At 43.9% G+C, this 65326-nt stretch overlaps 2 protein-coding genes and 1 pseudogene across 5 annotated transcripts in view; 1 reads left to right on the top strand and 2 right to left on the bottom strand.

Annotated features, from left to right (window-relative positions):
• The window catches only part of LOC129830278 (protein RCC2 homolog), a 17503-nt gene extending 2409 nt beyond the window's left edge, over positions 1-15094 (bottom strand). The window contains exons 1-9 of one of the 2 annotated variants that reach the window (XM_055892736.1): positions 14933-15094; positions 6047-6492; positions 5738-5831; positions 5343-5486; positions 3958-4178; positions 2126-2240; positions 1807-1973; positions 1017-1197; positions 63-241 (exon numbers count right to left, since the gene is read on the bottom strand). In XM_055892736.1, the coding sequence (XP_055748711.1) occupies positions 63-241; positions 1017-1197; positions 1807-1973; positions 2126-2240; positions 3958-4178; positions 5343-5486; positions 5738-5831; positions 6047-6472 (1527 nt within the window). In that variant the 5' untranslated portion in view covers positions 6473-6492; positions 14933-15094. The other variant, XM_055892737.1, reaches the window with a different exon arrangement.
• A 4133-nt stretch (positions 15095-19227) lies between these two features.
• LOC129830277 (protein RCC2 homolog) lies at positions 19228-24444 on the bottom strand. 3 transcript variants are annotated; one of them, XM_055892733.1, is made up of 11 exons: positions 24351-24444; positions 23557-23777; positions 23245-23338; positions 22854-22997; positions 22506-22726; positions 22274-22388; positions 21954-22120; positions 21488-21668; positions 20490-20668; positions 20256-20333; positions 19228-20129 (listed from the first exon to the last, which is right to left on the bottom strand). In XM_055892733.1, the coding sequence occupies exons 2-11, from the start codon at positions 23761-23763 to the stop codon at positions 20025-20027; spliced, it is 1491 nt and encodes a 496-aa protein (XP_055748708.1). In that variant the 5' UTR covers positions 23764-23777; positions 24351-24444; the 3' UTR covers positions 19228-20024. The 3 variants fall into 3 exon arrangements, with proteins under 3 accessions (XP_055748708.1, XP_055748709.1, XP_055748710.1); XM_055892734.1 differs by having other exon boundaries at positions 24248-24436; XM_055892735.1 differs by having other exon boundaries at positions 24277-24436.
• Positions 24445-27117: 2673 nt separating this feature from the next.
• On the top strand, positions 27118-57357 carry LOC129829318 (uncharacterized; annotated as a pseudogene).
• The last annotated feature ends 7969 nt before the right edge of the window (positions 57358-65326 follow it).

Below are 65326 nucleotides of genomic sequence, written 5' to 3'. Positions count from 1 at the left end.
GCACTTTGGTTGTGAGAAATGTACTTTATACATACACCAATTAATTATTATTAAAAACTTACCAGTTCTCCAAAGGTGGGGGAGGGTCCCCAGCTGATGGTGCTGTCGTCTGCAGCGATAACTATACTGCTTTTCCCGCACGCCAGACTGCGGACCTTCCAGCCACACAGGTCCTGCACGGACTTGGGGTACATGGTAGACTCCCGCGAGGTATTGGTGACCCCCCAGAAAAACAGCCCTCCTGCACACAAAATGTTAATATTGTAGCTTCCTTATCAAAAAACACTAGCAAACTTTGTCCAACTCTTGGCGTAATGTTTAGACTGACAGACGCTAGGTTCACAGTTGGGATACGCCCTGAAATCACTACAACATACACAACAAAACATTAAGAACACCTTCCTAATATTGACTTGCACCACCTTTTGCCCTCAGAACAGCCTCAGTTCGTCTGGGCATGGACTCTACAAGATGTCGAAAGAGTTCCACAGGGCTGCTGGCCAATATTGACTGCAAAGTTTCCCACAGTTGTGTCAAGTTGGCTGGATGTCCTTTGGGTGGTGGACCATTCTTGATACACATGGGAAACTGTTGAGCGTGAAAAACCCATCAGCGTTGCAGTTCTTGACACACTCAAACCGTTGCGCCTGGCACCTATTACCATAACCTGTTCAAAGGCACTTAAATATTTTGTCTTGCACATACACACAGTCCTTGTCTCAATTGTCTCAAGGCTTAAAAATTCTTCTTTAACCAGACCTCATCATCTACACTGATTGAAGTGGATTTAACAGGTGACCTCAATAAGGGTGTGCTTTCACCTGGTCAGTCTGTCATGGAAAGAGACATGTTTTGTATACAGTGTATATCAGGTAGAGCAACAGAATTGGGGAAGTAACAGTAGTATTCTTGGTTTATAGTGGTATAAATTGATAATAAGGGTGATAAATAAAATAATACTAAAGAGATATACTCATCAGTTCGACATTCAAGGGGTTAAGCATTGTGTCCCATACCCATCTCATTTACAGCGAAGGAGCACTGATAGCCAGTGTAGATTTGGGATGCCCCGCGCCTGGGGAAGTCAAAGAGCTTCACCAGTCTGGGCACCATCTCGTCCTTCTGCTCCATGTGACCCAGCCGTCCATAACCACCAAAGCCCCAGGAAAACACCCGCTTCTGGGAGTCCAATATCAGCTGGACACACACAGTACACATACCTCACGCTAACAAAAAAGTGAGAAGAAAAAAAACTAACTTTGCAAATCAACTACAGCCAATATAAGTGAAAACTCATACTTAGAGTGGACTATCCCTTTAAACACAGGCTGGTGCCAAATGTTACCAGACCCGCTCAGCTCTCTATTAGTGTCCAGATTTAAGGACCAGAACAAAGAGGCCTCCATCTGCAGGTTCATTCATTAAACATGAAGGTAACACTGTAGCTTGATCTGGATAAGAGCGTCTGTTGAATGACTCAAATGTATGTTCTTCATTCAGTGATTATGCAAAGTTTGGGGGATGGGGACATCACTAATATATACCAACACTATTGTGAGATGCAAAAGTTCTATATCATTCTTTGATTTCTGTTTCTAAAATGCACATTTCTGGCTCAAGGGGTATTTGTGGCAGTAGGTATCAGAGCCCATATTCATAAAAGCGCCTCAGAGTTGGTCTGCTGATCTAGGATCAGGTTCTCCATGTACATGTCATTTTATTCATTATGATCTAAAATGCCAAACTGATCCTAGGTCAGCATTCCTTATCCAAGACTGAATACAGGTCCTGGTCATCCCTCCTCACCGTGTGATTGCCTCCGCAGGCGACGTCTCGTACCACCACGTTAGGTACAGGCGTCACCTGGCCGTCCTTACTCTTCTCGATGAAGATGGCCACGCGGCGTGCAATGGTCTCACAGTCAAACTCGATGCGCTGAGCGCGGGCAATGAACTTGCCATCAGAGTTGTGTCCTGTGACCCAAAACACAAGACAAAAATAAGTGCAACGCCAGTGTTTGATCTAGAATGATTTTTGAAGGGGTCGTTGTGACTCTTCAAATGTGTCATTAGAGAAACTTTTTTTAGAAGTTTAAATCTGTCCTGCTCGTTAGTTGTGGACATACCTAGCTGGCCATACTCTGGGCACCCGAAGGAGTAGAGGTTTCCTTTGCAGTCCACCACCATGCTGAACTCTGCCCCACACGCCACCTTGACCAAGGGCTGCCCATTGTACTGGATCTGAGAGGGGAAAGGGAAAGCTTTGATAAGCACAGGCTCAGGATGTGGCCATATTAAACCTATAATAAATCAGCCACAATAATGAGGCAGATGAATAGGGAGGTTGATGTTGCTTCCAGTGCATGCATTATAAAATTGGCGGAAATAGTACTCACACACAACTATTTCATGTTTCTAAATGATTACTTTATTCAGACGAAGGGTACTTCTATGGGATCCCCTATGGCTCCTAACTATGCTAATTTGTATGTGGGTTACATGGAGAAACAGTCTATTTTCAACCCTCTCAAAAATGTTTTCTTGCCTAACATAATTTTTTGGAAACGGTACATTGATGATATTTTTGTTCTATGGAGGGATGATGCAAAACAGCTCCAGGCTTTTCTTAACTCTCGTTCTGAGCACCTGAGATTTACTATGCAATCTGACACACGTCAAATCCGTTTCCTTGATCTTCTGATTTTGTGTTAGGATAATGTTCTATACACTGATCTTTACAGGAAACCTATTGATCATAACAATTTGTTGAGGGATGATAGTTGTCACCTGCTTCCCTTGAAAAACAGTTTCCCTACAGCCAATTCTGTCAAATCAAAAGAATTTGCAAAAAACAATCAGATTGACCGAAATATGGCTGAGATGCAAAGAAAATTCAAGGAAAGGCGGTACAAAAACGGTCAGATTAATACTGCCATTGAGAAAATCCTAAATAAATCGAGACATGATCTCTTTCAAGGACAGTCTCCCCAAAATAAGCATTCTTGTGTTCTTACTACCCGCTATTCAAAGTGCTCTGAACAAATTAAGGCAATCGTTCAAACATTGGCACATTCTAAGATCCGATGACAGTATCAGTCATGCATTTTTGGACCCTCCCTTGGTCGTATTCTCGCGGGGAAGAAATCTCAGAGATCAATTGGTAAACTCTGATTTACCACCACAAAATATCTCTACACCACGTCTATTTGTGCCTCTACCAGATGGAAACTACAAGTGTAATGTCTGCGCCCAATGCAATGGCACTTACAAATGTAGATCCTTCAAACAGGGAAACAAATCAAAAGGTGTGATTACGTGCTCCACTAGACATTTATTTATCTTATAACTTGTCCTTGTGGTAAAAAGTATGTGGGTAAAACGATGTGTGAATTAAAACTATGAAGCATCGTAGCACTATTAGGTGCAAAAATTCGACGTACCCAGTTGCGGCTCACTTTTTGGAAGCGAACCACTCGATTTCGTCCCTACTTTATATCGGCATCGAACACATCACCCTCCCTACGAGAGGGGGTGACCTCGACAATTTATTGTTAAAACGAGAGGCTGCCTGGATCTTTCATTTAAAGAACCTTTCTCCCTTCGGTCTCAACGTAGACGTTGATCTGAAGCCATTATGATTTTGCTATTCGTTGTAATTCTTTGTAGGCCTATGTAGCCAATTTGTATCTATGATCGCATGCTATCCATTTATGTTTTTTTATATGTTCTATTTATATCTGTAAATTAACCAATGATATCAAGCCACACCCGGCCATGATTACAGACAGTTGTGTGTGTCCTTTGACACTATATAAACTAGTTACAGCAGTGTTTGTCATTATACCCTGATGAAGACAGCTTGTCTGTCGAAACGTTGGTTATTAGGTAATTCAATTATGGGATCTGAGCTCCTAGAGCGTGCGGCTCTCCTTTCTTTTTCAAGGTTTATGTTGCTTACCAGGGCTGGACTGAGGACTGCATCTGTTTGGTTGCCCTGGCCCAGCTGGCCCAGTTTGTTCTCTCCAAACGAGTAGGCGGTGCCACCCTCTGTCAATGCCAGGGTGTGGTTACGTCCACAGGCTGCAGCCACCACCACTTCGTCTGCGAGGGCCTCAATCAGCTTTGGGGCCTCCAGGCGCTTGGTGTCCCCGTGACCCAGCTGACCCTTTTCATTTCGACCTGACAAAGAGAGAAAGAAGTCAATGTTGATCCTTTCTCCTGGACTCAAACAAGCTAGAATGATTACATCTATGAGACAATCCAAGTTGATCATTTTAAAAGGCTAATTGATCATTAGAAAACCCTTTTGCAATTATGTTAGCACAGCTGAAAACTGTTGTGCTGATTTTAAAGAAGCAATAAAACTGGCCTTCTCTAGACTAGTTGAGTACCTGGAGCATCAGCATTTGTGTGTTCGATTACAGGCTCAAAATGAGCCTACTTGTTTGGTTCCTCTGTCCAGTGTCTATGTTTTTTTGCCCATCTTAATCTGTTATTTTTATTGGCCAGTCTGAGATATGGCTTTTTCATTGCAACTCTGCTTAGAAGGCCAGCATCCCGGAGTCACCTCTTCACTGTTGACGTTGAGACTGGTGTTTTGCAGGTACTATTTAATGAAGCTGCCAGTTGAGGACTTGTGAGGCGTCTTTTTTCTCAAACTAGACACTCTAATGTACTTGTCCTCTTGCTCAGTTGTGCACCGGGGGCCTCCCACTCTTTCTATTCTGGTTAGGGCCAGCTTGCGCTGTTCTGTGAAGGGCGTAGTACACAGCATTGTACGAGATCTTCAGTTTCTTGGCAATTTCTCACATGGAATAGCCTTCATTTCTCAGAACAAGAATATACTAACGAATTTCAGAAGAAAGTTATTTGTTTCTGGACATTTTGTGCCTGTAATCGAACCCTGATGCTGATGCCTCAGATACTCAACTAGTCTAAAGGACAGTTTTATTGCTTCTTTAAAATCAGCACAACAGTTTTCAGCTGTGCTAACATAATTGCAAAAGGGTTTTCTAATGATCCATTAGCCTTTTAAACTGATCAACTTGGATTAGCTCACACAACGTGCCATTGGAACACAGGAGTGATGGTTGCTGATAATGGGCATCTGTACGCCTGATGTAGATCTTCCATTAAAAATCCGCCGTTTCCAGCTACAATAGTAATTTACAACATTAACAATGTCTACACTGTATTTCTGATAAATTTGATGTTCTTTTAAATGGACAATTTTGGGGGGGGTTTTCTTTCATAAACAAGGTCATTTCTAAGTGACCCCTAACTTTTGAACGGTAGTGTATATGCAAGTATAAACTATGAGCTATTACGGTATAGCATTCCTACCCCAGCTCCAAAGCTTGCCCTCAGTGGTGATTAGGAGGCTGTGGGCAGCACAGGGCCCAGACACCACACTGCTGACCTGCACATCACTCAGGCTGCCGTAGCGGTGAGGACCCCACAAGTTCTGGCCTAGGTTCCTGAAGGCCACTGAGAGACCACACACACACACACAGCACAATTTTAACGTAAAGTCTGTTGCATTTTTAAATGCACTTTAACGTTTGACTTGATAAGAAACAGGAACAGTTCAATACTGCAGTCAATTATGAGGATTGCTTCAAGATTGTCAGTAGAAAGACAGGAAAAACTACTTTCAAAGTTGGTGACACAAGTGCTATTAAGGGACAACCGAGTGGAGTATTGCATACAGCAACGTACAGGACTGGGCAGGGTTATACCTTGTGCTTTTGGCACCTCTTTCCTTCCGATGAGATCCCAGTTGGTGGCTCCGAAAATGAGCAGTTGACCTTTGACTTTAGGTAAGTCAAGTTTCTATAGAAATGACAATACAGGGATCAGCTTTATCTTAACGTTTCTCCTGATGTTTTGTTCTAGCACTGCATAAGCACCCTTGATTTACAAGTGACTAATAACATGTTGTTACATTCTCCATTCACATTAACCACAATTCTATATAGTCACATCACAACCCCCTTCCCTTGATTAAATGAACAATGTTCGACAACCGTATGCAGGTCAGGACTTACTATTTTTTCCTTGATATCGTCCGCGACAGTGACTGCTTGAAGGCCTGACTTGGTGATCTTAGGCGTGTGTGCGGCTGCTCGGCCATGGAAACCCATTTCATGAAGCTCCCGACGAACAGTTCTTGTGCTGACCTTGCTTCCAGAGGCTGTTTGGAACTCAGTTGTGAGTGTTGCAACAGAGGACGGACGATTTGTACATGCTACCCGCTTCAGCACTCGGCGGTCACATTCTGTGAGCTTGTGTGGTCTACCACTTCGCGGCTGCGCTGTTGTTGCTCCTAGACGTTTCCACTTCACAATAACAGCACTTACAGTTGACCTGGGCAGCTCTAGCATGGCAGAAATTTGACGAACTGACTTGTTGGAAAGGTGGCATCCTATGACGGTGCCACGTTGAAAGTCACTGAGCTCTTTAGTACGGACCATTCTACTGCCAATGTTTGTCACTGGAGAAAATTTGGGGCGAAAACAAAACAGACATGCATTGTGATATCAATACAACCATAACCAAAGTCTTCTTCCTCAACTGCTGACCACGCATTTTGCAATGATCAGGTCCATATACACAAAAGTTAGAAAGCCACCTATCCTAGCCATGATTAACCATAGCGACTCAGGCTAGTAACGTCATAGCACTTATAAGAAATTCCACTAGGCCCTCAGACGAACCATCAAACAAGCAAAGTGTGAATACAGGATTAAAATTGAATCCTACTACACCGGCTCTGACACTCGAAGGATGTTGCAGGGCTTGAAAACTATTACGGACTACAAAGAGAAACCCAGACGCGAGCTGCCCAATGATGCGAGCCTACTAGACGAGCTAAATGCCTTTTATGCTTGCTTCGAGGCAAGCAACACTGAAGCATGCATGAGAGCACCAGCTGTTATGGACGACTGTGTGATAACGCTCTCGGTAGCCAACGTGAGCAAGACCTTAAAACAGGTCAACATTTCACAAAGCCGTGGGGCAGACAGATTACCAGGACATGTACTCAAAGCATGCACGGACCAACTGGCAAGTGTCTTCACTGACATTTTCAACCTCTCCCTGACCGAGTCTGTAATAACTACAAGTTTCAAGCAGACCACCATTGTCACTGTGCTCAAGGAAGCAAAGGTAACCTGCCTAAATGATTACTGCCCCGTAGCACTCACATCGGTAGCCATGAAGTGCTTTGAAAGGCTGGTCATGGCTCATATCAACAGCATCCTCCCGGATACCCTAGACCCACTCCAATTCGCATACCGCCCCAACAGATGACGCAATCTCAATCGCACTCCACACTGCCCTTTCCCACCTGGACAAAAGGAACACCTATGTGAGAATGCTGTTCATTAACTACAGCTCAGCGTTCAACATTATAATGCCCACAAACCCCATCACTAAGCTAAGGACCCTGGGACTAAACCCCTCCCTCTGCAACTGGATCCTGGACTTCCTGACGGGCCGCCCCCAGGTGGCAAGGGTAGGCAACAACACGTCTGCCACGCTGAACCTCAATCCTCAACACTGGGGCCCCTCAGGGGTGTGTACTTAGTCCCCTCCTGTACTCCCTGTTCACCCACAACTGCATGACCAAACACGACTCCAACACCATCATTAAGTTTACTGACGACACAACAGTGGTAGGCCTGATCACCGACGAGACAGCCTATAGGGAAGAGGTCAGAGACCTGGCGGTGTGGTGCCAGGACAACAACCTCTCCCTCAATGTGAGAAAGACAAAGGAGCTGATTGTGGACTACAGGAAAAGGCAGGCCGAACAGGCTCCCATTAACATCGACGGGGCTGTAGTGGAGCGGGTCGAGAGTTTCAAGTTCCTTGGTGTCCAAATCACCAAAAAACTATCATAGTCCAAACACACCAAGACAGTCGTTAAAAGGGCACTACAACACATTTTCCCCCTCAGGAGACTGAAAAGATTTGGCATGGGTCCCCAGATCCTTAAAACGTTCGACAGCTGCACCATCAAGAGTATCCTGACCGGTTGCCTGGTATGGCAACAGCTCGGCATCTGACCGTAAGGCGCTACATTACGGCCCATCACTGGGGCCAAGCTTCCCGCCATCCAAGACCTATATACTAGGCAGTGTCAGAGAAAAGCCCCAAAAAATCTCATACTCCAGTCGCTGTTTTCTCTGCTACCGCACGGCAAGCGGTACCGGAGCGCCAAGTCTAGGACAAAAAGGCTCCTAAACAGCCTCTACGCCCAAGCCATAAGACTGCTGAATAATTCATCAAATGGCCACTGGACTATTTACATTGACCCCCCCCCCCCCCCCATTTGTTTTGTACACTGCTGCTACTCTCTGTTTATTATCTACGCATCGTCACTTCACCCCTACCTACATGTACAAATTGCCTCGACTAACCTGTACATTGACTCGGTACCGGCACCCCCTTTATATGGCCTCGTTATTTTTATATTATTGTGTTACTTTTTATTTTATTTTTTACTTTAGTTTATTTGGTAAATATTTTCTCAACTCTTTCTTGAACTGCACTGTTGGTTAAGGGCTTGTAAGTAAGCATTTCACGGTAAGGTCTACACCTGTTGTATTCGGTGCATGTGACAAAAAGTTTGATTTGATTTTTATTAGCTAGTAATGGATTCTAGCAGTCAGTCTTCTCCGCATTTCTTTGTCGTCATGCTAGCATAATCAATGGCTACTACCTATCTGACAACTAACTATTAAACTCCGGAAAAATATGAAAATAGCCACACAATGCACGGTTTTTACTACCAGCTACTAAGGCCAGCTAGTTTATGCTATCGATTTCTAAACAAAGACACATCTTGAGTAAAGTTAGCTAGCTAATTCACAGATGAAAAACGTTATCTTTCCCCAACTAAAAGTTGAAGGTGAGATGAAAACGTTGCTAAATCTCTTGGCTTCAGATTTTCTTCTGTGGATTTTATATGTCAGTTGGCAACCAATTTTAAGATGCATTACCGCCACCAACTGGACTGGAGTGTGGACCAGAGACAGTTAAAGTCTCAATCCTACCCATGATTCTCGTCTATCTAAGGAAACTAAATACATAAGGAATTACTATATCCCCTGAAGATTTCCCCAGCAGTTCACTGAATCCTGGCTCTTCAATCCCATTATTTTAAATTATTTTATTTAACTAGGCAAGTCTGTTATGAACAAATTCTTATTTACAATGACGGCCTAGGAACAGTGGGTTAACTGCCTTGTCTAGGGGCAGAACGACAGATTTTTACCTTGTCAGCTCAGGGATTCGATTTAGCAACCTTTTGGTTACTGGCCCAACACTCTAACCACTAGGCTACCTGCCACCCCAAATTACTGCCACCCTCAAATCTAATAACAATCACTCCCTTTCCCTCCCGTATTTCTGGCACTAAAATAGAACATGTTTCACTGTCTCCATCTCCTCCTGACAATGATCACACCTCCTAGTCAGATGTTTCCCCACCAATTTCAATGTACTATTGAGCCTTGTGATTACACTTCCCTCCCTTCTCTCTCAGCCTGAGGACCTCCCTGCCACCACCTTTTCCTGGATCTTAAACAGGCATCTTCCCTTCCTCTCCCTGTTCCACAACTCTTGCCATTTGTTTTTAACCACTGTTCTTATTAAACCGCGTGGCTTCTGCTTTACTGTTTGACAATTCCATCTCAACATTAGGATGTTTAAGAGCCTGCTTGGTGACAACATCCACCTACCTCCTCATTCCCCTCTCCTCCCACTGGAGCTGGTACCCAGAGGAACATCACAAATACCCCCAACCTGTTTCACCCTATACAAGTACTGCAAAACCTCATCATTTGCATCACATAGCAGACAGGATGTATTAAGCTAGGCTCATCAGTGCTGCACAGGAGTCAGAGCAGAAGACTACTCCTCCTCCACCCACTCTGGCCAACAACTCCATTGTGCAAACAGATAAATTATCCGTTGCTCTTTTTTGTCACTGCCACCTTAAACTCAGGAACACTAAAAGTTGCACCTGTCCTCCCTGCACCTGTCCTCCCATATCTTACCCTCGCAATCAACCCTAGATCAATCACTGGCTGAGGTAGAAACCAAGGTGGGATAGTAGGAAGAACCACAGAGGGGCCCAACTTCCTCCCAAACAACCCCATCTCTCTCGCCATGCCATTGCCTATCCACCCAAAGATTGTATTCAGATTTCGTTAATGTTCTAGGAGTACATTTTTTGTAGCGTGTGTAACCTTATGTCCTTGTCCTATTGGGTATAGGTCATGTATAGCTGTCTTCTTAACTTTAAACAGCATCTCTCCCAACTCTACCTGCATCGCTGCCACCGGAAAGGTCTTGAGTGCTCCACGACATATTCTTAGGGCTTGAAGCTGGATTACATCTAGCTTTTTTAAAGATGTCTGAGCTGCTGATCCATATGCCATACTTCCATAATCCAGTGATGACTTTAACAGCACTATATATAGCATTTGACACCATTCTATCTGCCCCCACTCCATTCCTGACAAGCAATGTATCACATTCAATATTTTCTTTCCTTTGACAAGTACTCTGTTAATATGCTCTGCCCACGTCACTCGAGTGTCAAACCAGACCCCCAGGAACCTAAACCCCTCCCACCCTCTCCAGATTCCTTCCATACAACTTCAAGTATTTTTACTCCCCAACCTTCCTTCTAGAAAGAAACACAGTCTGTTTTCTCAACTGAAAACTTGAAGACCTATCTGAGGGACCACTGCTCTACTTCACTAATCACTTCTTGAACTCTTCCGATTGTATGGGTAATATTTCTCCCTCTCTTCGACAGTGCCCCATCATCCGCAATTAATGACCTCCCAATATCAGGTCTCACCTGGGAGAATGCATCATCAATCATAATAGAGAACAACAAAGGACTAATGGAACTTCCCGGAATGTACCATTATCTACCTTATAGCTTTCTGACAGAGCTCCCCACCCTCACTTGTATTGATTGCCCAAAAAGAAAATACATGATCCAGTTAAAAACCCTTCCTCCAAACCCCATGTTATCCAGCTTGATGAGTAGGCCTTCCTTCCACATCATAAGCCTTTTCTACATCAAAGACAACGGCTACCACCACCTCCTTATTGCCTGGACCTTCCGTATGACTGACTCAAGGCACAGTACAGGATCCTGCCTTTCCTGAACCCACTTTGATCTGGTGACATTAGTCTTCTACACTCCAGAAAGTAAGTCAGCCTTTCCCATTTCATCCTTTCCATAAGTTCAAATACATGAGATGTCAACGCTATCGGCCTATAGCTTAAAAGGACTCTTTCCCTGGTTTCCGTATCGGCACCACTACAGCCTGCTTCCAACTCCCAGGCAGTTTCTCTTCCTGCCACACCTTGTTGTAAAGGACCAATACTTTCTTCACTGCAGTGTCGCTGAGATGAGCCATCATGATGTAACACGCCTCATCCTTCCCAGGAGATGTTACCCCAGCTTTAGCTAACGCTCTCTTCATCCCAGCCAACGGAAAAGGGGCATTCAATGCACCCCCACCATCTCCCTCTGATCCAGGACCGCAGGATGTTCTCCTCCTCCGACGCTGCGTCACATTATTTTAGCAATGCACCTTAAATGCCTGGGATAACATATCAGCCGTCTCCATATCTCCCCACAGCACAGGGAGATCCCGATCCCATCTGACCCCACTCATCCTCTTAATCATCCCCCATAGGAGTGGTCCTGCCTATGTATCCACAGAACCGGTGCCAATTCTCCCTCTTAGCTGTCCTAATAATCCTCCTTACTACTGCTTGTGCTTGTTTATACTGAATCAGGTGCTGGTGATTATGTGACCATTTCAACATTCTGAAAGCCCTGTTGCTACTCTTCACTGCTTCTCTACACTCTTCAGTCCACCAGGGAACTGCGTTACTCTTTCTCCCCCCTGTACCCGTAGGAATCACCTGCCGTGTCGCCCCTACTGCATCTCCTCTTACTGCATCATTAACTCTTTCTATCTCCGAATTGAGATCAACCCTAGGCAGCTCCTGTTAACTCAACTCCTGAAACTAAGCCCACTCCGCTTTCCCCAAATATCCATCTCCTCAATCCATTTCCTACTGAATCTTCCTCCCTCAATCCTACAGTACACCTGATAGGATAGTGATCCGTACCCCCTGTAGATTCCTCCAAAACCTCCCAACTACATCTGCCTGCCATTGAACTTGAGATCAAAGTAAGATCCAGAGCAGATTCCTTTCCAGTTACTGGGTCAATCCTGATTCCCCGGCCGGCATTAAGACTCACAAGCCCTTTCTCATCCAGTAGTTCCTCCAACACTTGTCCATGTACATCAGTCCGTAATCCTCCCCAGAGTGTACTATGAGCACTAACATCCCCACACCACATTACCCGTCTCCTATCGTGAGCTTCTACATTCCCAAGGGCCATCAACTCTAGTGTCTTACACGGGTTGTAAAAGTTCACTATTACCATATTCTCCCCCCCTGCCAACCACACCTCTACCACTACATACTCCTGTTCAACTCCCACACACCTATATGGGATCCCCCTGCTTTATAAAGGAAGCACATCCTCTTCCTCCCCTGCCACCCTCTCTCTACACACTGCAACATGACCTTGTAATACAAAATTGAGAGTAGGTTTAAACTAGGTCCCCTGGAGACATATCACATCAGGTTTGGCTGGTAACTCCTCAAGACACCATTAGCCATCATACTTCTGGCATTCCATTGAAGGATTAACGCCATTATGAAAATTAACCAATACATGATTCCTGGCTGGACTGATAATCTTATGGAGGTCATCCTGTATATTTTCCCATGTCAGTCCTGTGATCCCAAGTTACAACCACATAACCAAAAGTATGTGGACACCTGCTCGTCAAACATCTCATTCCAAAATCATGGGCATTAATATGGAGTTGGTCGCCTCTTTGCTGCTATAACAGCCTTCACTCTTCTTCTGCGAAGGCTTTCCACTACATGTTGGAACATTGCTGTGGGGACTTGCTTCCATTCAGCCACAAGAGCATTAGTGGCACTGATGTTGGGAGATTAGGCCTGGCTCACAGTCAGCGTTCCAATTCATACCAAAGGGTGTTTGATGGAGTTCATGTCAGGGCTCTGTGCTGGCCAGGCAAGTTCTTCCACAACGATCTCGACAAACCATTTCTGTATGGACCTCGCTTTGTGCATGGGGGCATTATCATGCTGAAACAGGAAAGGGCCTTCACCAAACTGTTGCCACAAAGTTGGAAGCCCAAAATCGTCTAGAATGCGATTGTATACTGTAGCGTTAAGATTTCCCTTCACTGGAACTAAGGGGCCTAGACCGAACCATGAAAAACAGTCCCAGACCATTATTCCTCCTCTACTAAACTTTACAGTTGGCAGTGGCACTATGCAGTCGGGCAGGTAGCGTTCTCCTGGCATCCGCCAAACATAGCTTCGTCCGACGGACTGCCATATGGTGAAGCATAATTCATTACGCCAGACAAAGCGTTTCCACTGCTCCAGAGTCCAATGGCGGCGAGTTTTACACCACTCCAGCCGATGCTTGGCATTGCGCACGACAATCTTAGGCTTGTGTGCGGCTGCTCGGCCATGGAAACCCATTTTATGAGGCTCCCGACGAACAGTTATTGTGCTGACATTGCTTCCAGAGGCAGTTTTGAAGTTGGTAGTGAGTGTTGCAAACGAGGACAGATGACAGATGATTTTTACCAGCACTTTAACTGGACCCCATCTCCACATGCATGTTCTCCCCCGCACATCTCTCCCCCACACATCACAGCATCATGGCAAAAACTATTGTCCAGTCTTTCAGTTTATACCCTCAGGATGCTGAATAGCCACCACTAGTCAGCTACCTGCTCCCCCCTCCCATGCTACTCCCCGTTTGGACCTTCCCCCACCATAATAACGTTCATCACTGTTGCAGTTGTTAATATGTATATTATAACTTTTTTGTTTTTATTTCACTCAATGATCATGCTGCTGTCCCCCTATGGTCATTCCACTCCACCCCCTCAATAGTCTTTACTCTGCCTCCACCCCAATAGAAATGTATTTATTCATCACTGCCACCTTTGTTATTATGCATATTGGTTATTTTACCATTTTCATGATTTTTTTCACTAGTCCTGCATGTTGGAGCTCGAATCCTAAGATGTCCACTGTACCCTGTAATCACACCTGCAACCTGTACCTGTGACTATTAAATCATCTGAATAGGGTCCTTAAATTTCACCAACACCTTGAACGCCACTTCTCTCAGTACAACACTGCGAACCCAACCTCCGTCATCACTACTCTCCCCACAAGACCTGCAAAGGCTCCTCAGGCGTTCTCTTCTTCTTAACCTTTTTCCACTCCATCCCGTCCTCATCAACTCCTAACCTGCCTACCTTTTCATCCATCTCTGTTCCAGTCACAGCCCAGTGTTGCTCAACCACCTCCACCGGATTTATTCACGTTTCGTCAATACAAAAACCGATTCGAAATTATATCTTTATAGAAAAAAAATAAAAACGACTCTTCGTCGTTACAAATGCACACCCACTACTCTGAATCTGTTCAGATTCCTGTGTAACAAGCTCATTGAACTATATAGGAACCAGTCTTCCGAGTATCTTCATTCTAATTCTGTGAGTAATTAACACGTCTGCAGAGTGGTTTCCTATTCTTATTCTCTCTTGCATGTCCATCTTCAGGTAAAAAAATAAAATAAAATTAACAAAAGAATCTGCAGTCTCCGGCTCGATGAAACCACATGGGTACTGCCTATGTTTATAATTAACTACAGTCGTAAAATGCAAAAAGCTATAACTCGTAAAATACGTACAACTTTCCCTTATGTATATTAACGTTACAGCCTGTGATGCAAGTTGTAACACATATGTTTCAATGTTTACCTGGGATTCGTTTGCTGTGGATGTCTGGCCTATAAATCTTTTGATTGATGTTCTGCTTTATCGCTATGATCCCTCCCCCTTTGTCGTCTGTCTTTTTTGTTAAAATGTAAATATGTGCAGAGACGTGACATGCCGGCCCGGTTGGTACTACAAAATAAAAATGGACTTGGAAAATGTAAAGAAAACTACAACCCATGAAGCTACCAAAGTATCATGTCGCCCTCTTGTGACGGGGATGTGCATACCATCCAAGAGTGGACTTTTTTACAAATGCAAATTCGAGATTATTTAGGCTGGAGCCAAAATGAAAGGGGAAATCCTTGACTAGAACTCATTGCCAAATGTCAGTGAATTACATACTTTGAAAGTGTTAATTTCAACAGCCTGACCCTGCCACTTTGTTTGCTAAACTACTAAATTTAGGATGAGGCTTAGGGGTAACCACTCTGAAATTCAGAATGCCTGAAGGTCAATTAGACTGACATGATCGTTGGAAACATATTTGGAGCTATACATTGTAGATAATGTATACAAAAAATGGGGCAAAAAACTATAGATTTGTATGATAGGGTAAGGTAAATCAATAAAAAATACAAATATTTTTCAAGAATCAGTGGGTATCATCAAGTAATTGACCATTGAACAGTGGGTAATCTTAATGTGACTTCAATAGTATAATGATTTGATACATTGTGCCAGTGTTACTTAGTAAAGGCCTATAGGTGCCAGTCTTGCCTCTGACAATGCTCTCCTCCTTATCCCAGCCCACGTTTTGAGAATGAGGTGCCAGGATTCACACAAAGCTGTGATTGGTGGAAATGCTGAACCTATGCTCCTGATTGGCTAATGGGGTGTTGTGAATATTTGTACCCCAGTAGTGTAGGACTGCGCCTGTTAATGCACTGCAGGGAGAGAGGGAAAACAGCGGGAGAGCGCTAAACCATAGAGAGCATCGTTTCCTGATCCTAGTGTGGGAGCAGCAACTAGTGACAGCCTTTGTGTGGTTAGAGCCAGGAGCTCAGGGCTAACCGTGTTGTGTGAGAGTGGACCGCACAGAGGACATCTACAGCCCTCCCTAGATGCTGTGACTGTCCATTACTCTCTGTATCATCGCATTGCAACAAAGCCTGGACCCCAATAGGAAGGATGGGAAGGTATGGGGGTGGGGGTGACCTCCATATTTTAGGAAAGTGACTTGATAGGCTTACAGAGCAAGCCTTAGTAAGTCAAACTTGGTCCCCAGTTTCAAAACAACATTCTTTGTGTGCTGCAAGAATCCACATTTGGGTTCATGTTATCAACACAACTTATGGGTGAATAAAAAAAAATTAAAAACGAAATTGTATATACATTGTATGTTTTTACTTGCTGCAGTGGGGCAATGTTGTTTACGACATACATCCCAGAAACCAGGATAGAGGTTTTGATTGAGTAATGTCCTTGGTGTGGGAGTATAGAGCACTGACTGGGATTCCCTTCGGCCAAACAATCCATGCACTGTTCTGACTGACCGTAGATCACGTAGGCCTCTCTCTGCTGGGGTCTAATCATAAGACCACTCCATCTATGGCCATCTTTCTCCCAAAAGCCTTGAGTTATTCATAAGAAATGCCTTCCAAATTGCACCATATTCCCTACATAGTGCACTACTTTTGGCCTGAGCTCAGGAATGACCCTCACTCGAGTTTGAGAGCTAAAAGTGTAATATGCCCCCTCAAACAGCACACTGGTGCCACTTTCATTTATCAGAACATTTGCATTCTGCTACAGCCGTTTTGTTGCTAAGCGTTCTTGAGATAAAGACCTTTGAACACAGTATACCCTGGGCGTGTCTTTAGAAATAGAAAGTCCACCTTGTTGGGAGCCATTTTGATTGTAAGAGTATTAGTTGCCATGATTTGTCATGCCTGAGAGGATAGGAATCCTGTGTTGTGTGTTTGAGGTCCCTGCCTGCGGAATCAGTCTGTACTACATATCTGGATCTGCCACACACCCCTGAAGAATGTAACACACCCAGGTAGCATATGGCAGAAGAGTCAATGGCGAGAATGCAAGGAACTGTCACCAAGTGTAAGCGTGTGTGGTGTGAAGACTTCTTCCTACCCCTGTGACATGGTCCCTACTAGACTACTTAGAGGTTTATGCATACTGTTGGCCTCAACATTCTGTCTGACCTCTGGCTCTGGTCCAACCTCTCATTAAAAAGCGCAATCTATATCCCTCCTCACTGAATAATTATAGACCTATCTCTAAGCTTCCAAAGCAAAAAAACAGGTTCAGAAAGTTTAGCAAATGTATAAAAAAAATAGAAATACCTTATATTTACATAAATATTCAGACTCTTTGCTATGAGACTCAAAATTGAACTCAGGTGCATCCTGTTTCCATTGATTGTCGTTGAGATGTTTCGACAACTTGGTCCCCCTGTGGTAAATTCAAATGATTGGACATGATTTGGAAAGGCACACATGTTTAAGGTCCCACAGTTGACCATGCACATCAGAGCAAAAACCAAGCCATGAGGTCGAAGGAATTGTCTGTAGAGCTCTGAGACAGGATTGTGTCGAGGCACAGATCTGGGGAAAGGTACCAAAAAAGTCTGCAGCATTGAAGGTCCCCAAGAACTCAGTGGCCTCCATTCTGAAATGGAAGAAGTTTGGAACCACCAAGACTCTTCCTAGAGCTGGCCGCCCGGCCAAACTGAGCAAGCGGGAAAAGGGCCTTGGTCAGGTAGGTGACCAAGAACACGATGGTCACTCTGACAGAGTTCCCGAGTTGCTCTGTGGAGATGGGAGAACCCTCCAGAAGGACAACCATCTCTGCAGCACTCTACCAATCAGGCCTTTATGGTAGAGTGGCCAGACTGAAGCCACTCCTCAGTAAAAGGCACATGACTGCCCAGTCGGGAGTTTCCCCAAAAGGCACCTAAAGGACTCTCAGACCATGAGAAACAAGATTCTCTGGTCTGATGGAACCAAGATTGAAGTCTTTGGCCTGAATGCCAAGCGTCACGTTTGGAGGAAACCTGGCACCATCCCTACGGTGAAGAATGGTGGTGGCAGACTAGTCAGATCAAGGGAAAGATGAACGTAGCAAAGTAGAGATCCTTGATGAAAACCTACTCTAAAGCTCTCAGGACCTCTGACTGGGGTGAAAGTTCTCCTTCCAACAGGAGAACGACCCTAAGCACACAGCCAAGACAATGCAGGAGTGGCTTTGGGACAAGTCTCAGAATGTCCTTGAGTGGCTCAGCCAGAGCCCAGGCTTGAACCCGATCGAACATCTCTGGAGACCTGAAAATAGTTGTGCAGCAACGCTCCCCATCCAACCTAAAAGAGCATGAGAGGATCTGCAGAGAATGAGAGAAAACCCCCAAATACAGGTGTGCCAAGCTTGTGGCGTCATTCCCAAGACTCGAGGCTGTAATTGCTTCCAAAGGTGCTTCACCAAAGTACTCAGTAAAGGATCTGAATACTTATGTAAATGTAAGATGTTTGATTTAAAAAATATATAAAATGTGCAAAAATGTCAACCTGTATTTACCTTGTCATTATGTGATAGTGTGTAGATTGCAGGGGAAATAAAACCATTTTAAATCAATTTTTGAATAAGAATTTCCCAAAATGTTGAAAAAGGGGTCTGAATACTTTCCGAATGCACCGTACAACGCTTTTTTTTTTTGCTCACGCCTAGATTACTGTAACTGAGCCAGATCGACAGACCGAAACGGGGGAAAAAAATAAGGCATTTTCCTACCAGTGGTGTTTCCACTAGTAGATGGGGAAACCAAGGCTTTCTGAAGGCATCGGGCGCATTCACCAAATTGTGCCAGAAAAACTGATCAATACTCAAGAGCTTCATTTTCTGTACACAATTCAAATTAGGGCAGCATAAATAGTAGCATTTGATTATCAGATTTTTTCATCAAAACTCCATCGCACAGCAGTAAATTGTTGGCTTTAGTAGCCAATACATAATTTGTAATACCAGGGTAGCATCTTACATCATGCCCCCCCCCCCCCTCAAATTCACTATAAATATAATAATATAATCTATGGTATTATTTAGGATGCTCAACACAGGAGTTTATGAAATAAAGAATTTTAACAGCAGTGCAGAAAGTGTAGTTTCACACTAGAACAGAGGCACACAACTCAAGTTCTCCCAAAATCACATTCATGCTTGTTTTCATCATTCCCAAGACTGCAGTGTCCACAGCTGGTTTCCCAGGCTAAAAAGTAATAAGGGGGAAAAAATCTAACAAATATCAGGAATGACAACAAGCAGACAGTGGCCTTTGAGGGACAGTTGCGCATCCTCAACGCCAACATTTAATCATACAAGTGAAGAGATTAACCAAAGAATGTAACATAAGTCAATGGCCGGAGAGCATCAACTTGGTGACACAAATGTCTCAGATCCCGATTGTGTTCTGACAATGCATACAGATCGACCTGACAAAGACTAATACTGCCATGGACTTCATGAACAAATTAAACTAAATTCAGCAATTGGTCTTTGGGAACAAACACAAAGAAACATTTACTCCATACCCCCAAACGACAATTTTAAAAGGGATGGAGTGTTGGTCTTGAAGTGATCCCTCACTTGGAAATGAATCTGCCCAAAGAGGACTGATGTAGCACCTGTTATGGTGAGGGAGAGGACATTGATCAGTTCAACAGAAGAATAAAAAGACTTCATGAAAATATAGTGAACTCTTCAGTGGAGTTGCATGGATTTTGGGGTAGGAGTAGAACCCAGAGAGGAATAACGTGCTTGGAGAGTTGAGTGGTAGAGTCCTCTATCCAGCTGTAGAAATCTGACAAGCGTTGTGAGCAGGATGTATTCTGTCCAGAGTGGATTTGTTTCAGTCTTAGTTGTTGTGGCGCATTTTTTTCATTTAACCTCTGACTCTATGGCCTAGACCTGACTTGTTTTTCAAAGTGTATGCATACATATTCATGGAAGCCCACCCTCCCCAGCCATCCATCAAGACTTACAAAGGTGACTTAAAGGGCAGGTGCATTCTGGAGAATCGGTTGTCTCTGGAGTAAAAAAATAAAAGGTGAGGCAGCTGGATGGTGCCCTATCAGAGCGTGCGTGGGTTGTACTCTGGCAGCTTCTTGAGCTTCTCTTGTTCCTGTGGAGTATCCTGTCTGGCGATGACCAGGCAGTGTGCGTATCCCATCACCACCTGCAACCACAAACACCCAAATGTTTCAGCCCAAAGAGCTGCACCTAAATGCAGTTCCCATCTACAGATTACATAAGTGGGAATTCAAATTCATCACTGTTTTCATTCTCTGTTGCTGCTCCACACCTGTTCAGCGTAAACTCCATCCAGGGTCTTCACCTCCTGAGCAGTAGTGGAGGACTTGGCCTTGTTGTCTCCGTATCCCTGTAACAAAACACAAAACCCATGTCATAACAGGTAGAGAAGCCAGAAGAGGTGTGCCAATTCAGCAGTCTTTCGAGCACGCAAGTACATTTCTATAACGGTACAGCACTTTGGATGCGAGAAGTCTGCTTTATAAATACACCAATTAAAACTTACCAGTTCCCCAAAGGTGGGGGAGGGTCCCCAGCTGATGGTGCTGTCGTCTGCAGCGATAACTATACTGCTTTTCCCGCACGCCAGACTGCGGACCTTCCAGCCACACAGGTCCTGCACGGACTTGGGGTACATGGTAGACTCCCGCGAGGTATTGGTGACCCCCCAGAAAAACAGCCCTCCTGCACACAAAATGTTAATATTGTAGCTTCCTTATAAAAAAAAAACACCAGCAAAATTTGTCCACCTCTTTGGCGTAATGGCTACATTGTTTAGACTGACAGATGTAAGGTTCAAAATCAGTTGGCATACCGCTTGAAAATCACTACAATATACTCAGTGTACAAAGCATTAAGAACACCTTCCTAATATTGACTTGCACCACCTTTTGCTCTCAGAACAGCCTCAGTTCGTTGGGGGCATGGACTCTACAAGGTGTTGAAAGCGTTCCACAGGGTTGCTGGCCCATGTTGACTCCAATGCTTCCCACAGTTGTGTCAAGTTGGCTAGATGTCCTTTGGGTAGTGGACCATTCTTGACACACACGAGAAACAGTTGAGCGTGAAAACCCCAGCAGAATTGCAGTTCTTGACACACTCAAACCGGTGCGCCTAGCACCTACTACCATACCCCGTTCAGCAGCACATTTTTGTCTTGCCCATTCACCCTCTGAAGAGCACACATACACAATCCACATGTCAATTGTCTCAAGGCTTAAAAATCATTCTTTAACCATACCTCCCCATCATCTACACTGATTAAAGTGGATTTAACAGGTGACATCAATAAGAGATCGCAGCTTTCACCTGGTCAGTCTGTCATGGAAAGAGACATGTTTTGTACAGAGTGTATATCAGGTAGAGCAACAGACTTGGGGAAGTAACAGTAGTATTATTGGTTTATAGTGGTATAAATTGATAATAGGGGTGATAAATAAAATAATTCTAAAAAGATTTACTCATCAGTGCGACATTCAAGGGGTTAAGCATTGTGTCCCATACCCATCTCATTTATAGCGAAGGAGCACTGATAGCCAGTGTAGATTTGGGATGCCCCGCGCCCGGGGAAGTCAAAGAGCTTCACCAGTCTGGGCACCATCTCGTCCTTCTGCTCCGTGTGACCCAGCCGTCCATAACCACCAAAGCCCCAGGAAAACACCCGCTTCTGGGAGTCCAATATCAGCTGGAAACACACACCTCATGCTAACATCACTAATATACACCAACACTACTGCGAGACAAAGCTTTATACCATTGCTTGATTTCTATTTCTAAAATTCACATTTCTGGCTCAAGGGGTATTTGTGACAGTAGGGATCAGAGCCCATAATTATAAAGTGTCTCAGAGTAGGAGTGCTGATCTAGAATCAGGTCCCCCAAGTACCTGTCATTTTATTCATTATGATCTAAAAAGGCCAAACTGATCGTTTTCCAAGACTGAATACAGGTCCTGGTCTTCCCTCCTCACCGTGTGATTGCCTCCGCAGGCGACGTCTCGGACCACCACGTTAGGTACAGGCGTCACCTGGCCGTCCTTACTCTTCTCGATGAAGATGGCCACGCGGCGTGCAATGGTCTCACAGTCAAACTCGATGCGCTGAGCACGGGCAATGAACTTGCCATCAGAGTTGTGTCCTGTGACCCAAAACACAAGACAAAAATAAGTGCAACGCCGGTGTTTGATCTAGAATGATTTTTGAAGGGGTCGTTGTGACTCTTTAAAATGTGTCATTAGAGAAACTTTTTTTAGAAGTTTAAATCTGTCCTGCTCGTTAGTTGTGGACATACCTAGCTGGCCATACTCTGGGCACCCGAAGGAGTAGAGGTTTCCTTTGCAGTCCACCACCATGCTGAACTCTGCCCCACACGCCACCTTGACCAAGGGCTGCCCATTGTACTGGATCTGAGAGGGGAAAGGGAAAGCTTTGATAAGCACAGGCTCAGGATGTGGCCATATTAAACCTGTAATAAATCAGCCACAATAATGAGGCAGATGAATAGGGAGGTTTATGTTGCTTACCAGGGCTGGACTGAGGACTGCATCTGTTTGGTTGCCCTGGCCCAGCTGGCCCAGTTTGTTCTCTCCAAACGAGTAGGCGGTGCCACCCTCTGTCAATGCCAGGGTGTGGTTACGTCCACATGCTGCAGCCACCACCACTTCGTCTGCGAGGGCCTCAATCAGCTTTGGGGCCTCCAGGCGCTTGGTGTCCCCGTGACCCAGCTGACCCTTTTCATTTCGACCTGACAAAGAGAGAAAGAAGTCAATATTGATCCTTTCTCCTGGACTCAAACAAGCTAGAATGATTACATCTATGAGACATACACATACAAGTATAAACTATGAGCTATTACAGTATAGCATTCCTACCCCAGCTCCAGAGCTTGCCCTCAGTGGTGATTAGGAGGCTGTGGGCAGCACAGGGCCCAGACACCACACTGCTGACCTGCACATCACTCAAGCTGCCGTAGCGGTGAGGACCCCACAAGTTCTGGCCTAGGTTCCTGAAGGCCACTGAGAGACCACACACACACAGCACAATTTTAACGTAAAGTCGGTTGCATTTTTAAATGCACTTTAACGTTTGATTTGATAAGAAACAGGAACAGTTCAATACTGCAGTCAATTATGAGGATTGCTTCAAGATTGTCAGTAGAAAGACAGGAAAAACTACTTTCAAAGTTGATGACACAAGTGCTATTAAGGGACAACTGAGTGGAGTATTGCATACAGCAACATACAGGACTGGGCAGGGTTATACCTTGTGCTTTTGGCACCTCTTTCCTTCCGATGAGATCCCAGTTGGTGGCTCCGAAAATGAGCAGTTGACCTTTGACTTTAGGTAAGTCAAGTTTCTATAGAAATGACAATACAGGGATCAGCTTTATCTTAACGTTTCTCCTGATGTTTTGTTCTAGCAATGCATAAGCACCCTTGATTTACAAGTGACTAATAACATGTTGTTACATTCTCTATTCACATTAACCACAATTCTATATAGTCACATCACAAACCCCTTCCCTTGATTACCTGAACAATGTTCGACAACCTCATGCAGGTCAGGAGGACTTACTATTTTTTCCTTGATATCGTCCGCGACAGTGACTGGTTGAAGGCCTGACTTTGTAGCAGGCTTGCCAGGTTTCTTTGTGTTCTCCTGCTCTTCATAATCGTCAAACTCATCATCACTGCTGAACTCCCTTTCCTTCTTTTTGCCTCCTGCCCGCTTCCTCTTGATCCCACCATTCCCTGAGACTTCTGTTACCTTCTTGCGTGGCATGTTTGTCAAAATATCTATTAAAGTGGGGGTGAAAACACAGACATGCATTTGGATATCAATACAACCGAAACCAAACTATTATTGCTGACAACGCAATGCTCTTGAGAGGAAAGACATGTAAACAGTCAAAGGAAAACTAAGCGTAAATGGCTTGTCATTTACACGTTAAATTGAAGTCCAAGTACACACAAGTTAGAAAGCCACCTATTTTAGGCACGATTAACATAGCAACTCGCGCTAGTAATGAATTCTAGCACTCAGTTGTCCGCATTTCTTTGTCTTTGTGCTAACATAATCTGAGGCTACTACCTACTGAACAACAGACAACTATTAAACTACGGAAAAATACGAAAATAGCCACACAGTGCACGGTTTCACTTGATAAAAAAATGAATTAGTTAGCTAGCTAATCTAGCTAGCCAGCTAACGTCACTAACTAAGGCCAGCTAGTGTAAGCTATCGATATCTAAACAAAGACACAAACCTTGAGTAACGTTAACTAACGTTAGCTACCTAATACACCGATGAAAAACTTTCGCTTTCTCCAACTAAAAGTTGCTAAACCTCTTGATTTCAGATTATTTTACTTCTAATTCGGTGACTAATTAACGCCTGCAGAAGGATTTCCTGATTCTCTAGTGTCTGTCCGTCTTCCTCGTTTTTTGATGGATTTTTTTGAACAAAAGAATCTGCAGTCTCCGGCTCGATGAAACCACGTGAGTACTGCCTACATTTATAATTAACTACAGTTGGATAATGCAAAAAGCCATAACTCTCCCTTATGTATACGTTACAGCTTGTGATAAAAGTTGTAACATATACACTGAGCGAAAATATAAATGCAACATGTAAAGTGTTGGTTCCATGTTTCATGAGCTGAAATAAAATATCCCAGAAATGTTCCTTAGGCACAAACTTGTTTACATCCTTGTTAGTGAACATTTCTCTTTTGCCAAAATAATACATCCACCTGACAGGTGTGGCATATCAAGAAGCTGATTAAACAGCATGATCATTACATAGGTAAACCTTGTGCTGGGGACAATAAAAGGCCACTCTAAAATGTGCTGTGTGTGCATGCTGTGTGTGCATGTATGTGCATAATGACTGCAAGAATGTCCACCAAAGCTGTTTCCAGAAATGTTTATGTTTATTTCTCTACCATAAGCCGCCTCCAACGTCACAGCCACAGACCATGTGTATGGCGTCGTGTGGGCGAGCGGTTTGCTTGTGTCAACGTTGTGAACAGAGTGCCCCATGGTGGTGGTGGGGTTATGGTATGGGTAGGCATAAACTACGGACAACGAACACAATTGCATTTTATCGATGGCAATTTGAATGCACAGAGGTATCGTGACGAGATCCTGAGGCCCATTGTTGTGCCAGTCATACGTCGCCATCACACGCCATCATGTTTCAGCATAATGCATGGCCCCATTTCGGAAGGATCTGTACACAATTACTGGAAACTGAAAATGTCCCACTTCTTCCATAGCCTGCATACTCACCAGACATCACCACCCATTGAGCAAGTTTGGGATGCTCTGGATCAACGTGTACGACAGCGTGTTCCAGTTCCCGCCAATATCCAGCAACTTGGCACAGACATTGAAGAGGAGTGGGACAACATTCCACAGGCCACAATCAACAGCCTGATCAACTCTATGCGAAGGAGATATGTAGCATGCACTGCATGCATGAGGAAAATGGTGGTCACACCAGATACTGACTGGTTTTCTGATCCACACCGCTAACTTTTTTTTAAGGTATCTGACCAACAGATGCATATCTGTGTTACCAGTCATGTGAAATCTATAGATTAGGGCCTAATGAATTTATGAACTGTAACTCACTCAAATATTTTTAATTGTTGCATGTTGCGTTTATATTTTTATTCAGTATATGTTTCAATGTTTACCTGGGATTCGTTTGCTGTGGCCTATAAGTCTTTTGATTGATGGTCTGCTTTATCGCTATGAGCCCTCCCCCTTTGCCTGTCTTTTTTGTTAAAATGTGAATATGTGCTGAGACGTGACATGCCGGCCTGGCGGGTACTACAAAATAGAAATACATGGGACTTGGAAAATGTAAAGAAAACTACAACCCATGAAGCGACCAAAGTATCATGTCGCCCTCTTGTGACGGGGATGTGCATACCATCCAAAAGCAAATTTTTTGTATTATCTAGGCTAGAGCCACAGATGAAAGGGGACATTTTTGACCAGAGCTCATTGCTAAATGTCAGTGAATTACATACTTGAAAGTGTTCATTTCAACAGCCTGACCCTTCCACTTTGTTTGGTAAGCTAGTACGCTTAGGGATGGGACTTAGCTAACCACTCTGAAATTCAGAATGCCTGAAGGTCAATTAGACTGACATGATCGTTTAAAACATATTTGGAGCTATACATTGTAGACAATGTAAAAACAAAATGGGGCTAAACAGCCTTAGATTTGTATGATAGGGTAAGCTGAGTTGCACTAAGTTCATGAAGCTAAAACTGTCTTTACCGAGAACAAGGAACTGAGACCGCCATTGTCTGTGGCTGTCCATTACTCTCTGTATCATCACATTGCAATAGAGCCTGGACCCCACTAGTGAGTGGAGGGGAGGACGGCTCATAATAATGGCTGGAAGGGAGTGAATGGAATGGCATCAAACACATGAAAACCATTCCCATGAGGCTGTTCTGCCCAATTAAAGTGCAACCAACTGTCACGCCCTGACCTTAGAGATCCTTTTTATGTCTCTATTTTGGTTTGGTCAGGGCGTGAGTTGGGGTGAGCATTCTATGTTTTGTGTTCTATGTTTTCTATTTCTGTGTGTTTGGCCGGGTGTGGTTCTCAATCAGAGGCAGCTGTCTATCGTTGTCTCTGATTGACAACCATACGTAGGTAGCCTTTTCCCACCTGCGTTTTGTGGGTAGTTGTTTTCTGTTTAGTTTGGTTACCTTACAGAACTGTTCGTTTGCTGTTGTTATTTTTGTTCGTAGTGTTCTGAGTTAAATAAAAATCATGAACACGTGCTGCGCTTTGGTCCACTCCTGATTCTTCATCAGACGGCCATTACACCAACCTCCTGTGGTGTGGTGGGGGGTGACCTTCAGATTTCAGGAGAGTGACCTGATGCATTTTGTTATGTTCTGTTAATTACTGATGTCCCCTTTAAGAATGGAGCACCCTTGGGCATGCGCAGTGTTGTTCGATGTTATTCTGGCTCTAACTGATTCCAGTAAAATGTGAAGCTCCAGTTCCATTTATTGTATTCAGAGTCTTTCTTATTATATAAATAAGTAATAAGAGCTAAGACACTACAATGGCGACGAGGATGATTACCTGCAGTGTGCATCACGAATGCAGATGGAGCTCGTAGGAAGAGAGGAAGATTTTGACCCTGTAGCACAACAGCTAGCAAGCAGTGACGACGAGGGGAGAGCTAACGAGAACGAGGCGGCAGATCAAAGACCCGTGGAGCCTGAGGTAAAGAGAATGGCTAGCATCGGGAAAATAGATGTGTTTGAGGACACGCAAGAAAACTGGGCAACTTACATTGAACGACTGGAACAGTACTTCATTGCAAACGACATTGCTGATAACAAGAGAGTACCAGCGTTGTTGAGTTTAATTGGCCCAAAAACGTACAGTTTGCTAAGAGATCTGACTGCCCCTCTGAAGCCCTCAAATAAAACATTCACAGAGATTGTGGAGATATTGCAAAATCACCTATCACCTAAACCACTCCTCATCGCGGAACGTTTTCGTTTCCACAAGAGAGATCAGAATGAGGGGGAGGGTGTTAGTACATATGTAGCAGAGTTGAAGAAACTGTCTGAACATTGCCAGTTTGGAGAGAACCTAAATGACACATTAAGGGATAGATTTGTTTGTGGATTGAAACATGAACACATTCAAAAACGTTTGCTCACAGAATCAGATCTCACGTTTGCAAAGGCTGTTGAAATTGCTGTGACTATGGAAATCGCGACGAAAGATGCATTTGAGTTGCAAAGTAAAAGAAATACTGACCTATCACAAACTTCCCTGCACAAGTTTTCGCGCAGCCGACAGCGCCCCCGTGTGGCCGATAAATGCAACAGGTGTGACAGAGATGGTCACAGAGCAGAGGACTGCCGTTTCAAAGACGAAATTTGTCACAAATGCAGTAGAAGGGGGCACATTCAAAGAGCATGCAGAGCAAAATTCAGTCACAACAGGAAAACTGAGAAAATGAAAGGGTCTGTGAATGCACTAGCAGAGAACAGTGGCAGTGATTCAGATGAACGAGTAATTGGTACAATGGAGTTAAACACAGTGACTTCTCCCAGCAGTAGCATAATATGGGTGACACCAGATATCGAAGGCAAACCCCTCAAAATGGAGCTGGACACAGGATCTGCAGTGTCTATAATTTCCACTACTGTCTACAATGAGCACTTCAAGGCTATCAAGCTGAAGAACACAAATGTGTTGCTGAAGACCTACTCAGGAGAGAGATTGAGCCCAATGGGGGTGTTGCAGGTCAGAGTGAGGTATGGGGAGCAAACACAGCAGTTACAGCTGTATGTGGTGCCTGGAACTGGCCCCCCATTATTTGGCAGGGAATGGCTTTCAAAAATAAAGCTGAACTGGTGTGATTTGAAAATGCTCCACACGTTACAGTTCAAAGAGAAGGACACAGACCAAACACTGGAACACTTGCGGAAGAAATACAGCACAGTTTTCAGTGATCAGATGGGAACAGTAAAAGGCTTCACAGCTAAACTTGTACTGAGAGATGACGCAACCCCAAAATTCTGCAAAGCCAGATCTGTTCCATACTCCCTGAGACCAAAGGTGGAAGCGGAAATCGATCGCTTGCAGGATACAGGGATCCTGACGAAAGTGGACAGAAGCGAATGGGCCACACCCATAGTTCCTATTGTGAAGAAAGACGGGTCTGTTAGAATGTGTGGGGACTTCAAGGTAACTGTGAATTCAATGTTGCATGTGGACCAATACCCCTTGCCACGTCTGGAGGACATCTTTGCTGCACTAGCTGGTGGGAAACACTTCAGTAAAATCGATCTGAAACAGGCTTACCTGCAGCTACCGGTTGAAGAGAGCTCCAAACAGTACCTGACAATAAACACACACAAAGGTCTATACAGGTATAACCGCCTGGTTTTTGGCATTGCATCGGCCCCAGCCATTTGGCAACGAACTATTGACCAGATTTTGCAAGGAATCCCAGGAACCCAGTGTATCCTGGATGACATGATCATAACAGGACGCACCGACAAAGAACACCTGGCTAACCTGGAAGAGGTCCTGAAAAGACTGAAAGAATATGGTCTACAGGCAAACTTACAGAAATGTGAGTTCTTCAAAGACAAGATTGTCTTCTGTGGACATGAAATTGACCGCAATGGATTGCACAAAACACAGGACAAAATCGAGGCAGTGGTACAGGCACCACGACCACAAAATATCACAGAAGTGAGATCTTTTGCGGGACTGATCAATTACTACAGAAGATTCCTCCCAAACCTTTCAGCAGTACTCCAGCCTCTAAATCAGCTCCTGGAAAAGAATAGGACATGGCGGTGGACAGAACAGTGTGAAAATGCATTTCTGGAGGCAAAACGGCTCATCACATCTGAACAGGTCCTGATGCATTACGACCCTGAACTGCCAGTGAAGTTGGCTTGTGATGCGTCCCCTTATGGCTTAGGGGCCGTCCTTTCACACACACTGAAAGATGGGTCAGAGAGGCCAATTGCATTTGCATCACGAACATTGAATGATGCAGAGAAAAACTACTCACAAATCGACAAAGAAGCACTGGCGCTAGTGTGGGGCGTCAAGAAATTCCATGCATACCTATATGGCAAGCGTTTCACACTGGTTACGGATCACCAGCCGTTGCTTTCCATTTTCAGTCCAAAGAAAGGCATTCCGGCAATGACAGCAGCCAGGTTACAGCGATACGCCTTGTTCCTCGCCAGTCATATGTATGACATTGAGTTTAAGCCGTCGTCCCTCCACACAAATGCAGATGGATTATCCAGACTGCCGTGTAGAAGAGAAAGACAAAGGAGTGTGGATGCAGTGGACATTTTCCATACCGCTCAGCTCGAGGCACTACCGGTCACAAGCACAGTGATCAAACAGGAGACAAGGAAAGATGTGACCTTGTCAAAAGTGTACACCTACACCATGTCAGGATGGCCAGCTACAGGCAGAAAGGAGCTGACTCCGTATTTCCAGCGGAGAAACGAAATTACAACGTACCAAGGATGTTTGATGTGGGGAATGAGAGTCATGATACCCCAGAAATGCCAACATCAGGTTTTGCAGCAACTACATGAAGGTCATGTTGGAATTGTCAAAATGAAGCTGCTCGCAAGGAGCCACTTCTGGTGGCCAGGTCTGGATCAACAGATAGAAAATATGGCAAAGAACTGTAGCGGATGTTTGGAAACCCTTCACATGCCTGCTCCTGTTCCAGTCCACCCTTGGGAATGGCCCACAGAGCCATGGCAGAGAATTCATGTGGACTACGCTGGTCCCTTTGAAAAGCACATGTTTCTGGTTATAGTTGATGCCCATTCCAAATGGCCAGAGGTGTTTTGCACTGACTCCTCCACCTCAGCTCAGACGATAGAGTGTCTCAGAACAACGTTTGCACGCTTCGGATTGCCGCTGCAGCTAGTAAGTGACAACGCACAAGCTTTTGTAAGTGACGAGTTTACAAGATTCATGTCAGTAAATGGAATCAAACACTCAACCTCAGCTCCGTACCACCCTGCCACCAATGGGCTGGCAGAACGCTTTGTGCAAACCCTAAAGCAAGGACTCCGGGCAGCAAAACGAGATGAAGGGACTTTGCAAACAAAGCTGGCCAAGTTCCTGCTCTCCTACCGAAACACCCCACATGCCACGACAAATGAAAGCCCAGCCGCACTGATGTTCGGGAGGCCTCTCCGCACACGGCTGGACCTCATGAAGCCTAACAGGCGTAATGAAGTGCTGAACAAACAAGCCAAGATGCTCTCCGGTGGCCGGGAGCGCCATCTCCAAACAGGACAGGAAGTGATGGTGCGAGACTACAGAAGAGGAGGGAAATGGACAAGAGGGACCGTACATACACAAACGGGACCCAGAACTTACCAGGTTCAAGTGAGCCCAGACATAATGTGGCGGCGTCACATTAACCAAATGCATTCCACGGAAAACAGCACAACAATCGAGAAAGAACAGGCACAGAGAGTTCCTGAGAATGACACACAGGGAACTGTAGAGGACGGTGGAGCAGTAAAGAGACCCCAGGCTGAAAGAAGGGAACGTGTTGATGAAGGTGCTGCTATAGCAGAAGCTATAAGGGAGCAAGCACACACTGAGGATGTTCAGGAGCCTCCAGACAATCCTAGGCGCTACCCAGAACGAAGGCACCGGCCACCAGACAGACTGGACTTATAAACAAACAAACAAAAACTAACTGTTCAAGTTCAAATTAAAAGATGCAAAATAACTACAACAAGTTCTGGGAAGTGTTTCAGTTGGGGGTTGGTAAAAGTAACTCTGATTGTATAAAAGAAGGAATGTTATGTTCTGTTAATTACTGATGTCCCCTTTAAGAATGGAGCACCCTTGGGCATGCGCAGTGTTGTTCGATGTTATTCTGGCTCTAACTGATTCCAGTAAAATGTGAAGCTCCAGTTCCATTTATTGTATTCAGAGTCTTTCTTATTATATAAATAAGTAATAAGAGCTAAGACACTACACATTTGATAGGCTTACAGAGCAACCCATTGTGAGATGTGCATTCTGAAAAGGATGTAGATAACAAAGAGGAAAAAATTCGAATTCTGCAATACTGCAGAGGGTCTTCAAATGCCTGAAGTTAACTCCCTTTGAATGTTCAGAGAGAAAGAGAGAGCCCTTATAAAAAAAAAACATGACATTTTTGGGGGGATGGGGGGGGGGGATCTTCACGAATCAGAAACGTGGTTGTCGGACGTGTGAAGTTTTATATGTACATTTCAGCTACATCTGGTGTCCCATCCAAGGACCTACCCTGTTTAGCCTCAGAGGCAAACCAGCAGTGGGATACAGGGTGCTATGTTGCTGGAATGTGCCAAAACTTGCAACTGGAAAGAAAAGGCAGCGAAAGCAAAGGCCAGGGTAACAACCAAAGATGTTTTATTTCATTGCGTTATCATACAAAAAATTCACTGGAAACTATTTTTGGGGCATCCATATACATTCATTTGTTTTCACATTTCGAAAAAAATTCCTTGCAATATTTAGTTTTGCTATCAATACTTTTGGGTTTATATTTTGCCTTCAATATCACAATTTTTGTTAGAAATTCTTTGCATTCTCAACTTTGCTTGATATTAACAGCACAAACTAACTCACTCACTACAGGGTTGCACTATAACACTATGACTCTATTAAAGGTATTTAAAGCAGCAATCCTTAACTGAAACATTAACAAAGTGTCTCCCCACCACAGTTTCAGTAAAAAGCTGAGGGATGGGTCTGGAGAAATGCACCCACTCTATAATCCGTCCACTACGCTATGAGTGCAAGGACTGACCATCCATGATATCAATAGTTTTAATCATGTTTTTAGGTTGTTTACATTTAGTTTGTTTACAAACATTGGAGTAAATTAAACATGCTATATTTTGGGTTTTGATGAGGTACGACAGCTGAACTATGCTCATTGTCAGGACCCGGTGTGAGAAAAAGTCACTAATAGTCGGCAGAACCCAGAAGATGAGGCAGACTCAGCAGTACTAGAGATGGTGGTTTAATAAAAGAACAAGATCTTCAGGCAAAGAATATAAATCCACAACGTCCAAAATAAAGCCAAGAGGCAAAAACGGATATCCTCCAAAATACAAAGAAAATCCACAAAGTGGTAAGAACAGCAGGGAAAAAACAAACCTCAAAAGACTAATCAAAAATAAACAAGAACAAAACCAGAGAACCTCTGGAAAATCCAACAAGAGAAATATATGTTCACAACAAGGCTGGGTGCTAACATACAAACACCGAGCAAAGAACTGAGGAACACACAGGGTTTAAATACCAACAAGGAAATGACACACAGGTACAAACAATAATTAGAGCAAGGAAAAAACTAAAGGTGCAATGGGGACATCTAGTGACCAAAACCTGAACAATCCTGGCCAAATCCTGACACTCATGAGTCATTTATTTGTTATATTCTTCAACACTCAATGGGTACATATCATTCATTTATAAGTCCAAAAATGGATGTAGCAACTAAGGGTTGCCCCTTTAACAGGCAGTGACCTTCATACAGCAGAACTATGTCCCCATTTGAACGTGATCCATTAACCTGCCCCAAAAATGTATTCTGTCCGCTGTTCCGCAAATGTCCCACAGAATCTTTCCCTTGGCATTTTAGATGCGGTCACCCTAATTCCACCGGTGGAATCATTGCTGCTGCCTCACCATGTAGTCTTGTTTTTGACATTCACACTTGATTGAGAGTGTTCACAAGTCAATTGTCTGTTGTCAGTGAGAAAGCTAATTTGAGTATGAAAAACTAATTTGAAAAATTCCAGTCGGGCTTCCCCTCACTTCACAGCACGGAAACTGCTTTATTGAAAGTCAGTAATGACCTTCTGTTGGCTACCGATTAATTCTCTATTTGAGTTATTTTGGATCTCAGTGCCGCATTTGTCACAATTGATCATAACATCCTTGTTGACCAGCTTCAGAGGTGGGTGGGAATCTCCAGCGTTTCTCTCGACTGGTTCAGGTCATATATATGTGGCAGGCGTTTTTCAGTGAGCATGGGTGGTTCAGTATCGTCCCCAGCACCTATTAACTATGGTGTCCCTCAGGGGTAAATTCTGGGCCCCATCCTTTTCCCCCTGTACAGTTGAAGTTGGAAGTTTACATACACTTAGTTTGGAGTCATTAAAACTCATTTTTCTTTTCAACCACTCCACAAATTTCTTGTTAACAAACTATAGTTTTGCCAAGTCGGTTAGGACATCTACGTTGTGCATCACACAAGTAATTTTTCCTACCATGTGGTAGATACCACTCCATTGACTCCATTCGATATTATTATGAGCCGTCCTCCCCTCAGCAGCCTCCACTGGCGTGCATGTCTATGAGAATCTCAGTTACATGTGTGATCTCAGTCATGTGGGAGTGTGTGCGTGCATGCATGCGAGCGAAGTGTATGAGATATCCCAGTTGTGTGCGTGTGTGAGCTCAGTGGTGTGTTTCCTCACAGTAGTGTGTGCATTATTTCTTCAGTTCACACACCATACAGAGCCACCTCAGCGAAGGAGTGGTTCAGTGTGGTGTCAGAGCTCACTCTGCGACTGCATTAACGTTTACTAAACCTCAGACTAGTCTAGCCACCCTATGTGATCCACAGTCCTGAGCTCCTCTAGTATAAGCCACCTGTCCCTGTCACTATCATCGCATCCTCAATCCTACACAGTATAGCAAAATCATACCCAATGTAGGCCTTGCTAAATTAATTTAGAAAATAATTGACCATTGTTATTGTTAAGTAACTTTGTGGAATTGGGAAATAACAATAGTCTTTCTTGGTGGGTAAAGGAGCAAACCTCATTACTATCATGCCTCAGAATATAACCCAGATGCAGACACAGGAGGCGGATAGTACAGTTCTCAGATTATTTATTGTAAACACAGGGCAGGCAAAGGGCAGGTCGAGGACAGGCAGGGATTCGTGAGTCAAACAGGTACAGGACGGCAGGCAGGCTCGGGGTCAGGGCAGGCAGAATAGTCAGAACCAAGAAAACTAGGAAACAGAACTTGACAAAAAGGAAGACGGGAAAGCCCGCTGGTAAGACCTGACAATACAAAACAAACTGGCAACAGACAAACAGAGAACACGGGTATAAATACACAGGGGATAATGGGAAGATGGGCAACACCTGGAGGGGGGTGGAGACAAACACAAAGACAGGTGAAACAGATCAGGGTGTGACAATTATTGGATATTTGACATATTACACCCCTTTGCAAATGGAATAATCCCTGATATAGATACAAAACATGCAAGTACTATAGAGCTACAGATGTAGGATCTTAATTTGAGCCACTGTGCTACAATAGGAAAAATAATTCAGCAGCAACAGGAAATGTGAATTATTCAGTGGATTATAATTAATTAATATTTTTGTTGGGGTTGATACATTTTTAATTTGGGCAAGTCAAGTCTGAATTTTCAGTTGAAATTACAAACTTTAGAAGCCTTTTTAAAACTCAGATACACTACAAGTTTGCATTTCCTGCAGTGCAGGATCCTTCTCCGCAACAAAATAGTGATCAAATTAAGATCCTACATATGGAGAGATACAACATGATTTCCTATAGGGGCAAGAGACAGCTGTCACCTTCCCCTCTGTAATAGGAGTGCATTTATTGACCATGCTATATTGACCAGGACATGAACCCTATTCTTCAGCGATAGGGCAGACTTTTCCACATGGAAACAGGCTTTCTCTCAACCCTGAGGGGCCCAAAGCTAATTCGCTCCACACTAGTCAGGGCTGTAGGAATAGTTTTGATTTTCACCATCTCCTGCCTGTAAGTGCTCTTGATGCTGGGTAGAAATTCCCACGATACCCAATGCAGTGGAAAATCCTGTGGGATTGTACACCAGATTGACCTTGCATTGGTAATCTTGTAGTAACCTTGAAAGTCATCTATTGACCTGCAACCCACAATTTGTGTCTGTTTACTTAGCTAGTCACCCATGGCTAAAAACCCTGGGGAGTGGTAGTAGTGTCCAATGTACCATGCTCTAACTCAGGGGTAGGCAACTAGATTCAGCCGCGGGACGATTTCTGTCGGAGCAGATGGTCTGGGGGCTGGAACATAATTCTGATCATTTATACACTGCAAATTGACAACAACTAAGCCCGAAAGGAGATTGATTGTATTGAAAATAACAATAATTTCTTACCTTGATTACACGATCACGTCTCTTTTATTCGTGGGAATGGTGAACAGATTCCCTAAATTAAACTAAGTTTTAGCTGAATTTCTGATAATTGTAGTCTTTGCTTTACAAAAAACTAAAATCACCAAAATGTAACGACTTTTTGACAATGACCCGAAAGAGCGCCTGTTGCTGACCCCTGATCTGAATGTCTTCAAACCAATTAACTGAGGTTGGAATGATGCACTGCTCTCTTGCAGGGAAACCTCCCCCACGCTTGATGTAGGAGGTCCAGGTGATGCAGTAAGTTCTGAAAATGAAAACGTGTCTAGTCCGGAGGGCCTGCAAAGTCCAGATGGTATGGCCTGCACAGACAGCCCACCTGGCCCCACTAGCCCCGATAATGTCATCACAACCAATCCGACCAGCCGCTATGACATCCTGAATAGCCCGACCAGCCCTGATGGCATCTACATGACCAGTCCAGACGTCATCTTCAGGACCAGTCGTCCAGAGGTCAACTATGATGACGTGCCCTGTGAGAGCCTCCTCTCTCCTGTGGAAGGTGTGTGCGTGTGTATATGTGTGTGTGTGTGTGTGCGTGTGTAAGTGCACGCCTGTGTGCATGCATGTGTGTGTCTGTGTGCATCTGCAGATGCATGTGTGCGAGAAAATAATGTATGTAATTAATGTCTCCCCGGTTGTGTGTTAGATTGCATCTATGAGAACGTTGAGGCCAGAGAACCATCATGGCACCAACAACGGCTGGAGCGGCAGTGAATTTGAGAGCTATGATGAGTAGTCAGACAGCGAGACCAAAGTCAAGACACTGCATGGCCCACAGCAGTAGTAAGATAGGGAGGGCTCTTATTTTGTATACTCAGCTGCTTTTGCAATCTCTATATTTTTTTGTATTTGTTATTCAGACCTTGATACTATACATAACTTTGTGCTACAATTATTTAATGACACCCAAGGATGCCTGTTGCATCAATGTAAGCATTGTGTCTGTGTTTGTTGAATGGAGATGTATAGAGGACTCTAGTGCCCAAAATCCTGTTTTAGCATGGGCAGCGCCATTGAGCACTTTCACCATTTTGAAGTAGTCAACTTGGTGGAACTTCCTATGGGTGAAGGAAGGATCACATTATTCCATCCGGGTCATCAGGATGGATCAACCAATTAATAATATTCGTGAGCAAACATTCCATAACTGCAGGTAGCAGTAAATCGCCAAATCTTGGCTTTATACCTGTTCAAACAACACACTACAGGTGGCAGTATGTACCCTTTCACCTAACTACTTCAAAATGGTACTACCTGTGCGCTCGCACACAACATAATGGAACGGTTACAATATTGCAATCTCTATCAGTGGAGGCTGCAGAGGGGAGGACGGCTCATAATAGTGGCTGGAATGGAGTGTAATGGCTGGAATGGAGTGTTTGATACTGTTCCATTCACTTCATTCCGAACAATATTATGAGTCGTCCTCCCTCTCAGCAGCCTCCACTGTCTCTATGGTATGTTGCTATGTCTTTTCCAAAATATAGCAGTACTATGTAGGCTCAAATATCATATGAAAAGCATATTATGAAGTCAAATGCACATCACTTTTCAATCGCAAATTGTAACCAATAAAGGTTTTGGTTGTAGTAGCATTTTAGTATGCATGCCCAACTTTACTAGTAGCCCTATGGTGTAATATGCTAACACTTGACTATACAAACCACAGGAGGTTGGTGGCACCTTAATTGGGGAGGACGGGCATGTGGTAATGGCTGGAGCGGAATAGGTGGAAAGGTATCAACAACATCAAACACATGGTTTCCCTTCCAGCCATTATTATGAGACGTCCTCCCTTCAGCAGCCTCCACTGAAAAGGTATGAGTGTTTAATTCAACTACAGTTGGGTTAATAAACACACACACTCATCCTATACTGAGGAGCATATGTACACAGCTAGTTTAAATGCACTGCCTTGCTGTGTGTTTAGTGGTTTTGTCAGCAGTCTCTCTTGGTTCCTCTTCTTCCTCTCTGGGACCTTATCTACACATTGCTGCTCCTCCTACTGCTGCTGCTAAAGTTGTAGACTCCGTCTCATGCTACCACTAGAGTGAAAGCACCGCCAGCATTCAAAAGTGACCAAAACATCAGCCAGGAAGCATAGGAACTGAGAAGTGGTGTGTGTGGTCACCACCTGCAGAATCACTCCTGTTTTGGGGGGTGTTTTGCTAATTGCCTATAATTTCCACCTTTTGTCTATTCCATTTGCACAACAGCATGTGAAATTTATTGTCAGTGTTGCTTCCTAAGTGGACAGTTTGATTTCACAGAAGTGTGATTGACTTGGAGTTACATTGTGTTGTTTAAGTGTTCCCTTTATTTTTTTGAGCAGTGTATAAGCAGTGGTGGAAAAAGGTACCCAATTGTCAAACTTGAGTAAAAGTAAAGAATTCTTAATAGAAAATGACTCACGTAAAAGTGAAATTCACACAGTAAAATACTACTTGAGTAAAAGACAAAGTATTTGGTTTTAAATATACTTAAATATCAAAAGTAAAAGAATAAATCATTTCAAATCGCTTATATTAAGCAAACCAGACGGCACCATTTTGTTGTTATTTTAATGTATGGTGAGCCAGTGGCACACTCCAACAGGCAGACATTTACAAACAAAGCATTTGTCCACCAGATCAGAGGCAGTAGAGATGACCAGAGATGTTCTCTTGGTTTGTGCGTGAATTGGACCATTTTCCTGTTCTGCTAAACATTCAAAATATGAGTACTTTTAGGTGTCAGGGAAATGTATGGAGTAATAAGTACATTATTTTAATTACGAATGTAGTGAAGTAAAAGTTGTCAAAAATAGTGAAGTAAAGTACAGATATCCCAAAAAACTACTTAAGTAGTACTTTAAAGTATTTTACTTAAGTACTTTCCACCACTGCATATAAGGGCCATAGTATACAGTAGCTTGCTCTGTTAAGCATGTCAGGTGGAAACCCAGATCTCTTGGGGGAATCCTTTGTGTAAATAACAGGTTTAATGTTCCCTGACAGGTTCTCTCTCTCTCCCTCCCTTTTCTCTCTCTCACTTACTCTTTTTGTTCCTGTCTCTATCTCCTCCTCTCCCCCTACCCCCCCAGGACATCAAGGACATGCTGAAGAACACTCCCCAGGCCCACCCTGACCGTATGCCCCTGCAGTTGGCCCTCACTGAGCTGGAGACGTTAGCCGAGAGGCTAAACGAGCAGAAACGAGTAGCAGACCAGGTCGCTGAAATCCAGCAGCTGGCACTCAGAGTTGGTGACCGCCAACTGAGCAAGGTCTGTGCATCTGTGTCTTTCTCAAAATGTATTTTGAGGTCAATAAGATATTTTTTTGTTTTTGTTAATACTACTTTGTGTAAGAGTAAATGAGTGAGTGTTTTGTGTTTTGTTGTGTTGTGTGTAGATAGTGTGTAATGTTGTGTGATATTTGTGTCCCCTCCACAGTTCTTTAACTCAGACTAGAGGCAGCTGATACTGTGCCAGGTGCTGATTGAGATGGTGTACAGGGAGAAAGGACAGGTCTTCAAGTCCAAGGAGCGCAAAGTCTTCCTCAATAACGACACCCTCATCTGTGCAAACATCAGTGTCAAGTGAGTCAGCACTACCAGGACGCGACCATAGAACTAGATTCTCTATGGATGAGGCATACTGTCAAATGTCATGTTGAAAGAATATCAGCCACACTGCATATTAATGTGAATCAACGTTTTTTTTCTCTGTCTTCTCCAAATCAAATCAAATGTTATTGGTCACATACACATGTTAGCAGATGTAATTGCGGATGTAGCGAAATGCTTGTGTTTCTAACTCCAACAGTGCAGTAATATGTAACAAGTAATATGTAACAATTTTACAACAATATACACAAATCTAAAGTAAAGGAATGGAATTAAGAATATATACATATTTGGATAATGTCATTAACGAAGAAAGGTCAAGTTTTCCCCAAGTTTCACCCAACTTCACATCTTAAAATCTTCCGTTTTGATCAGTGAACCTCACAAATTATTCATTGCACCCTACTTGATTCAGCTCATGCCTCATGCCAACTTTGCCCTTAACTTGTGAAAGGGATCGTAATGTTTCACAATGTTTCCCATGCATGATTATGGGGAATATATGAATAATAATGTGGCCCAAAAATCAGTAGGGGGTCCGCTGTTTGGAGAGATATTCAACTGATCAGAAGGACGGTAATTACAATGTATTCCTGACCCCCTTTCATATTGTTGATTCAAAGAGCCCTGACACATTTGGATGATTTTTCAATTGCTGAATGCATTATCTTACATAGAGGGTAACACGCACGCTCGTTGGCAATTTCAACCTGCGTTGGGCTATTTTCAAATACTTGCGCAAGGATTGGAAATTGACCTGTCTTATATGAGCTCGCTTGCGCTGAGAAGGGAGGGTGGCAATATCTGAAGTGTGTCCTTAGGGTTAGGAACAAGGAGTCATCAGGCCAGGTCATCAGGCCAGGTAGTCCTGAGGCATGGCCCCAGGGCCCAGGTCCTCCGGGAGGGGAGTGAGAGGGAGAGAGAGAGAATTAGAGGGAGCATACATAAATTCACATAGGACACCGGATAAGACAGGAGAAATACTCCAGAAATAACAGACTGACCCTAGCCCCCGACACAAACTATTGCAGCATAGATACTGGAGGCTGAGACAGGAGGGGTCAGGAGACACTGTGGCCCCGTCCGACGATACCCCCGGACAAGGCCAACCAGGCAGGATATAACCCCACCCACTTTGCCAAAGCACAGCCCCCACACCACTAGAGGGATATCTTCAAACCACCAACTTACTACCCTGAGACAAGGCCGAGTATAGCCCACGAATATCTCCTCCACCGCACGAGCCCGAGGGGGTGGAAAACCGGACAGGAAAATCAAGTCTGTGACAACCCACTCAAATGACACACCCCTCCTAGGGATGGCATGGAAGAGCACTAGTAAGCAAGTGACTCAGCCCCCGTAATAGGGTCAGAGGCAAGCGCTCATTACACAATTTATTTATTCATCAAAACGCCAGCTCCCCGCCAGCTATTGTGCTCATAATTCCCGCAGTGAAAATAGCAAAGATATTTCTGACACACCCCCAGACATATAGTGTTAACTCAAGCGCTAAGATTTGCCATTGTGTTAGGTTTGTTAAAATAGAGCCCTCAATGTTTGTCCAGCATCTTGTTCAGGCCCATAGAGATGGAAAAAGAGAGGGCACTATCTTTGCAATGATGGCTTCTAGGACAGCATGGGAAATACTATTGAAAATAGGTGCGCCATCTATCCGTCTCTATCTTCAGGCCATTGAAATGTGTTGCTGTTTCTTCAACTAGGGGTACCCCTGATATCAGCAGCCAAGTTCCCATTGGTCCTAAATACACAGTGAAGTGGAGCGCCCCCTTGCTGCAGACGCAGGTGTTAGAGGTGGGACAGGAGAGCTTTCAGAGCAAAGATACAGGGAAACGGGCAAACGTTGCTAATGTTCCAGGTAAAAACACATTCAATTCGTCCAATTCAAATTGAAATGCACTGTACACCTTCACATTCAAGACAAAATACCCAATGTAAGCTATGAAAAAGCAAGCCTTCCCACTCTGTCTCCAAGCACTTGTTCCAACTAATACTGTCAGTTATCTGGGTATGAGCTGTCTCTACCACTACCTGCTTGGGGAGAACTGACTTGTTTTTAAATCTCTAAAGGCTTTATTGCCCTAATTGAGTGATAATAGAGGCTACATGTAACCCTCTGGGAGTATGCCAGATGTTCTCCCTAGAGTCTCACATGTCTGAGATAAACATCCCTGTATTATTTTGAGGTTCAGTCTCATTTGGAGTTAACTTACTGTTGATGTGTGGAAGTGTTTTGGTGGAGAAACCCAGCAGGATATTTACTAACTCTTGAAAAGCCAGAGAATGATGGTGACAGGGACAGTTACAGGGATGTCTTGTCTATCTTATCCGCAAAGAGCAGGTGTAGGTGTACTCTTTTGCTCCAGCCGATCCGATTCAGCTGATCAACTAATCACAGTCCACTCCTCAAGAAAGACTTAAAACTAGTTGAATCAGATGTATTACTGTACCTCTTTGGCTTGAGAAAGCCTTCACCCACAACAGCCCTTTGTGCATTTTGATATTGATTACTGCATTGTTGGGTTTGGAGCTTGCGAGAAAGGCATTTCACTGTACTTGTGCACGTGACATTAAAACGTGAAACTTGAAACTTGCTTTAGGAGGAGTAAGAGGAGAAGAATGATAGTGATGATGACGATGAAGGTGATGATGATGATGATGACGCCGATGATAAAGATATGACTGGGTGTGCCAGGTAAGTGTTCCTGGGCCCTCCCTGACTGTACCAGGAGCTGGAGTAGCTACAATACGACCTGTCTGTTGTTGAACAGGTCACCTTGCTAGTCAGGACATTACAAGGCACCTACCAGGTTAGACACACATGTACACACATTAACGTTTACTTTTCAACACTGCTTATTAGACAGACACTGTCACCTTGACAGTTATTATGTTTATTATGTGATACCATTCCTCTACCACCATTTCTCTTAACACAACAGTAGGGCAGGACGTGCCTAGCAATGCAGAGGCTCATCCGCACCAAAGAGGACGAGGTCCAGTGTGCCAACAAGTGCCACCTGCGGCTGGAAGTTAAAAGGGATACACAGAAGTGACTAAAGATGGCGCTAGGATGCATAGCCACCGTTTTATGGACTCCTGACCAATTTTGCTATTTTGTGTGTTTTTTTTTGCGCTGATCTTAACTTTTTTCTACATAATGTTTACGCCATCGTTTCCTATGACCAAAAAGCTTCTGGACATAAGAATAGCAATCACTCACCTCAATCTGGACAAAGACTTCAATGAGTCTTCGGCACAGAACATACTGCTCACCTAAGATCAGGCCCTAACCCTGACATGGATGCTCAGGATGTACTTCGAACACCCGACAAGGCTAACATCCCCGTCATTGGCAAGAGAAAGAGACGCAGGTACAGAGGACACAGAGCGGGGTGCCTCGTAAGGATCCGCAGAAGGCGAGTGGGAAAGCTACCGTTACCGTCAATATTACTTGCCAACATGCAATCATTGGACAATAAATTAGACGAGGTATGATCACGAATATCCTACCAACGGAAACTGTAACATCTTATGTTTCCCGGAATCGTGGCTGAATGATGACATGGATATTCAGCTAGCGGGATATACTCTGCACCGGCTAGATTGAACAGCACATGCCGGTAAGACGAGAGGGGGGGGGGGGGGGGTCTGTGCATATTTGTAAACAACAGCTGGTGCACAAAATCTAAGGTAGTCTCTAGATTTTGCTCGCCTGAAGTAGAGTATCTTATGATAAGCTGTAGACCACACTATTTTCCTAGAGAGTGTTCATCCATACTTTTCGTGGCTGTTTATTTACCACCACAAACTGATGCTGGCACTAAGACTGCACTCAGTCAGCTGTATAAGGAAATAAGCAAACAGGAAACCGCTCACCCAGACGTGGCGCTCCTAGTGGCCGAGTATTTTAATGCAGGGAAACTTAAATCAGTTTTACCTAATTTCTCATTTCAACATGTTAAATGCGCAACCAGAGGGAAAACGTTTCTAGATCACCTGTACTCCACACACAGAGATGCATACAAAGCTCGCCCTCGTCCTCCATTTGGTAAATCTCTCCTCCTGATTCCTGCTTACAAGCAAAAAATTAAAGCAGGAAGCACTAGTGACTTGGTCTATAGAAAAATGGTCAGATGAAGCAGACGCTAAACTACAGGACTGTTTTGCTATCACAGACTGGAACATGTTCTGGGATTCTTCCAATGGCATTGACGAGTACACCACATCAGTCACTGGCTTTATCAATAAGTGCATTGAGGACATTGTCCCCACAGTGACTGTATGTACATACCCCAACCAGAAGCCATGGATTACAGGCAACATTCACACTGAGCTAAAGGGTAGAGCTGTCGCTTTCAAGGTGGGGGACTCTAACCCGGAAGCTTATAACAAATCCTGCTATGCCCTCCGACAAACCATCAAACAGGCAAAGCGTCAATACAGGGCTAAGATTCTTATTTATTTTCCTGCCATGTTTGAGGCACCATCGTAACTCTGCACCGAACTAACAATTTTCATCAAGCAATGCCTTGCGTCCTCCCACGCGCTGGATAACTGGGCACTGATTGGATGTAGCTGGTGTGCTGTTACAGTTACAAAGTGGCGGTGGGTTTGGCAGTTTTGATGTGCTGTGAATTTTTCAATGGCTTTTCTCCAGTTCCTAAATCCTGCACTAATGAAGGCAGCATCTGCTCTTTGGCCAAAAGATGGCTGGCTTGAAAACCCTTGGCAACAGTGAAAAAACAACACTCCTTTTATTGATGGATTATAATGTAGCCAGGGGAAATCGCGAAACCATCTCTCTTGAAACGTCAACACTCTGTTGGCAAGAGTTTGCGGTTCTATAAATTGTGGGTGTGGCTGATATGGTTTTGTGCCATCACAGAGGTAACTGGACAATGCTGTGCCACTGTCCCCTATACTGGTGCTGCTGGCAACAAGGGTGACACCTGGTCCTGCCGTGGCTGTGACACTGTCCTCTGAAGTCTCTCTCCTTGGCTCTTTCCCTTTCACCACCCTCACCGACTCACAGTCTGTCTCTTAGAAAAGAAATAAGGTGTTTGCTGTTCTCATAACTACCGGTACCCAAAACGACACAATTAATCACAACAGCAATACCATTGCCTTAAACAAATCTTAGTTTAGTCACCAGTTTAAGTTGAGAGTGGGGGTAACCATGGCATTTTCCAATTATGTCCCTATTTTACAAGTCCAAAAAATTGAGAACCTTTCATAATGTTGCCAAACAAAGACTCAACAAACTTACCTGAGACTCCCTGTCTCTGCCAGTCTGTCCCTGCATATCTATCCCCAACTCTGCTGTCTGTGTGCCATCTGTTGCCTGCTCTGCCTAATGACATCATTGTGAAACATTCCCATTAGCATTTCATTTATTTCTTATGAACATTTTATCAACTAGTCTTTGAGATATTAGGCTACTAGAGTTCTTACTTTGCGTTTTGGTGTACTGGAAAATACTCTGATGTCCGCCATTTTTCTACCTGGCTGGCTGGCTGGCCGGTCTAGCTGCACACACACACATTTACACAACATATGCTGCAACCTTTCGTAATTTTAATATAGTTTGTTTCATATTGGCTGGCTTCCAACAATAGCTGAATTTGCAAAGCTAGCGAGCACCAATTCCATTTCTGTGGTGTTTGCTATAATCGTTGCTACCTGGTTAAATAAAGGTGAAAGAAAAGAAAAAGCAAAAAGTTCACTAGCGACAATTTAGCTTTTGCAACGAGACCATTATATATATTTAAGACAATGGTATAAGAGAGTGTAGTTCTGTTCAGTTTGGACTTCAGTTTATCGCTAACCTGATCACAGGGACTTTGAAGCACTCCAGCTGCATGCTGATCTTGGAATAAGCTGATGATAGCAAAGATTCCATCTTTGACGACGCCACATAAATGGAATAAGTACTAGCTAGCTTGATGGTTAATGTTTTCTTTAGTTTGCGCGCTAGCTCTGCAAATTCAGCTAGTGTGTGAACCCTGCCAACACAAAAAAAATAACATTGCTATGGCCGATTGACTGGATTAACCTCACGTCAGTTACGTACATTGAGTGTCTTTCGGACAGTAGATACGAACCCTCTATTACCTTGCCAGCTAAAGAACTGGCATTAGATCAAACCATTGTGAAGCAAAAAGCGGGGGAGGGGTCAATCTTTTGAAACTTAAAAACGCGCTATTAAGTGTCTATAATCAGCATAAGTGCTTTCATTGCGTATTATTCATATTATTGAAATGACATAGTTATGTTTACAGTGATATATTGGGGGGGACAAATCATATTTTTCCCAGGATGGGGGGGTCGTGTCCCCTGGGATTGGGGGGGTCGTCCCCCCTGGGATTTCCGCCTATGTACGTGGCAGGGCTTGCAAACTATTACAGACTACAAAGGGAGGCACAGCCGCGAGCTGCCCAGTGACACAAGCCTGCGAAAGGAGCTAAATCACTTCTATGCTCGCTTCGAGGCAAGCAACACTGAGGCATGCATGAGAGCATCAGCTGTTCCGGACGACTGTGTGATCAAGCTCTCCGTAGCCAGATGGATTAACAGGACATGTGCTCCGGGCATGTGCTGACCAACTGGCAGGTGTTCTTCACTGACATTTTCAACATGTCCCTGACTGCTCTTCTCTGTGTCATGGAGGCGCTCCGCACTGCTAAAGCTAACTCTCTCTCCTCTGCTCTCATCCTTCTAGACCTATCGGCTGCCTTTGATACTGTGAACCATCAGATCCTCCTCTCCACCCTCTCCGAGCTGGGCATCTCCGGCGCGGCCCACGCTTGGATTGCGTCCTACCTGACAGGTCGCTCCTACCAGGTGGCGTGGCGAGAATCTGTCTCCGCACCACGTGCTCTCACCACTGGTGTCCCTCAGGGCTCTGTTCTAGGCCCTCTCCTATTCTCGCTATACACCAAGTCACTTGGCTCTGTCATATCCTCACATGGTCTCTCCTATCATTGCTATGCAGACGACACACAATTAATCTTCTCCTTTCCCCCCTCTGATAACCAGGTGGTGAATCGCATCTCTGCATGTCTGGCAGACATTTCAGTGTGGATGACGGATCACCACCTCAAGCTGAACCTCGGCAAGACGGAGCTGCTCTTCCTCCCGGGGAAGGACTGCCCGTTCCATGATCTCGCCATCACGGTTGACAACTCCATTGTGTCCTCCTCCCAGAGTGCTAAGAACCTTGGCGTGATCCTGGACAACACCCTATCGTTCTCAACTAATATCAAGGCGGTGACCCGTTCCTGTAGGTTCATGCTCTACAACATTCGCAGAGTACGACCCTCCCTCACGCAGGAAGCGGCGCAGGTCCTAATCCAGGCACTTGTCATCTCCCGTCTGGATTACTGCAACTCGCTGTTGGCTGGGCTCCCTGCCTGTGCCATTAAACCCCTACAACTCATCCAGAACGCCGCAGCCCGTCTGGTGTTCAACTTTCCCAAGTTCTCTCACGTCACCCCGCTCCTCCGCTCTCTCCACTGGCTTCCAGTTGAAGCTCGCATCCGCTACAAGACCATGGTGCTTGCCTACGGAGCTGTGAGGGGAACGGCACCTCCGTACCTTCAGGCTCTGATCAGGCCCTACACCCAAACAAGGGCACTGCGTTCATCCACCTCTGGCCTGCTCGCCTCCCTACCTCTGAGGAAGTACAGTTCCCGCTCAGCCCAGTCAAAACTGTTTGCTGCTCTGGCACCCCAATGGTGGAACAAACTCCCTCACGACGCCAGGTCAGCGGAGTCAATCACCACCTTCCGGAGACACCTGAAACCCCACCTCTTTAAGGAATACCTAGGATAGGATAAAGTAATCCTTCTAACCCCCCCCCCCCCCCTTAAAATAGTTAGATGCACTATTGTAAAGTGGTTGTTCCACTGGATATCATAAGGTGAATGCACCAATTTGTAAGTCGCTCTGGATAAGAGCGTCTGCTAAATGACTTAAATGTAAATGTAAATGTAATTGAGTCTGTAATACCAACATGTTTCAAGCAGACCACCATAGTCCCTGTGCTCAAGAACACTAAGGCAACCTGCCTAAATGACTACAGACCCGTAGCACTCACGTGCGTAGCCATGAAGTGCTTTGAAAGGCTGGTAATGGCTCATATCAACACCATTATCACAGATACCCTAGACCCACTCCAATTTGCATACCGCTCCAACAGATCCACAGATGACGCAATCTCAATCGCACTCCACACTGCCCTTTCCCACCTGGACAAAAGGAACACTTACATGAGAATGCTATTCATTGACTACAGCTCAGCGTTCAACACCATAGTACCCTCAAAGCTCATCACTAAGCTAAGGATCCTGGGACTATACACCTCCCTCTGCAGCTGGATCTTGGACTTCCTGATGGGCCGCCCCCAGGTGGTGAGGGTAGGTAGCAACACATCCGCCACGCTGATCCTCAACACTGGAGCCCCTCAGGGGTGCGTGATCAGTCCCCTCCTGTACTCCCTGTTCACCCATGTCTGCGTGGCCAGGCACGACTCCAACACCATCATTAAGTTTGCAGACAACACAACAGTGGTAGGCCTGATCATGACAACGACGAGACAGCCTATAGGGAGGAGGTCAGAGACCTCGCCAGATGGTGTCAGAATAACAACCTATCCCTCAAAATAATCAAGACAAAGGAGATGATTGTGCATCTCAGGAAAAGGAGGACCGAGTACGCCCCCATTCTCATCAACGGGGCTCTAGTGGAACAGGCTGAGAGCTTCAAGTTCCTTGGTGTCCACATCACCAACAAACTAGAATGGTCCAAACACACCAAGACAGTTGTGAAGAGGACACGACAAAGCCTATTTCCCCTCAGGAGACTGAAAAGATTTGGCATGGGTCCTCAGATCCTCAAAAGGTTCTACAGCTGTAACATCCAGAGCATCCTGACTGGTTGCATCACTGCCTGGTACGGCAACTGCTCGACCTCCGACCACAAAACACTACAGAGGGTAGTGCCTACGGCCCAGTATATCACTGGGGATAAGCTGCCTGCCATCCAGGGCCTCTACACCAGGTGGTGTCAGAGGAAGGCCCTAAAAATTGTCAAAGACCCCAGCCACCTCAGTCATAGAATGTTCTCTCTACTACCGCATGGCAAGCGGTACCGAAGCGCCAAGTCTAGGACCAAAATACTTCTCAACAGTTTTTACCCCCAAGCCATAAGACTCCTGAACAAGTAATCAAATGGCTACCCAGATTATTTGCATTGTCCCCCCCAACCCCTCTTTTACGCTACTACTACTCATTGTTTATCATATATGCATAGTCACTTTAACCATACCTACATGAACATACTACCTCAATTAGCCCGACTAACCGGTGACTGTATATAGCTTCGCTACTGTATATAGCCTCGCTACTGTTATTTTCACTGTCTTTTTACTGTTGTATTTATTTCTTTACTTATCTATTGTTCACCTAATACCAATTTTTTACTTAAAAATCACACTGTTGGCTAGGGCCTGTAAGTAAGTATTTCACTGTAAGGTCGACACCTGTTGTATTCGGCGCACTTGACAAATAAACTTACTAATCCTAGAATCCTACTACGCCGGCTCTGACGCTCATCGGATGTGGCAGGGCATGCAAACTATCACGAATTACAAAGGGAAACCCAGCCAAGAGCTTCCCACTGACGCGAGCCTACTAGACAAGCTAAATGCCTTCTATGCTTGCTTCGAGGCAAGTAACACTGAACCATGCATGAGAGCATCAGCTGTTCTGGACGACTGTGTGATCCCGCTCTCCGTATCCAATGTGAGGAAGACCTTTAAACAGGTTAACATTGACAAGGCCACAGGGCCAGACGGATTACCAGGGCGCATACTCAGCGCATGCGCTGACCAGCTAGCAAGTGTCTTCTCTGACATTTTCAACCTTTCCCTGACCCAGTCTGTAATACCTACATGTTTCAACCCTGTGCCCAAGAACACCAAAGTAACTTGTCTAAATGACTACCGCCCCATAGCGCTCACATCTGTAGCTATGAAATTCTTTGAAAGGCTGATCATGGCTCACAACAACACCATCATCCCAGAGACCCTGGGCCCACTTCAATTTGCATACTGCCCATGTAAATCCACAGATGACGCAATCTCTATTGCACTCCACTCCACACTACCCTTTCCCACCTGGACAAAGGGAGCACCTACATGAGAATGCTGTTCATTGACTACAGCTCAGCGTACATAACACCATAGTGCTCTCCAAGCACATCAATGAGCAAAGGTCCCTGGGACTGAACACCTCCCTTTACAACTGGATCCTGGACTTCCTGACGGGCCACCCCCAGGTGGTGAAGGTAAGCAACAACACATCTTCCATTCTGATCCTCAACATGGGGGCCACTCAGGGGTGCGTGCTAAGTCTGTTCCTGTACTCCCTGTTCACCCACGACAGCGTGACCTCGCATGACTCCAACACCATCATCAAGTTTGACACAACGGTGGTGGGCCTGATCACCAATAACAATGAGACACCCCTTTAGGGACCAGGTCAGAGACCTGGCAGTGTGGTGCCAGCACAACAACCTCTCCCTCAACTTGGGCAAGACAAAGGAGCTTAACGTGGACTACAGGAAACGGAGGGCCAAACACACCCCCATTCATATTGACATTTTGCTGTAGTGGACCTTCAAGTTCCTCTGTGTCCACATCGCTAAGGACCTATCTTGATCCAAACATACCAACACAGTCATGAAGATGGTACAACAATGCCTCTTCCCCCTCAAGAGGCTGAAAATATTTGGCATGGGCTCTCAGATCCACAAAAAGTTATACAGCTGTACCATTGAGAGCATCTTGACTATCTACATCACCACTTGACATGGCAACTGCTTGGCATTCGACCGCAAGACGCTACAGAGGTTAGTGCGTATAACCCAGTACATCACTGGGGCCGAACTCCCTGCCATCCAGGACCGCTATACCAGCCGGTGTCAGAGGAAGTAAAAAATGTACTGTTCTCTCTGCTACTGCAAGGCAAGTGGTACCGGAGCGCCAAGTCTGCGATCAAAAGGCTCTTGAACAGCTTCTACTCCCAAACCATAAGACTGTTAAATAGCTAACTAAATAGCTATCAGGACTATCTGCATTGACCCTTTTTGCACTAACTCTTTTTGACTATATGCACCCACACTACACACTCACACATACTTACACTGACACGCCAACACTGTTACCCCATGTATGTAGCCAAGCTAGCGTTACACATTGTGTATTTATTCCCTGTGTTACTATGTGTGTGTGCGTGGGTGGTTGGTTGGTCTTTGGGACCTCCCTTGGTTAGGTGGGTAGCAGATGGCAGGGCAGCTTGGAGTGGGTGGCATGGACTGGCACATTCTTAGTCTACTGCCAAGCTGTGGCTAGTTTATTCCTGTGTGGTTTATTATTGGAATATTGGTGCCCTTTACAACTACAGCCAGTCAATTAAATGCCAAATAGGCAGTTAGTGCTTTTATTCATGTTTCTGATGGAAACTCATTCTCTACAAAAGCAATTCAAGGTCCAGCATGAGCAACATTATCCACTAGCTAGAATAGAATCCATAGCCCTAGAATGCAGGGTCAGGGCTAGGTCAGGGAGTGTAGTCTGGATGTTCATAAAGCCCCTCTCCGTTTCCATCTGCACCATTCTTGCTTGTGATTGTCTATGTCTGTTTGCAGACACGTGTGAGCCTGTATGCCTATATGTTAATGCATTTATTTTATTGTCCCTCAGATCTGGACGGCCGATCAGTTTAATGGTTTTTCAACAGCGCCAGTCCCCTCAGCAAGATCTCCTGGGTGAATCTTTAACAGTATAGCTAGCCTACGAGCTTAGCTAGCCTACTCCTAATACAGACCTAATACATATTAAAGCTTTGTCGCATATTGGTCATTGTATATGTTTTGCCCACTGGTGGATGTTGTAGAGGTGTACAGCTAAACGTATATCTTTTGACCAAGGGGAAGAGAACACGCCGGGCTGGGTATGTGCGGAGGATGATGTGAAGACTAGACCTCCATTCTGGTGTCCCTTTCTAGCCTGACTACTCCCCATCTTTTTCCCAAAAACTCAAGACCTAAAGGTAAGCAGCTATAGCTGTGAGGAAGCTCAGTGGTGGAGTGGACATATTTTGACAGCAAAATTATGCCATTTAAGAGAGTAGGAAACCGATCGTAGACAACAGAAAGTCCGGTTTTGTGGTTTTATGAAGAAAACAATTTGGGTCAGATGACACTGTAATAAAGTAAAGTGAGAAATTAAGTTTGAGTTCCTCTGAAGGTATCTGGTACATTGGTGGATTTGCGCTTGAACAGAGAGCAGACGATGTAGCAGGCCTTGGCTTCAATCAACCGGGGAATCAGAAAAAAATTGAATAATTGGCAATTAGAATAGTGTGACTGGGATTCCTTTGTGTGTTGCAGGCTATGATTAGCAGGTTACATCTCGTTCAGTCAGTGTCTATATCTCTAACATTTCCTGGCAACTGAGCTGGACAAGTCATCCAAATTGACTGATAAGAAGAAGCTGTTTGATAAAGAAAATGGAATCCTTCACTCACATGAGGAGAATAGCAGTCCTTGCTCATCTAAGAGACCACGAAATTACCAGAGGAACATTTTTTACATTGCCATTTCTTGTAATTTAACAGACGCTCTTATTCAGAGCAACTTACAGGCGCAAATGGAATGGCATTAAACACCTGGAAACCATGTGTTTGATGTATTTGATACCATTCCACTGATTCTGCTCCAGTCATTACCACGAGCACGTTCTTCCCAATTAAGGTGCCACCAACCTCCTGAGATATATATATATATGTATAAATAACACCCTTTGTTATTTCTTGCACTATATATATATATAACAGTGCATTCGGAAAGTATTCAAACCCCTTGACTTTTCCCACATTTTGTTACGTTAAAGCCTTATTCTAAAATGACTTAAATTGTATTTTTCCCTCATCAATCTACACACAATACCCCATAATGACAAAGCAAAAACTGTTTTCTAGAAATCTTTGCAAATGTATTAAAAATAAAAAAAACTCACATTTACATAAGATTTCAGACCCTTTACTGAGTACTTTGTTGATGCACCTTTGACAACGATTACAGACTCAATTCTTCTTGGGTATGACACTACAAGCTCGGCACACCTATATTTGGGGAGTTTCGCTCTTCTCCCCCGATTGCTCAGTTTGGCCGGGTGGCCAGCTCTAGGAAGAGCCTTGGTGGTTCCAAACTTCTTCCATTTAAGAATGATGGAGGCCACTGTATTCTTCAATGCTCCAGAAATGTTATGGTACACTTCCCCAGGTCTGTGCCTTGACACAATCCTGTCTTGGAGCTCTACGGTCAATTCCTTCGACCTCATGGTTTGGTTTTTGCTCTGACCTGCACTGTCAACTGTGGGACCTCATATAGACAGGTGTGTGCATTTTCAAAATCATGTCCAATCAACTGAATCTACAACAGGTGGACTGCAATCAAGTTGTAAAAACATCTCAAGGATGATCAATGGAAACAGGATGCACCTGAGCTCAATTTCGAGTCTCATAGCAAAGGGTCTGAATACTTATGTAAATAAGGTATTTCTGTTTTTATTTTTAAGAAATTTGCAAAAAAAGATACAAAAACGTGTTTTTGCTTTGTCACAATGGTGTAATGTGTGTTGATTGATGATTTAAATGTTGTATTTTTTTTTTTTCAGAATAAGGCTGTAACATAACACATTGTGGAAAAAGTCAAGGGGTCTGAATACTTTACGAATGCACTGTATATGAATATATGTATATACTTTTTAAAATATTTGTAATTTTACAACGTCTGATACTGGGCATAAGCGTAATTTGACCAATTATGAAATTCCCTTACGTTGAGGACTTTTTACAAATCCAATCAGTTTTCCATGTTGGAAACAACATTGTGTCAACCAGTTTTTGCCCAGTGGGTTTATTATAATTCAACATTGTTGAGTTCATCTATAACATCATTGGTATAATGATACGGGACCTTGGTCTTACCTACACATATCCCAGAGGGGCAAAAAATAGCACTATAACCTAAAGCAGTATTTCAGGCTGTTACAAAATAGCTCATTACTAAGTAAAAGGCAGGTATGTTAAGATGAAAGATATAATGTGCTCTTCCAGTACTACACTGCTATTATGCCATGCTAACACACCACCTTAGTTTGCCTGGCAGGGTTAAAGTAACAAAGGATGTTGAAGAGGATATCAAATATGCACTGTTGGTTATCAAATATGTGCAAAACTAACTCATTATAATAGAATAATGCAGTTAAGATGAAAGGAAACCTTCTGTCAAGTGAAAGTAAGCCTGTGTGTGTGCCCTCATGCATTCATGCATGCTTACGTGTGTCCTGTAGAGGAGATGGGATACTATCATTATTCTCTCTCATTGTTGGAGCAAAGTGAAATCCCCCACAGCCTCGGAAGTCCCACAAAATGAATGACATGGCTTGTTTCAATCTGGAGTCATGTCATTTGTCAGATGTAGTGATAATCTGTGTTTCTCCCCCTTTCAACACCTATACTGCTGATACCGTATCAACACACTCTCTCTCAGTTTCCCCTCTTTCACAGTCTCTGTGTCTAGGGATGGAGGAGAGATCAAAGGGTAAGCACCTTATTTCTGGTGACTCGGCTGAGGCCATTGAGTCCTGAAGATAATCCATAAAGCGAGGCAAATGCTGGATGGTATTCAAATTAATCTTTCCAAATTGAGATTGAAAGGCTGATGGCTCATGTCCCACAAATATTCCTGCATACATATTCATGCATACATTACAAGTAAACAGTAAATCACAGACCAGCCTGCGTCCAAAATGTCACTGTATTCCATTATAGTGTACTACCCTATGCTGGCTCTGGTCAAATGTAGTGCACTATATTGGGAATAGGATGCCATTTTGGATGCAACCCAGTGTTCTTTCCATCTCCCTCCGCTCCTCCGAACTCTTACACACTGGACACCACTATTCCCTTCATCTTAACTATTTGAAATTCAGATGCCTCCGTCTCTGAAAGGAGAAATTGTGTGTGATGGATGGCAAACTCAAAGGAAAATACATTTACACAATTTGTATGGAAATGCAGAAGCAGTGGCAGAGGCCAGTCACCTGGAGACGGCGGACCACTGCAGGGTGCTTGGAGATGATGAACTTGTCCCTGTGTTTGATCTAAAATGTTCCAATTTTCATCCATATGTAGCTTAGTAGTGTGACCAAGCTCTTTATACGTCTTCATTCTGACTGATACCCAGAGTGTGTGAGTGTGTGTAATCATATTGCAGCTCAACCCCACTATGTCTGTGTTGTTATCCCTGTTCGTCTAATACCATCGGCCTCGTCCCATCAAACCTCATCGGAAATCTCATTCGTCTTTATCTGCAACTATAAATGCATGTTTCAATTCAAGTATTCCACAAAACAATCTTCTACCCCGAGTGTAGGGTCGTTCCATGAAATGAGTCCCTTTTGCATCCCTTTGATAGAAATTGTGCAGCAATATTAGATTTTTTAAAGGCCTGTTATATTAAATAAAGTGCCCTTTAATATAGACCACATGGAAAAGTCTGCTAAAGTGCTAAAATCCAACATTTTGACATGTCCCTCTGTGCGCTCTCTATGACCTTTCGGAAAACTTTAACCCACGTAGCCATTTCCTGCAGTCAAATGACCTACTGGCCTCATGGGGGGAATGTTATGAATATTTTTCACAATTAACATTATAATTTTTTTTACTCAGAAAGTCTAGTGTTTCTACGTCAAACAGTTTTGTTATATTTCAGTCTTCTGTGATGTAATATTGGGTTGCAAACTCAACATCTATATCTGACATGGTACAGGTGTCTTCTTTTTTTTAAGCCCATAAACCATGTGTAGATCATTTTGTTTCAAAGTAGATTTATTCAAGACTACCAAGAAACACTCTGTGTGATCCTGATTTAGCCCACTGCAGTAGAAGGTTAACCGCAACATTACGTTTTCACCATTATTGTAAAGCCCTAGTTATTTTGTTGGTTTGACAAAGTCATTTCAGAAGATCATTATTTACAACTGGGAACTCACAAAAAACTAGCTCCGACTGGGAAAAATAGTTTTGAACGGACATCCAACTCGAAAATGTCGGAAACGTGGTAATCTTTCTAGAGCTCTGACTTTCCGACCTGAAGATCACTGACGTCATTATATGACCTCGTTTTTTTCCAGTTCCTAGTTGTCTTGAAAGCACCATTCCTGTGTGAGATTATTTTTTACTTGTCCTGGAATATGGAATTGGTAACCATTTTGGATTTATTAGAGCATTGGACGCATACTCAAAATACTCTCAAATACTCTGTCCTCTGAACAGGAAGTCAAGCGGGATGTTGCAGAGACGTTCTAATAATGTCAAAGGAAAACCATTTCCTCAGGTCATTATTCAACATTTGTATTGAGGCAAAGGAACATTCTGGTAACCAACAAAATAAGAAATGAAAATGCAGCTGTAATATGCAATATATTGCCTATAATGTAGAATACTACCTATATCCATATAACCAAAAACACTTACTACTCATCTCCAACCCTCTTTGCTATAACTGAGTAGTGATTACAGTAGGTCTGTGGGTAAAACTGAGCATTTGTTGTGTTGTCTGCAGCTGAAGACGGCACTTCACCACCCGGTCCGTTGTGCCCTGCTGGGCTTCTCTGCATCCAGCAACATCTCTACTGCAGGGCTGTCTCTGGGTAAACACTGCAAACTGTAAATAGATTCCAGGACTGAACTGAGCTGCGGAGAGGAGGAGGTTAGGTTAGTGGTAGGAAGTGTAATGAAGGTGGTTCAATGAGCTATGTTGGTTCATGTGATACAGTAACCTAGGCCTTAGCTTTAGCTCTTTAGCTCAGAGGGTCTAGTGTCACGAATAAGACCTGTGATCAATAGCTGGTCGACACATTAACAGCCTCTATCTGTAATGACCAAGTGGCCAGTGGAGGTGACCGCAACCACGGTCAAGTGGAAATCTTCTCTCTGAACCGGTCCACGCCACACACGGTCCACGCCCATCCAGCTGGGGTTGCCAGTCCTGTTTCTGGACCACATAATGGAGCCCTGTCCCACCGAAGAGGAAAATGATTCAGACGCTGCTGCAAAGAACACAGCCAGCTCTGGCAACACCATCTGTGTAGGCCTGCAGGATGGTTAGTGAGTCATCATGTACACTGTAGTACAAACAAAAATGGCTGAATTTTTTATGCTGCACCTTATGGATTTGTTTATCCACTATTCCCCATCAAGGAACCAACAAATCAGAAAAAACGTGTCAGACTTAACATTAAGCATTCAGCTCATTGTGGCATGTATTGTCTGTAGCACTGCTAGTAGAAACCGGAACGTAGCAGCCCAAGTAGCCACACACAACTCTATCAGTAGAATTCATGTTTGCTCATGTTATTGTCATTGTCATGTACCTAATATTTAAATGCCCTTGAGGTCACCTTATTTCTCATTAACTCCATTTCCCAGGATCCGTGTGTATTTTAGTGTGGAAACTGCCACCCAGTGCCTTCTGACCTTCTCCCACCCAGACAGTTGTCCAGTTCTGTGCCTGAAACACTCTGCCTCTGTCCTGTTCGCTGGGCCGGGGAATGGAAAAGTTGCCGTTTACACTCGGAAGAGGGGAGGTGAGACTGCGAACCAACTGTATAATCATACAGTCATATCTTATATCACAGCCATTTTCTCGTATAATCAAGGTAATCAATTACAGGTTACAAAAAAAAAACATAAAAATGAACAGGATGGGTCTATTGCAATGAGCATTGGCCAGCGTACTAACACAAGGTAATCTCTCGTTATATAACAAATTCTTATTTACAATGACGGACTACCAGAAGCCAAAAGGCGGGACAGGGGCTGAGATAATTGTTTTAGTTTAGTTTTTTAAATATACGACAAAACACACATCACGAAAAGACAGACATCACAACACTACATAAAGAATAAAGAGAGACCTAAGAGAACAACATAGCATTGAAGCAACACAATGCTATGTTGTTCTTAGGTCTCTCTTTATTCTTTATGTTGTGATGTCTGTCTTGTCGTGATGTGTATTTTGTCCTATATTTAAAAAACAAAACTGCTACAACATGGTAGCAGCACAAAACATGGTACAAATATTATTGGGCACAGACAACAGTACAAAGGGCAAGACGGTAGAGACAACAATACATCACGTGAAGCAGCCACAACTGTCAGTAAGAGTGTCCATGATTGAGTCTTTGAATGAAGAGATGGAGATAAAGTGGTCCAGTTTGAGTGTTTTATGCAGCTCGTTCCAGTCGCTAGCTGCGGCGAACTGAAAAAAGGAGCGACCCAGGGATGTGTGTGCTTTGGGTGCTAAACTCACCCGCACAGGTGATCTCAATTGTAACCATCAATTGCCACGATTTAGCACTCTCTAAAGCAGATGTGACTGTGTGCAGTGGCCCCATCCCAGCCAGTTGTGCCAGCTTCGTCACCGTCATCCAGGGCTCCAGCTTCCACCTCCAGGTGAGCAAAACACATCCTTCTATACACCCTCATTTACACAGGGCTGAAGGAAAGAGGGAGGGATAGGAAAAGAATAGAGACAATGGCCTTTACTCAATTAAATTTGCTCAATTTCTTCGTCCTCTCTCCTCTGTCCTCTCTCGCCTCCTTTTGAAAAAGGTCAAAGGTAATCAAGGAGAGTGAACGTGGACGAAAATGCGCTTGTATGAAATGAGAAGCTTCTTCTCCACTCGCGTCATCAGGCAAATTACGTTTGCAGGGATGGATCCCAAAATAAATGTGTAACGTGATGAAAGCGAATTAGGTTAGTTGTGCAAGACATTTCATAGATAAAAGGACAAGTAACATATTGTTTTTAAATGTGTGCATGCTTTTCTCCTCCGACAATATAACAGCTGATTCAAAGGGGGTGTGGCAGATATCAAAACTCTTCTGCGGTAGGATACACTTGTGCTTCTTTGCCAAAAGGAGGCTATCGAGGAGGGGAGGACCATCTTTCGTTTGCCTACTAACGAATTGACACACTCGACCACTTATCGGTTTCCGGATCACAGAGGAGAGAGGACGGAGAAGAGAGGATGGAGGACAGACTTTTGCCCAAATGAGAAAAGGCCTATATGACCCTGGAAAGGATAGGTTTTAATACTGTATGATACTGTAGCTAGTATGAAGAGGACACATGCATTGACAACCTCACACAACCTCTCCTCTCCGTCTCTCAATCATAACACCTTTCTTTCTCACTCACTCACTCACTTACTCACTCACTCACTCACTCACTCACTCACTCACTCTGTCTTACTCATTCACCCCCCCCCCCCCCCCCCCTCTGAGGTTTGAGGCGTACCTAGAGCACCTACACAAGATCAACTTCTCCACGCGCTCCATATTCCTCAGCCCAGGCAAGTACAGTGTAGAAGGTCACAGGTCACCGACTACTTTTTTTCACTTACATTATTCAAATCCACCCCCTAGACACTTGTGTAGGTCTAAAATAATTGTATACAGGTATGAACAATCTGGTAATAGGTTCACATTGCCCTATGTAAGGCTACGTGTATTTTTTCCCCCTATTGATCATATGTATTCATAGAGGCTAAGATTGGATGTAGGAGTGGGAAGCTGCAACGTTGACATGAACAGAATGAAGTGACAGAATGGTGGTTGTGTCTCTCTTCCAGGTCAGCAGGGCAGCGTCCGGGTCACCAGCCTACTCATCTGCCAGGGGCTGCTGTGGGTGGGCACTGCCCAGGGCATCATCGTCACCCTGCCCGTGCCCAAATTGGAGGACATTAAAAAAATTACAAGTCAGGCTTGGCAAAGACACAACCAACGTTTGCGCATTAAATCTGGCATCCGGTGGCATCGAGGTCCTCCCGTTGCGTTGGTGTGACTGGCTGTATTGTTTTTAAAATAAAAAAATTTAAAAATCAAATTTTATTGGTCACATACACATGTTGAGCAGATGTTATTGCGGGTGTAGCGAAATGCTTGTGCTTCTAGTTCCGACAGTGCAGCAATATCTAACAAGTAATATCTAACAATTTCCCAATACACACAAAATACCCAATACACACATATCTAAGTAAAGGAATGGAATTAAGAATATATAAATATAAGGATGAGCAATGTCAGAGCGGCATAGACTAAGATACAGTAGAATAGTATAGAATACAGCATATACATATGAGATGAGCAATGCAAGAAATGTAAACATTATTAAACCTGTCTAGGCTGAGGGAGCCGCTAGCGGCACTCCCCCCCCACCCCCACTGAAAAAGGCAGAGCCGCGAAATTCAAAAAAAAATTTTTTTTTAAATATTTAACTTTCACACATTAAAGTCCAATACAGCTAATGAAAGACACAGATCTTGTGAATCCAGCCAACATGTCCGATTTTTTAAATGTTTTACAGGGAAGACACAATATGTAAAGATGTAAATCTATTAGCTAAAAACACATTAGCATAATCCACCATCTTTTATTTGTCCACCAACACCAGTAGCTATCACCAATTCGGCTAAACTAAGATATTTATAGCCCCTAACCAAGAAAAAAACTCATCAGATGACAGTCTGATAACATATTTATGGTATGGGATAGGTTTTGTTAGAAAAATGTGCATATTTCAGGTAGATGGCATAGGTTACAATTGCACCCACCGTCACAAATGGACTAGAATAACTACATAGAGCAACGTGTTTACCTACTTACTAATCATCAAACATTTCGTAAAAATACACAGCATACACTAATCGAAAGACACAGATCCTGTGAATACAGACAATATTTCAGATTTTCTAAGTGTCTTACAGCGAAAACACAATAAATCGTTATATTAGCATAGCACATAGCACATAGCAGCCCAGCATTGATTCTAGCCAAAGTGAGCGATAACGTCAACATCGCCAAAATATATACATTTTTTCACTAACCTTCTCAGAATTCTTCAGATGACACTCCTGTAACGAAAATGTGCATATTTAGCCACCAAAATCATGGTTAGACAATGTGAAATGTAGCCCAGCTGGTGAGAAAATGTCCGTGCGCCATATTAGACAGTGATCTACTCTTATACATAAATACTCATAAACGTGACTAAAAAATATAGGGTGGACAGGGATTGATAGACAATTTAATTCTTAATACAATCGCGGAATTACATTTTTTAAATTATCCTTACTTTTCAATACAGTTTGCGCCAAGCGAAGCTACGTCAAAAAACATGGCGTCCTAAGCCACTAACATTTTTCGACAGAAACACGATTTATCATAATAAAAATGTCCTACTTTGAGCTGTTCTTCCATCAGTATCTTGGGCAAAGGATCCTTTCTTGGGTCTAATCGTCTTTTGGTGGAAAGCTGTCCTCTTGCCATGTGGAAATGCCAACTGCGTTCGGGATGAACTGGAAGCGTGCCCAGCGATTCACAGCATTTCAGAAATAAATGTCCCAAAATCGCACTAAACGGATATAAATTGCTATAAAACGCTTTAAATTAACCTGTCTAGGATCAGCGTGGCGCTAGCGGCACACCCCCCCCCCCCCCCACTGAAAAACCAGTGCCGCGAAATTCAAAAAAAATATTTTTTTAAAATATTTAACTTTCACACATTAAAGTCCAATACAGCTAATGAAAGACACAGATCTTATGAATCCAGTCAACATTTCCGATTTTTAAAATGTTTTACAGGGAAGACACAATATGTAAAGATGTACATCTATTACCTAAAAACACATTAGCATAATCCACCATCTTTTATTTGTCCACCAACACCAGTAGCCATCACCAATTCGGCTAAACTAAGATATTTATAGCCCCTAACCAACAAAAAAACTCATTAGATGACAGTCTGATAACATATTTATGGTATGGGATAGGTTTTGTTAGAAAAAAGTGCATATTTCAGGTATATGGCATAGTTTACAATTGCACCCACCATCACAAATGGACTAGAATAATTACAATGAGCAACGTGTTTACCTAACTACTAATCATCAAACATTTCGTAAAAATACACAGCATACACGAATCGAAAGACACAGATCCTGTGAATACAGACAATATTTCAGATTTTCTAAGTGTCTTACAGCGAAAACACAATAAATCGTTATATTAGCTTAGCACATAGCAATTAGCAGCCCAGCATTGATTCTAGCCAAAGTGAGCGATAAAAGTCAACATCGCCAAAAGATATTAATTTTTTCACTAACCTTCTCAGAATTCTTCCGATGACACTCCTGTAACATCACATTACAACATGCATATACAGTTTGATCGAAAATGTTTATATTTAGCCACCAAAATCATGGTTAGACAATGTGAAATGTAGACAAGCTGGTAAAGAAAACGTCCTTGCGCCACTTAGACAGTGATCTACTCTTATACATAAATACTCATAAACGTGACTAAAAAATATAGGGTGGACAGGGATTGATAGACAATTTAATTCTTAATACAATTGCGTTATTACATTTTTTAATTTATCCTTACTTTTCAATACAGTTTGCGCCAAGCGAAGCTACGTCAAAAAACATGGCGTCCTAAGCCACTAAAATGTTTCGACAGAAACACGATTTATCATAATAAAAATGTCCTACCTTGAGCTGTTCTTCCATCAGTATCTTGGGCAAAGGATCCTTTCTTGGGAGAAATCGTCTTTTGGTGGAAAGCTGTCCTCTTGCCATGTGGAAATGTCAACTACGTTCGGGATGAACTGAAAAGCGTGCCCAACTTTTCACATCGTTGCAAAAATAAATGTCCCAAAATCGCACTAAACGGATATAAATTGCTATAAAACGCTTTAAATTAACTACTTTGTGATGTTTGTAACTCCTATAACGAGTGAAAAGATGACCGGAGAAATATAACAGGCTAAACTAACGCTTGGAACAGGAGAGGGTCGGTGTCTTCCACGCGCGTTACGCAGCAAGAAAAGACTTGCTAGCTAAAGGTTTTTTTCATTTGTAGGGCCTGTGAACGAGCAATCGAGCCCGTTGGAATCGTCATCACGTAAAGGCATCCAGGGGAAGACGTAAGAAGTGTCCGTATAGTCATAGCAACGACAGTGCCCGTTTAAATGACTTCAGAAAAGTGGCCAACGTTTCTCAAATCTGACTCCATGTCAGGGAAATTGCTGTAGAATGGGCTCTGTTCCACTTAGAGACAAAATTTCAACTCCTATAGAAACTATAGACTGTTTTCTATCCAATAATAATAATAATATGCATATTGTACGATCAAGGATTTTGTGGGAAGCCGTTTAAAAAATTAGCCACATTAGCATAAATAGTCTAAACAGCGCCCCCATCCCCAACAGGTTTTAACTACCTTATGATGTTTTTAACTCCTATAACGAGTAGAAACATGACCAGAGTAATATTACTCCCTCCACTAATGCTTGGAACAGGTGCGGGTCGGTGTCCTCCACGCGCATAACGCAGCAAGAAAAGAGTTCCTAGCTACAGTGTTTTTTAATTTGTAGTGCCTGTGAACGCGCAATCGACCCCATTCAAATCGTCATCACGTAAAGGCATCCAGGGGAAGACGTAAGCAGTGTCCGTATACTCATAGCAATAACTGTGGCCTTTTAACTGACTCCAGATCAGGGGCCAACATTTCTGAAATCTGACTCCATGTCAGGGAAATTGCTGTAGAATGGGTTCTGTTCCACTTAGAGACAAAATTTCAACTCCTATAGAAACTATAGACTGTTTTCTATCCAATAATAATAATAATATGCATATTGTACGATCAAGAATTTTGTGGGAAGCCGTTTCAAAAATTACTCGATTAGCATAAATAGTGACAACAGCGCCCCCAGCCTCAACAGGTTAAAGTGACAAGTGTTCCATTTGTTAAAGTGGCCAATTATTTCAAGTTTGTGTATTTAGGCAGCAGCCTCTTTGTGCTAGTGATAGCTATTTAGCAGTCTGATGGCCTTGAGCTAGGAGCTGTTTATCACTCTCTCGGTTCCAGCTTTGATGCACCTGTATTGACTTCACTTTCTGGATGATAGCGTGGTGAACAGGCAGTGGCTCGGGTGGTTGTTGTCCTTGATGATCTTTATGGCCTTCCTGTGACATCGGGTGCTGTAGGTGTCCTGGAGGGCAGGTAGTTTTCCCCCGGTGATGCATTGCGCGGTTGTGGGCGTTGCAGTTGCCGTACCAGGCGGTGATACAGCCCGACAGGATGCTCTCAATTGTGGGTGACAGGTAAGATGGAGGTGATATGATCCTTGACTAGTCTCTCAAAGCACTTCATGATGACAGAGGTGAGTGCTACGGGACAATAGTCATTTAGTTCAGTTACCTTTGCATTCTTATGTACATGAACAATGGTGGCCATCTTGAAGCATGCGTGGACAGCAGACTGGGAGAGGGAGAGATTGAATACTTCCGTAAACACACCTGCCAGTTGGTCTGCGCATGCTCTGAGGACACGGCTAGGGATGCCGTCTGAGCCGGTAGCCTTGCGAGGGTTAACACGTTTAAATGTCTTACTCACGTCGGTCACGGAGAAGGAGAGCGGGCCGCGTCGATGGTACTGTGTTATCTTCAAAGTGTGCAAAGAACGTGTAAGGCTTGTCCGGAAGCAAGACGTTGGTGTCCGCAACGTGGCTGGTTTTCCTTTTGCAGTCCATGATTGTCTGTAGACCCTGCCACATTCGTCTCGTGTCTGAGCTGTTGCATTGTGACATTTTGTCTCTATACTGACGTTTTGCCTGTTTGATTGCCTTACGGAGGGAATGACTACTCTGTATTCTTCCATATTCCCAGTCACCTATCCATGTTTAAATGCAGTGGTTCGCGCTTTCAGTTTTGCACAAATGCTGCCATCTACCCACGGTTTCTAGTTAGGGTAGGCTTTAATAGTCACAGTGGGTACAACAGTGGGTACAATTTCCTATACTTCCCGATAAACTCAGTTACCGTTTCAGTGAATTTGTCAATATTATTCTCTGAAGCAACCTGGGACATATCCCAGTCCGCGTGATTAAAACAATTTTGAAGCGTGGATTCCGATTGGTCAGACCAGCGTTGAATACCCCTCTGCACGGGTACTTCCTGTTTGAGTTTCTGCCTATAGGAAGGGAGGAGCAAATAGAGTCGTGGTCAGATTTGCCGAAAGGAGGGCGGGGGAGGGCCTTGTATTTATCCCGGAAGTTGGAGAAACAGTGGTCTAGTGTTTTAGCAGTGTGAGTACTACAGTCGATATCCTGATAGAATTTAGGCACTCTTTTCCTCAAATTTGCTTTGTTAAAATCCCCAGCTACAATAACTGCAGCCTCAACCGGACTGCTCCTCCCCCCAGGACGGCTCCATCTACGAGCTGAGCGAAGACCCTGACGTGTGGGTGCGGGGGCAGCCAGGGAGGGGAGTGGGAAAGACAAGGTGACCTCGGCTGCCGCAGGTGGTCCCGTAGGCTTAGGGAGGGGACTGCAGCACCCAATGGGGTCCCAAATGAAAGTATGCTCATGGTTTGTCAACTCCCACTAGCAGTAGAGAAAAGTCTAATTGGATGTTGTGAGAGCTGGCTCCTCCCTCTCACCTGATGTATTGCGTGCTCTAGTAAGAAGAGACACTATTAAGCAATATATTTCAGGATGGTAGACTAGACTGTTTCAGGAAGGGCTATACACTATGGTACATTCCTCTACTACCTTGGTGGTTGGAGCTCTGGATGGAGTCTAGTGGTGTGCTGCTGCTTCAAACTGTCTGACATGTTTCAGGCCCTGGGGCCACGTCGGAGTCCCATCTGAGGGAACTCGAAACTCTTAACATGCACTCTTCCAACCAGATGCTGCTTCAGTCTGGCAGATCTAGACCAGGGGGTCTTG

Source organism: Salvelinus fontinalis, chromosome 31, assembly GCF_029448725.1.
Source record: "Salvelinus fontinalis isolate EN_2023a chromosome 31, ASM2944872v1, whole genome shotgun sequence".
Lineage (NCBI taxonomy): Eukaryota > Metazoa > Chordata > Actinopteri > Salmoniformes > Salmonidae > Salvelinus > Salvelinus fontinalis.
The sequence above is the reverse complement of the archived record's forward strand: the minus strand, read 5'-3'. Positions and strand labels throughout refer to the sequence as shown.

Excerpts from the sequence above, each read along its gene's own strand:
- LOC129830277 (XM_055892733.1), bottom strand. The coding sequence starts at position 23,763 with ATGCCACGCAAGAAGGTAACAGAAGTCTCAGGGAATGGTGGGATCAAG. Across the intron at positions 22,727-22,853 it reads GGGCAAGCTCTGGAGCTGGG|GTCGAAATGAAAAGGGTCAG; the intron begins GTAGGAATGCTA and ends TCTCTTTGTCAG. Across the intron at positions 20,669-21,487 it reads CTTCGCTATAAATGAGATGG|GAGGGCTGTTTTTCTGGGGG; the intron begins GTATGGGACACA and ends TTTTGTGTGCAG.